The sequence below is a fragment of the Trichosurus vulpecula genome, chromosome 3 (assembly GCF_011100635.1).
Source record: "Trichosurus vulpecula isolate mTriVul1 chromosome 3, mTriVul1.pri, whole genome shotgun sequence".
NCBI classification, from domain to species: Eukaryota; Metazoa; Chordata; class Mammalia; order Diprotodontia; family Phalangeridae; genus Trichosurus; species Trichosurus vulpecula.
Window position 1 is genome coordinate 407842101 of NC_050575.1, and position 72089 is coordinate 407914189.

General features: G+C 40.1%; 3 protein-coding genes across 3 annotated transcripts; 1 reads left to right on the top strand and 2 right to left on the bottom strand.

The window, feature by feature from the left end:
• Positions 1-2931: 2931 nt before the first annotated feature.
• LOC118841059 (zinc finger protein 160-like) lies at positions 2932-17437 on the bottom strand. Its single transcript, XM_036748473.1, has 6 exons — positions 17419-17437; positions 15113-15267; positions 14888-14979; positions 9128-9254; positions 8466-8564; positions 2932-5211 (listed from the first exon to the last, which is right to left on the bottom strand). Exons 2-6 carry the CDS (start codon positions 15153-15155, stop codon positions 3407-3409), a joined length of 2166 nt encoding a protein of 721 aa, XP_036604368.1. The 5' UTR covers positions 15156-15267; positions 17419-17437; the 3' UTR covers positions 2932-3406.
• Positions 17438-21181: 3744 nt separating this feature from the next.
• LOC118840750 (zinc finger protein 883-like) lies at positions 21182-33489 on the top strand. The gene is made up of 5 exons (XM_036748096.1): positions 21182-21263; positions 24416-24510; positions 26154-26280; positions 26828-26926; positions 29933-33489. The coding sequence occupies exons 2-5, from the start codon at positions 24478-24480 to the stop codon at positions 31849-31851; spliced, it is 2178 nt and encodes a 725-aa protein (XP_036603991.1). The 5' UTR covers positions 21182-21263; positions 24416-24477; the 3' UTR covers positions 31852-33489.
• A 22066-nt stretch (positions 33490-55555) lies between these two features.
• Positions 55556-66349, bottom strand: LOC118843858 (zinc finger protein 260-like). The gene is made up of 4 exons (XM_036751645.1): positions 66262-66349; positions 60889-61015; positions 60324-60422; positions 55556-58576 (listed from the first exon to the last, which is right to left on the bottom strand). The coding sequence occupies exons 1-4, from the start codon at positions 66292-66294 to the stop codon at positions 56601-56603; spliced, it is 2235 nt and encodes a 744-aa protein (XP_036607540.1). The 5' UTR covers positions 66295-66349; the 3' UTR covers positions 55556-56600.
• Between the last annotated feature and the right edge of the window lie 5740 nt (positions 66350-72089).

Here is a 72089-nt window from a genome sequence, read left to right on the forward strand (position 1 = left end):
CCCCCATTCTGCTAAGGGAAGGGACACGAGTCGCTGGGAAACTCCATGACAGGAGTTTGACTAAATGAGGATAATTAAGATGCTTCACTTCCCAGTGACCTGGTGATTACACACACATCAGTCATTACCACATTCTACAACTCCCATCTTAAAAGCACCACCCTAAGTCCTCAGCTTTCTCTTAACATTCCATATTCTATTCCACATTCATGACCAAGAAAGATTCTGTGATCAAGAGCTGTATATTCAAGTTAAACAAAGACACAACTGAAGTAAATCCTACTTACTGTCCCACATGTGCTTTTACTTGATGTAGGATGTCTCTTCAAGCATTCCTTATCATTGTTGTTCTTTTCCAGTTGAAAGTATATCTTGTAGTCTTCGACCCATGGCATTTTTTAATTTATTGATATATTATTTTGACACAATACTTCCTAACAAATAGCCAAACAAACGTCCTTACAAAAACCAATCCTCTAAAAGTAATTAGTTTATCAATTGTTAACAGACTAGAGGACCTTGTATGACACTAATATGGATCATTATATTTCTCCAGATTTGTTACCTCTTCACATTAACTTTACATTGTTGCTATAATTTTAGGTTTTGGGAAGGTACTTTTTTTGTTTTGTTTTGGGGTTTTTTTTGTGTTGTATTGTGGTTTTTGTTCTTTTTTTCTAATACAGCAAATATCCATATGCTAATTCAAGTCAAAGCTATTTCCTTTAGGGTCTTTAGGTTCCTGGAATAAGATACATTCTGGCGTCGGCTTCAAATCCAGAACCAGATAAATGGGATTTTAAACTAGAAAACTGCCTCAGTAAACGTCTATTCTAACTTACACACACAAAAAGAATCCCTACTTTGGCTCTTACTTGAAATTTCTGTCCTGGGAGTCCCCTCCTGTACCAATTCATGCTAGGGTCTTTTCAGAGTTTAGTCTACAGAGTCCCTTATTAACATGTCACTCAAGGAGTCATTCAGCCTCTTACTTTTCCTGTTAAGTCATCTATCTCCATGTTGGATTTAACCCATCTTCCCAACCTCTAGATTTTTCCCAAATCATTTTGCTTCTATCATCTACTGTCTGTGCTCTTTAAGTTTTCCTACTGGAGAATTTTTCTAATTCAATCACTAAGAACCAATTCAATGGATCTAAGAGTTGGGAGGACCTCAGAGGTGATGTGGTCCAATTTGAATCTGAAGAGGAATACCATCTGTAACCTCTTTGAAAAGTGACATTTACCACTTAAAACTTCCAGTGGTAGGGAAACCACTACCTCAGGAAACAGTCTAACCCACTTTTTTTGGACAAGTCTGTAGCCAGAATGATTGTCTCTAATATAATATCTACCTTTCTGAATGTAGTCCTTCAGAAAATCTACACCAGGTTTGAGTCAACCTAGGCATCAGCACCCTCTCAAAAACATAGTTTGCATGTCCCAGAAAGCACTTTTACTTTTACCAAATGGGCATAAGACAGAATAACTCAAAACAAAAGGGTATTTAATCTAACAGCATGACAAATTAAGTAACAAAATATCCCCATGAACACATGGGGTACATTTTCGCACAGGTTACCAGAAAAGCAGATGGAAAGAACGTATATGGCGAGTACATACATGACCTGGGAACAAACATGGAAGAGGCAGGGATCATTGTCAATGAAGCACATCAAGAACTGATATGGCCATGGCACATGTGTGACTGGGCTGATGTATCTCCAAACTTCAGAACTGCTAAAATCTTCTGGTGACGTCAGTGAAATGTTCTCTGCTAGATGTTGTCTGCCCTCCACCATGCATCACACCACCTTTGCTGGATGTCTCATTTCAACTCTCCCATGTTGCCTCTAAAATGATCTCCTGGTTATTGAGCTATACTCTACTATCTTATACAGGGCTTTAAGCATTAAGAGCTATCTACTGTTCTCTGTTCCTATCTACTGTAATGCAGTGTTTAAAATAGCTTTCCCTAAAAAGGACAAGTTGATGCTTTTAGTGCATTATCTTGGTATTATGACATGTTACATCCATCTGAGGAACTAACACACACCAGTAAAATGTCCCCAAGTCAAAGTCTTCTCTCTTGAATCCTACTGTCCAGACTTCAAGTGCATGGTACTAGTCACTACCTGACTTTGAGTTAGAACATTCCTCATAACTCCCATTATATTCTAGAGCCCGTGTCCTCACAAAGCATTTCTTAGATAATTACTCCTAATGCCCCACAGGAGTTTTGTATAGGTTGGAGCATTAAGGTCCATCTTATACCTAATAACTTTTATCAGTGGCATGTAACTGAAACTGGAAATCAGAACAAGAGCTAAATGAAACACACAGGTCCCATAATCCTACCTTATTATGCATTAACTGCTACTTTTCAGTGATACTCAAGCTTTCTAAGCCTCCTTAGATTGTAGTGTAATCTGCCTCTTTACAGCTTCTATTCTTGTTTGTGTCTCTAGGTTAAAGTAGAATATATAACTCAGTCTTCTATATGAATTCATCCTGGCTTCCCCTTTGCTTCTCAGAATACCTTTGTCAAAGAAGGCATATTAGCTACTCCAAATTCTGTCTCCTCTCACTTCCAATAGCAGCTGCTCCCTTAGTCTATGCTGACATTACTCTGTCCTTGCTTCAGTTACCCTGAAAGGTCCAGTATGAATTCATTGATGTGCAATAATACTCTACATTTTCTGAAGGCTTTCTCAATTTCCTTAAGTTTAAATGGGTTTTTACCCAATACCAGTTATCTGATGTTCCCCTAGCAATGGGCCCTCTGTATTGTTTATATTCAAAGGGATCTTCTACCAACCAGATTCTTCTACATTCATTACAATCAAAAAATTTATCACTAGTAAGAATTGTGATGTTCTTTAAGGTTTCTACTCCATTTGAAAGCTTTTTGACATTCATCACACCAGAAAGATTTCTCTTAAGCATGAAAAATATTTAATATTGGGTTAAACTTTGATTATTGGTGAAAGCCTTCCCATATTACTAAAATTCAAAGATCATCTCATTGAGTGAATTCTGTTACATGAATCAAGGTTTCCCTTCCAATTGAAGGCTTACCCATATTCATTACATACATAAGGTTTCTCTCCAGCATGAACTTTCTTATATGTATATTAAGGTTTCCTCTTGCAGCAAAACTTTCTTACATTCATTGCATAAAAGGTTTTCTCTCCAGTATGAGTCATTTCTCATACTGATAGCTTCTCACTGCAATGAAATATCAATGGGAATTTAGATTTTCATAATTATATTTAGAGGGTTTCTCTTCAGTATGGATTTTAAAATATATTTAACCCTTCTGGCTAGAGGCTTTGCAATATTAATTAAATTCAATGTGTTTTTCCAAGTAAGAGTTACTTTATGTATATTACTTTTTTCCCATCTGGTTAAAGACTTCCCTTATGAGTTCTTGAATGTCTATTAAGTTTTCCTTTCTGGATGAAGGTTTTCCCACATTCATTACACTGAAAGGGTCTCTCCCTGGTATGATATACTTGATGGTAAATTAGGCTTTGTTGATTGGTAAAGGCTTTTCCACATTCATTACATTCATAGGGTTTCTCTCCAGTATGAATTCTTTTATGTCTTTTAAGACTTCCATTCTGTCTGAAGGCTTTTCCACAATCACTACATTCAAAGGGCTTCTCTCCAGTATGAATTTTTTTATGTATATTCAGATTTCCCTTGAGGTTAAATGCTTTCCCACATTCATTACACACATAAGGTTTCTCTCCAGTATGAACTTTCTTATGTATGTTAAGGTTTCCTCTTGTGGCAAAGACTTTCTTACATTCATTGCACTGAAAGGTTTTCTCTCCAGTATGAGTTGTTTGATGATGAATTAGGCTTTGATGATTGGTGAAAGCTTTTCCACAATCATTACATTTATAGGGTTTCTCTCCTGTATGAATTCTCATATGTCTTTTAAGGTTTCCCATCACAATAAAGGCCTTTCCACACTGATTACATATATAGGGCTTCTCTCCAGTATGAATTCTCTTATGTCGATTAAGGTTTGCCCTCTGTGTAAATGCTTTCTCACATTCATTACACTGAAAAATTTTCTCTCCAGGATGAAATATCTGATGATAAGTTAGGCTTTGATAATTGGTGAATGCTTTCCCACATTCATTACATACATAGGGTTTCTCTCCAGTATGAATTCTCTTATGTGATTTAAGGCTTCCATTCCATCTGAAGGCTTTCCCACATTCATTGCATATATAGGGTTTCTCACCAGTATGAATTCTCTTGTGTTTATTAAAATCTCTCCTTAGCATGAAGGCTTTCCCACATTCATTACATTCAAAAGGCATCTCACCTGAATGAAATCTCTTATGGTTTATAAAGTTTCCCTTCAGGATGAATGCTTTCCCACATTCATTACATATATGTGGTTTCTCTCCAGTATGCATTTTCTTATGTACCCTAAGGGATGTAGGGTACCTGAAGCCTTTTCCACATACATTACATTTCAGGTGTTTTTCTCTAGTATGAATTAATTTATGTGTCTTAAGGATTCCCCTCCGGCTAAAGCCTTTTCCACATTCATTGCATTTATAAGGTTTCTCACCAGTATGAATTATCTGATGTTGTTTAAGGGATGAATGGTATCTGAAGCCTCTCCCACAGGTACTACATTCAAACCGTTTCTCTCCAGTATGAATTAATTTATGTGCATTAAGGCTTTCTTTCTTGCTGAAGGATTTGTTACATTCATTACATTTATAGGGTTTCCCTCGAGGATGGGTTCTATGGTAAAGAATAAGGTCTGATTGGTAACTGAAGGGTTTTCTGCATTTCTTATACTTGAGTTTCTTCCCAATGGAGATTCTCTTAGGTTTAAGTGGGTCAAAAAACTGCTTCAAACTCTTTCCAAGGGTACTGTATCTAGGAAGATTTTCTCCCATATGAACTCTCTGTTGTGGAATAATGACTGACCCCAGGTTGAGCTTTCTCCTAAATATATTACATTCACTAACAGATTCATTAGTGAATATTACCTCCTGAGACTGTGTTTCTTGATTTTCTTTCTGCTTTTCTAACCTGACATCACAATCCCAAGTTTCTCCCAATGTGGAATGCCAGGGACCTTCCTTTATGAATCTCTCTTTCAATGACTGTCCCATAAAAATATTCTGCTTTACAGCTGATTCCTTGGTTTCACATCTTGTCTTCTGATTAGGAGAATCTGAAAATAACAAAAACATGTCAATATCCATTTTCCTCTAAACTAGAAACTTTACAACTCTGATCAAAGTAAAGGTATTTGTGCTGTGTTCTAGAATACATTTTTCCTTCAATATGGAAAAAATAGAACAATCATTGTTACCAGGAAATTTAAACCCAAAGCAAGGGAGGAAATAGTAACAGAGCAACTAGCTATCCAGGAGTTAACTGAATTAATTACAAAAAGCTGAAAGCATTTGTAGATAGCATCAGAATTTGAATATTGGTAATACTTGGGGAAATATCTACCTGTTTGGGAAGAAAAAAAAGTTTAATTTTAGAAACTAGTGACTAAAAAGCTTCACGATACCTCTAGGAAAACATAAAGAAAATATACCAAATCAATGATTTCTAACCACTTAGGGGAAAAAAATGTTGATTTCATCACAGCATAAATTCAATAAGAAGAGATTATGCAAACCAACCACGCTTCCTTAATTTATAAAATGAACGAGCCAGTACATGAGGTGGTGTTGTAGGCATCAAGGCACCTAGATTTCAGCAACCCATTTAGAAAAGACTCTCAAGATATCTTTGATAATAAGACAAAAGCAAATGTGGGTTAGATGAAAGTACAACTCAGTAAATCTTTAGCTGCTCAAATAACCTTACCCCAAAAGTCTAGAATATGGAGCTCTTGTGAACCTACAGCACATTTTCTGGTTTTATGCCTTGGAACTGCGGATCTAGCCCTAGACATATTTACCATTTTTGATGAATCCTAGATGGCACTCTTACCAAAATTGCTATTGACACAAAGTAAAGAAGCCTAACTTGATCATTAGAAAGATTGGGAGTCAGAGCCAAGACAACCTGCATTAGAGTCCTGCCTGTGACACACATAGTGGCTGCAGTGCCCTAGCCAGATTGGAAGTCTGCCCTCTTGGCACACACTGTCTGGGCAAGTTATTTAACCTCTCAGTTTTACAGGAAGCTCTTTAAGCCTATAAGCATCAGAGAAAGGACCAATATGAACTGGGAAAGGTAGCTTCTTTGCCTTATCTCTATTCAATATTTTTATCCAAAAAATGTAATGAAATCATAGAGAGCGCTCTTACCAATATTATTGATGACACAAGTGTATGTGACATACCAAACATATTAGATGAATAAATCAAGGTAAAAATAACTCCAAAGGACAGAAAAATGGGACAGCATAAACAATGTGTAATTTACTAAGGATAAATGTGAATTCCTACACTCAGGATATCAACTGTAGAAATACAGGCGAGTAGAGACACAGTTGAGCAGCAAGTCATCTTCAAAAGGCTTGGAAATTTTAGCTGACCCCAAGCTGAATATGGACCAACAGTAAGCACTGATTTAGGTTATCCTCAAGTTATTCTTATGGACAAGAAGAGGGATGGGGCAGACAGTAGACAGCATGAACTGGCTCAATAAGAAGTCAATACTATCTAGATGTTAACTTTTTAAGAGTTCCTAAAGGGATCTATCCTTGGCTTTGAATTCAATATTCAGCAATTTGAAACCATCACAATTATATCCACAACAATTCTGAGTTTTGTGCAGAGATTACATCACACACTGACCGCTTCTAGTATTCTTGCCATTTCTTGATCTGTTATCCAATTGAGATCACTGCTCTACCACCATCCCTTAAGAGCTTCTCCCCTTTGGCAGTCCATTCACTCTAGCCGTACCAGTGTCTCTCATTCTCAAGGCTATCATCTACTGACCATCCTTCCAACTTTTTCCAGACTCCAGTCCCTGTCAAAATCTTCCTCTTTCACCAATCTTTGGCTATATCTATCTTACCCCCTGCCAACACACTTCCCAAATGATGGCACATCACAATAGGTAGGGCAGAGCACGATGGAATTCCTAAAGAACCTTTGAGTTGGAAAACACCCCAGCAGGCATCTAGTAAAACTACACAAGATTGAGGGTCCCACAGACATCATCCCCAGGAAGTGCCATTAAGGGTTGGTTATAGTTGAAATGTGGGAGAGAGTGGAATAAGATTAAAATCTGAGAAAATATCTTTGGAAGATAGAAGAGAAGCAACAGGAAAAACACTGAACATAGAAAGAGTGTGAGAGCAAGCCTCAGTTGGAGTCCTAGTTACTACAGCTATTAGGCAAGCAATCATAGGCAATAAAAAATTTCCCTGACTTCCAAGCAGCTGCAACTATAAAATGCAGATAATAATACATACATGACTCACAGTTTGGAGAAGTACATGGTAAGACAGAAAATTATCTTTGTATATAAACTATTGATAATATCACAAAGTCCAAGGGAGAACTTAGAAAATTATTTTCCATAAAGTGGTGAGAGAGAAACTGGATTGTAGCATTTCAAGGGAAAGAGATGGGAGTGGAGGTGGGGAATTAGAGGAGGAGATAGAAATATATTAAGGTATAAGTACAGTACAAGCATATTAAATATATGTATATAGTATAAGTATATATACTTATAAATAAGTATAAACTGTAAGTATATATAAGCATAAAGTATATTAAAAAAAGATGAAATTATATGACACCTCCTGGGAGTCATAATGTTATGGACTGGCCAGCTCCTAGCAGAGGCAGAGATGAAAGATGAGACAGAGGGAAGAAGGGAGAGACTGGAGGAGAAGGGGGTGAGGAGAGAAGAGGAGACAGGAAGAAGGAAGAGATGAGGTAAAGAGAGAGACTGCAGGAAAAAAGATCGCAGATGATATTTTGGGTGGTGGTGGTGAGAGCTCACATAGAAAGGAAAGACAAAAAATCCAAGATATATAAGAAAAGCAATAAGATCAATGAAAGAATTCTGTTTTAAATTCAAGTTGGGCATATACTTGTGTGCATGTACATACGTGCATATTTGTGTGTGTGTGTGTGTGTGTGTGTATGCACATGTACAAATAGATATATCTGAAAGCAGAAAGAAAGATTTGAAAACAGATGAAAGATGCAATGAAAAAATAAACATAGGAGGGGGCAGAAAATTATGGGATCCAGAGTACAAGTAGAGGGGTTAGTATCAGAAAAAGAAAAACCTTTCTCAAAGAGGCTAGGAATGAATGGAGGAAGGTCAGCAAAGTGATGTTTTAAGTGAAGGATGAATTCATGTGAGAGTACTCAAGTGAAATAGAAATGACACTTCTGCAAGGACCTTGGAGAGCTCCCCATCCAACACCTACAATGACTATTTGTGATGGTGCTTACAGTATTTTCCAACTGTTAATTCTTCACTCATTCACTCACTCACCTAGAAAAGTGCTAATCAGGACTCCTCCCTCTGCCATCCATGGGGCCTCTATTCTTTCCATCTGGGAAATCACATCTGGTAGGGAAACAGGAATGCCTCCTTGTGGGGAAATAAACGGGAGAGGGCTGAGGTCAGAGATACAACCCAGAATTCAATCTTGCCCTCTTTCTCATTAGGGAATAAAGGGCATGTCAGACAAGGCCCAGATGGGAGTTCAAAGGATTCCTGAAGTATTCTCCATATTATGTTCCCAGGAAGCGTGGGGGATGGGTCACCAGCTCAAAGGAAATGACTTTATCCTCACCCATTCTCTACTAGGAGGATGCAAATTGTTCAAGTCTTCCAAGTAGCTACACTGGCTCTTTGGGGTAATTTATTGAATCAAGTAAACAGCCGGTAATGAAGGTATACAGCCTTAGAGGCAGCACAATAAACTACTGATTGCCCATTGTACAACACAAATACCTTTCGCTTCAGTAGAGAGAGCAGAAACACCAGTGACCCTGGGTACCAAATAACTGTGAAATCACTCCCTATCAGGTGTATTCAGGACATTAACCCTCCATGAGAAGGGAAGCACTTCAGGCATCAGTCAGCCAAGTGGAAATGCAAAGACAACCCAAGAGAAGCTGATAATCTGGCTAGGGGAGAGCCAAACTTACCAAGGGAGACAAAGTTCTCATAGTTCTCCAGCATCACATCCCAATACATGTCCTTCTGAGAAGGTTCCAAGAGTCCCCATTCCTCCCAGGTGAAGTCCACAGCCACATCTTCGAATGTCAGTGGTATCTGAAATAGCAAATAAGACATCTGCTCACTTGGGGACCAGCCCTCATGGGGAACAAGAGGAAGACATGAAGTTGGCAGAATATAAATGCACTATTTTTCAAAGCATTGAGTAGAATTTTAATATTTCTTGTGAAAATTACTTACTGGATACATTACTTTATATTAGCCTAAATATTGCAAAAAGTTTCCTGCTCAAAGTCAGCCTTGTAAATGAGCTTCCAAAGTGAGTCATGCTTGTAAAACCCCTGCCCCCACCCAAGTCAGACTAGTTTTTTTTTAAAGGTATTGAGACCAACTTAGAGAATTTCGCCCAGGGAATGAAAGGCTCAGGCTGTTGACATCACCTCCTGGTCCCTGAGTACAAAACTTCCTTGAGAAAGTTCAGGCATCTTCCCTGATGCTTGCCAGGTACCTCAGCTGAATCCTGGTTGCCCACCCTTTTGGTACAAACTACCAAGGCACTGGCCTGAGGCTGGCCCAGCCCACAATACCCCCAAAACACATTAGGGTGAAACTGAGAGCCCGGTGATTGAAACAGGAAAAACTACCCATAAACACAAACAATAAGCTTCAAGGTTTACAAATGTACCAAGTATCATCACATCTTGGTAGATCAGAATCTCTTATCAATTATCCATCAGCTGGCTACTTGACTTGTGCCCATATTTCATCTAATGCCAAGCTCCAGAATGATACTTTCTTATTAACAGATTTACAACCTCTTTCTCATCTGTAAAATGGGGATAAAAATAACTGGGTAGGGATAACAGGGGATAGGACTAGATGCTGTAGCCCTGATTTTTACTCCTCTGTGGAGTTCCCTGGTGAGGAAACTCCCTTTGCCAGTGCAGGCAGCCAGAATAAAGAGTGTTAAGAAAAGAGTGAGAGGAAAGAAACTGAAAGTGACAACAGTATGATAGCCTTCTTAAAGAATAAGCCGCAAAAGGGAACAAATATATAGGACCAGAGCTAGCAGGGAAGGACACATCAAGTAGGGTGGTTTTTAAGGATGGAGTAGACATGGGCTTGTTTATAGGCAGCAGGAAAGCAACCAGTAGACAGGGAAGTTAGTGATTAAAAAATAGTAAGAGAAGAGGGATGACTGGGGGACAGTCTGCTAAAGAAAACAGGAAGGAATGGGGTCATTTCTGCACAAAACGGGGGTTTCAACAAAGCTTTTGATAAAATATCTCAATATACATTTAAAGGAGATTGAAAATTGTGAATTATTTGACAATCGAAGTAGATTGAAAATTGTTGGATAGCCTAATGTGGAGCGGTTGTTGATGATTCAGCAACAACTTATCAGGACATGTCCAGTGGAGGGCCCAAGAGATCAGTGTTTGACCCTGTGATATTTTAACATTTTTGTCGATTATTTAGATAAAGACAGACATGGCATATGGCGTGCTCACCAAACTGGACTCAAAAAGTTGGCATCTGAGTAACTGATAGGCTAGAGAATTGAACCAAAACTAATAAAAAGAAATTCAACAGGGAGAAATGTAGTCACAGAACCAAAGAATCTATGACTTGGAAATGATCCCATAGGAAGAGCTGAAACCATACACCAAAAGACTGCCCACTATAACGTATGTGACATATAGTCTTCAGGTCTATGAAGCTTATACTTTGGTACAAAAAAAAATGAACTGTGCAACAAACTATCAGACACAGAAAGAATAGTAATATAGTTGTTTTGGAAAAGGACAGGATTTTAGTGGATAGCAAGCTTCATCAACACATGTGAGCGGTAGGATGTAACAGCCAAAAAAGCAAATGGACTTTTTGTCTATATTAGGGGAAGCATCCTTCCAGAAACAGGGAAGACACAGTCCCGCTGTAATATACTCTCTTGAAGGGGGAGCACCACAATTGTAAAAGGGCATTGAAAATAAGCTGAAGGGTTTCCAGGGAAGAGTGACCAGAATGGCAAAGGACCTTGAGTCAACATCATATGATAATCAGCTAAAGGAACTGGGAAGGTTTAACCCAGAGAAGACTCAGGGAGAAAGAAGAGTTGCCTTCTGGTACCAAAAAGCTGATCCTCCACAAGAGGAATGAGTGTTGTTCTGTTTTCTCTCCAGAGGACAAAATCAGGAGAAATGGATGTAAGGGACAGGGAGGTAAAATCAGGCTTCAAATCGAGAAAAACATCCTAACAATCGGAACCATATCAAAGAAGAATGGGCTGCACTGAGTGGTAGGTGGTTGTTACCCCTCTTTAAAGTCTTCAAATAGAAGCCGCTCAGATGACCACTGCTCAGATATGTTATAATGGAGAGTCCTTTCATACAATCCAGTAAACAAGCACATATTAAGCACCAATTATGTGCCAGCCACTATGCTAACTGCTCAGGACACAAAGAAAGGAAAAAAAAATCCCTCTTCTCCAGGAGTTGACATTCCAACTGGTGTATGGGTGGGACTAAATGGGACCATCTCTTCCAACTTGCAAATTCTGTTATTCTTCAATTTGCATCAATTCACACAAATCTTCCAACATTTCTCTGAAGTCCTCATGCTTTTCATGGCTTCAGGCACAATCTTTCTTTACATTTAAACATCACGATTTATTCAACTATTTCCCAAGTGATGAGAACTCATGTTGCCTTCGGTTCTTCCCTAGCACAAAGAAGGGTAAGGTGAACATTAGGGCAGACAAAGCATGTTCTTTCTGCCTCTGAACTCCTTAGGATACAGAGATAGAAAGAGGGGCAGTGGGTCAAAGGGTTACGGCATGAGTCTGTAATCAGACACAATGAAGGCAATGTCACAAAAGGCAAAACAGATTACTTCAATTCTATGAGAATAAAATGCTTTTATTCTACATGTGTAGAATAAAAAAAGGGAGAGAGGTATAGTAGAAGAGCACTTGCCCCAAAATCAGAGGACCTGGGTTCAAATCTCACCTCTGAGACTTATGATACTTGTGCGGTCTTGGACAAGTCACTTGTCCTCCCTGAGCTCCAGCTTCCTCAACAGTAAAGTAAAAAGGTTGGAATTCATGGCTTCTGATGTCCCTTCCAGCTTAAGATCTATGACTCCAAGAAAAGATGTGCTTGTGGAAATCTCTGTGCACACTACAACTGATAAACATGTGACATCCAAAGTCCACAAAGAATTTAGACCAATCCCCTGCCTTCAGTACATGAGTGGGAAAGGACATTAGTGAAAAATTCTCAAAAGATTTAATGCAGATGTTCAAGAACCACCCAAACAGTACCAACTCAGCATAGCTAATCATCAGACAAACACAAACTCTGCCATTTCAGTTCACATCTATCAAACTGCTAAAGACAGAAAAACTCAATGTTTATAGAGAAGTGAAAACACAGGCAAACATTCCCTACTGCCCCTACCACTCAATGCAGCCCATTCCTCTTTTATATGGTTCCAATTGTTAGCACATTTTTCTTTTTGTTGATATTTATTTATTTTCCATTTTCAACATTCATTTCCATAAGTTTTAAATTTTCTCCCCCTCCCTCCCCCAGCAAAACATCATGTAATCAGATATGTACTCTGCACATACATTCCTATTAAACACAATTTCACATTAGTCATGCTGCATAGAAGAATGATAACGAATGAGAGAAACCATGAGAAAGAAAACAAAACAAAATAAAACAAAAGAGAAAAGAGTCTGCTTCACTCTGCATTCTAACTCCACGGTTCTTTCTCTGGATGTGGATGGCATTTTCCATCATGAGTCCTTTGGAAAAGTTTTAGATAGGACATTTTTCTTGATATGAAGCCTGATTTTGTTTCTCTGGCCTGGAGGTGTCTATGTCAGAAAATCATTTGGAATTCCACAAGAAAAGTTACAAAGCTGTTCATACTTTCTGCCCAAGGTAGCTGTTCCCACAATTAATTAGGTTTTATATCCCAAGCTATTTAGTGACAACAGGAAAAAACTCACATGAGTTTTTACATATATATACATACACATATATACACATACATATATATGCATATATATATACATACTTATATGTGTATATATGTATGTAGATATGTGTACACATACACACACACACACATATAGGAGTAATAGTTTAAAAAAAAGCCACCCCCACCCCACCCTGAAACTCTGTCCCAGAAGACTAAGGAATCTGCTAATGACAAATAGAAAGATTTCAAACATATAGAGGAAGATCTGTAAAAATGATATGAAGTAATTAGGGCATAATGAAAGAATAATATAGACAATGACAACAGCTAAGTGAATGAAAACAACTTTAAATGGCAGCAACAAAAATCAGATCGCCAACAGCCCAGCCAGTAGAAAGTGATGGCTGTGTGGTAGGAGAGCCTGGGTTCACATACCATCTCTGCCAATTACTACCTGTGTGACCTTTGGACATACTCCCTCATCTATAAAATGAGGCACTTGGACTAGAGAGATGTCAGGGAGTGTCCCTTCCACCTCTAAACTGATGAACACTAGACAGCATTGCTACAAATTTATATTGGGTATCCCATCCTTCTTTTTAGCACACAGATAACTACTGATGTAGCATGTATTAATAGTCAGTAAATAAATATTTATTAAGAGTCTACTAAGTACCAGGCACTGTGCTAAACACTGGGGAGAAAGATAAGACTCCTTGCTCTCACAGAGCTCAGTCTTATGGAGGAGACAACCTGTAAAGAATTAAGTACAAACAAGCAATATACAGCAAAGGATGGAAGGTACTAGAATTAAGGGGGGTTAGGCAAGGCTTCTTGTAGATGGTATCATTTTAGCTGGGACTTGAAGGAACGCAGAGAATTTTGGAGGAAAAAGCCTTCCAAACACAGACGGGGCATGTTGTTCAAGAAACAGCAAGGAAGCCTGATTCATTGGATCATAAAATGCATGTTGAGAGTACAAGGGGTAAAAGCCTGGAAAGGTAGGAGGCAGATGTGAAGGGCTCTGAATGCCAAACAAGTTTTTATAGTCGATCCTGGAGGTGACAGGGAATCACTGGAGTTTACTGAGTAGGGGGGTGATGTGGTCAGACCTGGGCTTTAGGAAGATCATTCCGATTAGTGGAGGATGATTTGTGGAAGGTATACTAATCAGTAGCCTATTTCAATAGTTCAGAGGTGGTAATAAGCATCTGTACCAGGGTGGTTGCAGTCATACTCATAAACTTATCTTGTTTCACTTACATGTTTCCTGGAATTAAACATTCTAGGAGACTCAAATGGGAGTAATATGGAGCTTTGTAAGACAAAATTCATCAATACAGCCATTTTAAAAAATTGCTTCTGGTGAGTATGACTTGCTGCCTCAGTAAGGCTGTTTGAGGACATAAACTAGGCTTTAGGCTTCTTCCTCTCAAAGAACTTAGGTCAGTATTGGCTCCATAATAGGTTGAACAAGGAAATGAATCTTCAAAGGAAAGATAAGCTGTTAGCATGGTGCCCTTTCCCCTTACCCTGTATCGTGGGTCAAAATTGACAAAATCTTCAAAAAGTGAGGCTCAGGCCCCTAGAGGCAACTTAATTGAAGACAGCAGAAAACAAGGGAAAGAGAAGGTTCTATACTTTGAGAAAAAGGATGGCACTTTGGGGAGACAGAGAGACAGAGACAGAGAGATAAAGAGAGAGAGAGAGAGATACAGAGAAAGAGATTCCTAACTCACCTGGGATCTGGCCATTAGGAGAACAGAAGTCATTCCCTTCTCCTTAATTCTTCTTTCTTGGAGTCTTGGAGCAGAGTGCTGAGAACCCAGAACTGAAGAAGGAGAAAGAAGTCAGGAGGGAGATCAATCCTGCCTGTCATTCCCAAACCACCAGAGTGCTGCCAAAAGTAGCAAATAAAACAAACAGAAGAAGCTGATCAAGCCTGTGGAAAACCAAAAACTCACCCAAATGGCCTGCCTCCAAACTGCTGCACTGAGTGGCCCTCATTCACCAGGCTACTGAAAGTCTTGGGAGAGGTGGTTTCTTGGAGTCATTCTCAAGGAACTACAAATAACAGGGGAGGTGCCAAAGAACTCGGCAAGGGCAAAGATTATCCCAGCTTTCAAAAAAGAAAAGAAAGAGGAGTCTATATACTATAGGCCAGTGAACTTGACTTTCATTCCAGGCAAAATTCTAGACCCTGTCATTACAGGCTCTAACTTTAATGACTATTCAAATTTAATTTGAATTGATTAGTGACTATCATTATACTAATTATTAAACCTATTAATTTAATGACTACTAACAATTATTAATGGCTATCATTCTACTAATTATTCTGAAACTATTAATTCAATGACTAATAAAACTTCTAGGAGACATCTAGAAGAGTGAGCAGGGATCCTGGAGGGGCAACAGGGCCTCATCAAGAACAGTTTATATTAATCTCATTTTGGGGGTAAAAGGAGGATGACTAGAGTGGAAGACCTGGCCAGAGGCACAGCAACCCCCCACTACATCATTTTGCAGGAGCCTCTCATCATGTTGCTCACCTGTCTCCTCCTGGACACTCTCTCCTCTTTAGGTTTTCATGACCCTCTTCTATCCTGGTTGTCCTCCTGCCTGTCTGATCTCTCCTGGATCTTCATCTAGACCATGCCCACTGACCATGGGTGACCCCAAAACTCTGTCCTGTGGCCCCTGCTCAACTCCCTCCACATGATCTGGCTTGGTGACTCCCATGGGGGAAAGGATCATGTTTAAGCAGATGCTTTCTGGGTCTGTAGATCTAGTCTCTCCTGAACTACAGATCCACATCTTCCACTGCCTTTTGATGCATCAGCTGTCTTGCAGGCACATCCAATTCTACCTGTCCAAGTCAGGATTATTCTCTCCCCTGAGACCCTTCCTAATCACCAACTTTCCCCTTACTGGGCATCAGCATCCTCCCTGTCACTCAGGCTCAATCTTTGAGGACATTCTCAGTTCTTCCCTCGCACTCATTCTCCTTCCCCACCTCTCATCTGTTGTGAAATCTCATCCTTTCTCTTCCCATCTTGTCCATACTGCCCCTTCTCCATTCACACAGCCACTGTCCTAGTACAGGCTCCTGCCTGGACTCTGGTCTCCCTGTCTCCAGCCTCTCTTCATTCCAACCCATCTTCCACTCAGCCTCCAGAGGGATTGTCCTAAAGCCTGTTCTGACCCGGTCCCTCCCCTACTCTATAAACAACAATGGCTCCTTACTGCCTCCAGGACCCAATAGGAAGTCCTCTGGTCTTCCACCTGGACCCTCCAGACCTGTCTAGGGTTCCTTCCCCTTGCCTGCTGCTCCCCTCCCAGCAATGGACCCTCTGGCTACACTGGGCTCCTTGTTGTTCCTCTCCCACAACCCTCCACCACCCAAGTACGTGGGCTTTCCCCCAGACCCAGCAGCCTCTGCCTGGCCTTCCCCAGCTCTCCCCAAGACTCATCTCAAACCCCACCTTTTGCAGGAGGCCTTTCCCTGCCCCTTCCTTCCCTCCCCTCTTTTCTCAGGGCTTCCCCCCTGAGATGACCTTTCACATCCTCTACAGGCACCTGCTGGTGAGTGATTAATACCTTCACTCTGCCTCCTTACTAGTAGTGTCTCCATCACTCTGGTAAGAATAGACAAGCAGCAAAGCCACCCTCGGACCCTGTCCCGCCGCAAAGCAATGTACGAATGAAACAAACGAGGACAAAGTCAAAATCCACCAGTTTGTGCGGCCCCTGAACCCCAGCTCCGTGATACCTGGGATCTACACGCTGCCGCCCCCCACCCCCAGCAAGGGGGTTCCTGCCTTTCCTGGGACCCCCCGCCCGACCCGGAGCCGCGCACACAAGAGGCGCCTAATCAATGCTGGCTGACTGATCGATTCCAGGCTCGGGCCTGGGCGGACCCCCTTCTCCTCTCTCTTGGGGGCTCCCTTGTCACCACTGCAAGAGGACCCCCAGCTCCTCTCCAGATCCAGTCCCCGTTCCGTTCTGGTACCGGGCCTTGGGTTCGAATTCCAGCCCTCTCTTCCCTTCACGCCCCCAGTCTGTTCCTGTACACACTTTCATACTCTGACACACACACTCACTCACTTTCACGCACACACACTCACTTTCACACTAGCCCTACAGAAACTCAGTTTCATACCTCCGTGCAAACACTTGCACTTTGACACGCACTCGAACATACACTCAGATACTTCGGCACGTGCGTGCGTGTCAACACTAACACCCCTACTACCTCGCTCCCACTCACCTGCCAGCAGCGAACTTCCCCCCACCCCCCCCAAATAAGTCCTCCAGGCTCCAAACCCGGCCGCTTCCGAACCCGAGCTACGCCTGCGCAGATTCAGACTGGAACTACAATTCCTAGCATGCCTCGCGACCAGGCCGGGTAGGGAGGAGCCCTGGGAGATCCGGGGCCCGCCTTGAGAAGGATTCTGGGAAATGGTTTCTGGCTAGATGGAAAAGATGCTGGGCTAAGGGGGAGTGAGGGCACTGGGTGAAGAAGGGCTGGGGAGACTGAGAATCTAGAAGCATGGCAGTGGTGGCCTTGGAGGGCATAGGGGCTTTTTGGAGAGGGCAGGCTTAAGAGACAGAGACAAAGGAGAAAGGGAGAGACAGAGGAGAAAGTGGAGAGGAGGAGAGGAAAGAACTAGATGACCGGAGAAAAGGAGAGAGAGAGAGGGAGGGGGAGAGAGAGGGAGGGATGGGGGGGGGGGGAGAGGGAGAGGGGGAGGAGAGGGGAGGAGAGGGGGACGGAGACGAAGAAAAGCAGGCCAGATAGAACCTTGGGCAATCCTGATATTCTTTGTTTAGGGATACCTTGTTGCAAGATAGATACATACACATATGTACACATAAAAGAATGTGTGTATGTTTACAATGTATAATGTGTAACATAGACGTGGATACTGTCAGCACCTTAGTTCCAAAAGCTGTCCCTCTTATCTGTTTATCTTTGAGGCTCTGTACTCTTTCTTTACATTGAAAAATTCTTAATTGACGCTTTTTTCTGCATTGCTCTCTCCCTCCACCATTCTCTCCAACTTTCACCACTATTAAAACAAAATTCTTAAACAAGTTGACATAGTCACACAAAACAGATTCATATATAGATCATGACTGAAAATGCAAGCTTCATGGGTCTTCTGGAGTTGGCCTTGTTCGGTACACCTGACTGGTGTTTTGAGTTTTTCAAAGCTGTTTTTCTTTGTTGTGTTTCAGCTATTGTATAAATTTGTTCTTCTGGTTTTGCTCACTTCCCTCCGCATAAGGGCTTACAGGTTTCCCCAGGTTTCTCTGAATCCATCCATTTCCTAATTTCTTCTGGAACATTAATCTTCTATTGATCCACACCTATAATCCCAGCCACTGGTGCTGAGGCTAACAGATCCCTAGGGCTAGGGAGTTCTGAGCCACAGTAAACTAAGCACTAAGTGTTATCAATATGGTGAACTCCACCCCATTCCCACAGGAAGCCAACAAGTTGCGTAAGGAAGGCTGAACCTCCTCAAGTCAGAAAACAGAATAGATCAAAGCTTCCCTGGCCCCTGTACTTCCAGCCTGGGTGAGATAGAGAAACTCAGTCCTTTTTTATCTTAAATTGTTTTACATTTATAGGCCATAATTTGTTCAGCCATTCCCCAATTAATGGGCATCCCCTTTGGTTCTAATTCTTTGTACTACAAAAGAACTGCTATGAATATTTTTGTCCTCATGAATCCTTTCCCTCTTTTCCCTCTTTGGGGTATATGCCTGGAGTAGTGTTTTTGGTGTGTTTTGGGGGGGCAGGGGGTTGTCCTTCATTTCAAAGAGGAGCAATGACATCACAGGGTCATGTCTTGACTCATGTGTGAATTGGATTTAAGTGAGGCAGATATGCACAAAGTCTTCAGCCTCACTCTCTCTTCCAGAGTTACCATAGTCCAGTGGCAGGACAAAAATTAGGATGACTGGCAATGGCTCAGGATACAGTGAACGGCCTTGGTGTCTTTGATGCCTGACCAAAGCACTTCACAATGCCTACTTCAGCTGCCTTCATGACCATTGGAACAGATTGTTCTCATCTGCCTATCCTGAGGGTGAAGTCTTCACACGCTTAGGGTAGACATCTCCCTAACTCACCGACAGATATGAGGCTTTTCCATTAACCTCAACCCAGTTTGGCCCATCTGTTGAGATGGTTTTACTGAGATGTGGACACTGCATATGCTATAGTTTCTTGGAGCCACAGATGAGAATTGGGTGAGAGGTGGACACCAAAGGTAAATGAGCAGCCCTGAAAACAGCTTGGCAGCCTTCACAGCACAGGTGTTGGTCCTCTCTGAACACCCCATAATAATAGTAGACATACACAATTAAAGACTGCTTGGGGTACAATTCCAAACTGCTTTCCAGAATAACACCTAGACAGATTTTCAGTTCCACCAAGTGTGTTCAGCACAGTTTCCCAGCTCTAGTTTTTTCTTACGTTAAGCTTAAGTTTTCATCTCTTTCAACCCAGTTTGATTAGAATGTTGTGTACATGAACAATGGTATGAGGTAAGACTGGAAGGCAACTATGTGCTAGACTATGAAACCCCTACAAATGCCAGTTAAATGAGTTTAAATTTCATTTGATAGGCAATGTGGGAGAATGGAAGCTTTTTTTTTAAAGTAAAGAGTAATGTGATTAGAAAGTGGTATCAGGACGATTATTTAGGCAGCAGTAATTCCTTGTCCTCATGGTCTTTCGAAAATCAGCTACAGTGGCTCAGCAATCACAATTCATCAATGTACTTTGAGAAGCCTAGCAGTCACTGATCTGAGCCTGGTGTATTGAACTCAGCACAAGCAGCTTAGCCCTAAATACCAGCAGAGACATTTATTTGGAGTCTGAACTTCCCATTAGCCTTAGTTCTGTTCCTTCCATTCCAAAATTTATTCTTCTATGAAGAGAAAGATATCAAGGAGGACCTGGGTGTGCATCTTTGCCTTCTTTCTGACCTCCATTATCATTGTTCCTTCTATCATATGTAGTGGTTGTGTGCCTTCTTTTCTCTTTTCATCAATGTAATTTAATGATTTCCACCTTTTGCCTTTTCCTTATCAGTCGTCTCTGACCTCAGCTCATTCTCAGTACTCCTTTCTCAGGACCAATGATACGGGTCCTACAAACACTGAGCTTGTGGATCACTAAGCAGGGTCGAACTGACCCTGGATCTGACTGTCAGAGGTTCCCAGAAACGCTGGGCTGCATCAGTCCCCGCTCTGTCCACTCAAACACACGAAGGGCTCGCTCGCTCTGTATCTCTCTCCCTCTGTTTCTTTCTTTCTTCCCCCCTCCCACACCTCCTGTCTTGCAGGCAGGCACGCACTCCCAGTGAAGCAGGAAGGATGCTGGTAGCCCTATCCGCCCTTCCACCCCGACACTTTGGGGACCTTTGTTTTCTTTTTGTAAGAATGAGTTTGACTAACATGAGCAACAGGTTCGTTTCTCTCTACTTGGTCTAGAACAAGAGGACAGTTGAGAACAAGTCTTTTCACGCGCGCCCATGCACACTCCCGCGAGCCGTGCACGCTCAGACACTTTCTCAAACCCTCGGTGCTAGGGACTTTCCCCACGACTGTTCCACCACGGTGCTGCTGCTCCGGCGGGTCCCCAGAGCCTCCCGCTCAGCACCAGCACCCGCCCCCGCCCAGTGTTCACGTATAAGTGACGTGTACAGAGCCTCCGCCCCGCCCCCCCGCCCCCAAATCCTCACCGCCACCCTCCCACCCCGCTCTGGAACCAAGCGTCTATCCTGGGGGGCTGCGCCTGTGCAGAAGCAGCCTCGAGCCCGTTCCCCGTGAAGTTTCCCGAGGAGTTAGGAATGACAGTGGAAGCTGGACCCGCGTCCACTTCCCAGCATCCACCTGGAAAAAACGCTACAGCCTGGCCCTGAGGTGGGGGTCTCCCCGCTCTCGAGCCGGCGTGAAGCTCCCCGCCCCGTCCCGGACCATGGGGCATGCTGGGGATTGTAGTTCCTGGCAGATTCTGCGCCGGCGCAGTACTTAGATGAGGAAGCGGCCCGTTTTTCAGAGACCCGAGTACTGGGCGAGCCTTCACACCACTGGCGGGTGAGGGGAGGGGAAGGGAGGAGGGTGTCTGTGTGTGTGTGTGGCCTGAGTGTATGCGGGCCCAAAAGGGTTCCTAAGTGAAAGTGAGTTTCAGTTTGAGCTCAGGTAAAAGTATAAAGAAAGGTGGGTGCGTTTGGTATGCGTGCGTGTGGGTGCGCCCGTGTGCGTGTTTTTGTCATGCGTGTACGCGTATAGCCGCTCCCTCAGGAAACGGAGTTTCTGAAAATAAGCGCTCTAGCTGGAGTGTGTAAATGTGGGCGAGTGTGAAAGTGTGTATGAGTATTAGAGCGAGTGTGTGCAGGAACAGAATGGGCAGGGCCGGGAGTGAAGGGAAGAGGGGGGCTGAATTCGAACTCAAGGCCCGGCACCAGAGCGGATGGGGGGCTGGATCTGGAGAGGAGCTGGGGGTCCTCTTGCAGAGGTGACAAGGGAGCCGCCAAGAGAGAGGAGAAGGGGGTCCGCCCAGGCCCGAGCCTGGAATCGATCAGTCAGCCAGCATTGATTAGGCGCCTCTTGTGTGCGCGGCTCCGGGTCGGGCGGGGGGTCCCAGGAAAGGCAGGAACCCCCTTGCTGGGGGTGGGGGGCGGCAGCGTGTAGATCCCAGGTATCACGGAGCTGGGGTTCAGGGGCCGCACAAACTGGTGGATTTTGACTTTGTCCTCGTTTGTTTCATTCGTACATTGCTTTGCGGCGGGACAGGGTCCGAGGGTGGCTTTGCTGCTTGTCTATTCTTACCAGAGTGATGGAGACACTACTAGTAAGGAGGCAGAGTGAAGGTATTAATCACTCACCAGCAGGTGCCTGTAGAGGATATGAAAGGTCATCTCAGGGGGGAAGCCCTGAGAAAAGAGGGGAGGGAAGGAAGGGGCAGGGAAAGGCCTCCTGCAGAAGGTGGGGTTTGAGATGAGTCTTGGGGAGAGCTGGGGAAGGCCAGGCAGAGGCTGCTGGGTCTGGGGGAAAGCCCACATACTTGGGTGGTGGAGGGTTGTGGGAGAGGAACAACAAGGAGCCCAGTGTAGCCAGAGGGTCCATTGCTGGGAGGGGAGCAGCAGGCAAGGGGAAGGAACCCTAGACAGGTCTGGAGGGTCCAGGTGGAAGAGCAGAGGACTTCCTGTTGGGTCCTGGAGGCAGTAAGGAGCCATTGTTGTTTATAGAGTAGGGGAGGGACCAGGTCAGAACAGGCTTTAGGACAATCCCTCTGGAGGCTGAGTGGAAGATGGGTTGGAATGAAGAGAGGCTGGAGACAGGGAGACCAGAGTCCAGGCAGGAGCCTGTACTAGGACAGTGGCTGTGTGAATGGAGAAGGGGCAGTATGGACAAGATGGGAAGAGAAAGGATGAGATTTCACAACAGATGAGAGGTGGGGAAGGGGAATGAGTGCGAGGGAAGAACTGAGAATGTCCTCAAAGATTGAGCCTGAGTGACAGGGAGGATGCTGATGCCCAGTAAGGGGAAAGTTGGTGATTAGGAAGGGTCTCAGGGGAGAGAATAATCCTGACTTGGACAGGTAGAGTTGGATGTGCCTGCAAGACAGCTGATGCATCAAAAGGCAGTGGAAGATGTGGATCTGTAGTTCAGGAGAGACTAGATCTACAGACCCAGAAAGCATCTGCTTAAACATGATCCTTTCCCCCATGGGAGTCACCAAGCCAGATCATGTGGAGGGAGTTGAGCAGGGGCCACAGGACAGAGTTTTGGGGTCACCCATGGTCAGTGGGCATGGTCTAGATGAAGATCCAGGAGAGATCAGACAGGCAGGAGGACAACCAGGATAGAAGAGGGTCATGAAAACCTAAAGAGGAGAGAGTGTCCAGGAGGAGACAGGTGAGCAACATGATGAGAGGCTCCTGCAAAATGATGTAGTGGGGGGTTGCTGTGCCTCTGGCCAGGTCTTCCACTCTAGTCATCCTCCTTTTACCCCCAAAATGAGATTAATATAAACTGTTCTTGATGAGGCCCTGTTGCCCCTCCAGGATCCCTGCTCCCTCTTCCAGATATCTCCTAGTAGTTTTATTCATCATTAAATTTTCAATAATTAGTAGAATGGTAATTAGTCATTAATAGTTTTGAATAGTCATTAAAGTTAGATCCTTTTAAGGGTCTAGAATTTTGTCAGGAATCAAAGGCTCACTGGTCTATAATATATAGACTCCTCTTTTCTTTTCCTTTGTCAAAAGCTGGGACAACCTTTACCCTTGCCCAGTTCTTTGGCACCTCTCCTGTTGTTTACAGTCTTTTTGAGTTCCCTGAGAATGACTCCAAAAAACCTCCTCTCCCATGACTTTCAATAGCCTGGTGAATGAGGGCCACTCAGTGCAGCGGTTTGAAGGCAGGCCGTTGGGTGAGTTTTCGTTTTCCACAGAGGCTTGGTCAGCTGCTTCTGCTCATTTGCTACTCTCTCTTGTCATAAAAATCCTCTCCAAGTGAGTGATTGTATGTTAAACCACAGTTCACACTAGAAAGGGAGGAAAAGACAACCCACAAAAAAACAACTCCCCCCCCCCACACACAAACCACTTAATGTGTCCAAAACAGTTTTATTAAATATGTTTTTAAACCATTTGGAGATAGTAAGAAAGCTGAGATTCTCCTGGCCTAGAAAAGGTGGTTGCCAGGACAACTGAAGTGTTATTTCCCAGCCTTCCCTTTTTTGCGCAGGAAACGTTCCATCTTTACTTATGTTAGGAATAATCTCTCATTTTTAAGGGGTTTTTAATGTAGTTACTGGTTAGGCAGTTATCCCTACTTCAAGATCTATACTTTGGGAGTTTTGAGTGCAGTAATTGGTTGATGGGACCAAGGAAGGGAAAAGAGAAGTAGGGGAAAGAATCTGACTGAAGCTGGGTTCACTCCAGATGTATTCTCAGGGAAAGGAGCCTGTCCTTCATTGCCTTGGCTGGACATCTTAGAATCTATCACCAGTTATGAGCTCATTCATCCAAAGGATAAAGCCGTTGGTTTGTTCCTGACCTGAATTTCTCACTGAACACTTTAACTCATTCCATTCTCTAGTCTTTCATACATACAGTAGGTCCAGCTAAGTGGTTCTCCCTCTGTAAGAATGATGGGCATGTGGGAAGAGGGGAAATTACCCCCTAAGAGGTTGAGGAACAACAAGACAGCGTTGGTCTGCTGATTTCTTTCTCCTTCAGTTCTGGCTTCTTGGTACTCTGTTTTTTCCCAAGAAAGAAGAATTCACCAAGAAAAAAAGGGAATGACTTCTGTGCTCCTAACAGCCAAATCCCAGGTGAGTTAGGATTCTTTCTCTCTTCTGAAATACCATCCTTTTTCTCAAAGTGTGGAGCCTTCTCTTTCCCTTGTCTTCAATCAAGTTGCATTTAGGGGCTTGAACCTCAGTTTTTGTCCATTGAAGACTTTGACAATTCTGACAGATAATAGCGAGTCTGGAGATCTTTAGAATTGGGAAGAATAGTCTAATGCCCTAATTTAATAGATAGTTGAGGCCCTTTGGGTTGATGACAGGTAACAGATGAATTGGCATACCTATGACAAAACCTGAGTCTTCAGAGATATTGTCTAATCATTTGTTATGCTGCTCTACTTAGCTAATGTCTTTATTCTGACTGCCTCTTTGGACTAATCATTGGTTTGTTCAACCTAATGTGTAGCCAGTATTGAGCTAAATAAGCCTAAAACCTAATTCCTATCCTCAGTCTACAGAGACAGCAAGACATACTCACCAGACTTTTTTGTTTTGATACATTATGCAAACTATCATATTACTATCATTTGAATCCCCTTTACTGTACAGTTCCAGAAAACAGATAGGTAAAACAGATAAATTAGTGATTCTGGCTGGTAATGTTTTGTAGTTAAAGTATTGTAAGACCTTGATAGTTTTCTGTTTGCTAAAAGCAATATTGTCCAGTGTTCACTGATTTAGACGTGGAAGGGACATTCTGTGCCATCTCTCTAGTCTAAGTACCTCATTTTATGGATAAGAAAGCGTATCCAGAGAGGTTGTGATGTGGCAAAGGTCACACTGCCTTGGCCTGCCCACAGTCACCATTTTTGTATCTGGAGCACTGAATCCTCAGATGTGAAAAGAGGTTGCAAATCTGTTAATAAGAAAATATCATTCTGGAACTTGGCATTAGATGAAATGTGGGCACAAGTCAATAGTCAGCTGATGAGTGACCAAGAAGAGACTCTGGTCTACCAAGATGTGATGATATTTGGTACATTTGTAAACCTCGAAGCCTGTTATAAGTGTGATGGCTCTCAGTTTCACCCTGCTGTGTTGTTGGGAAGTTGTGGGCTGGGCCAGCTTCACACCAGTGCTCTGATAGTTTAGGTTTGATATTGATACAAAATGAGACATTCCTCCATCCTTCAGCAGTTAACAAAAAGAGATTTACTTAGACTTAGCAGGAGAAAAATATTTGGAAAGGATGGGAATCCAGAATTCAGCTCAGTAACATGCCCATAGCACTAGCCAGTCCACTAGCCAAGCATCAGAGAGGATGCCTGGACTTTCTCAAAGTAACTTTGTACTCAGATGACCAGGAAGTGATGCCAACAGCCTGAGCCTTTCATTCAGTGGGCCAACCAATTATGTAGGTTGGTTTCAATACCTTTTAAGGAAAAACTGGCCTGACTTGGGTGGGGGGGCAGAGGTTTTGTAAGCAGGACTCACTTTGGGCTCACTTTGGCAGCTCATTTGTAAGGCTGACTGAGCAGGAAACTTTTCTGCAATATTGAGGCTAATATAAAGTAATGTATCCAGTAAGTAATTTTCACAAGAAATATTAAAATTCTACTCAATGCTTTGAAAAATAGTGCATTTATATTCTGCCAACTTCATGTCTTCCTCTTGTTCCCCATGAGGGCTGGTCCCCAAGTGAGCAGATGTCTTATCTGCTATTTCAGATACCACTGACATTCGAAGATGTGGCTGTGGACTTCACCTGGGAGGAATGGGGACTCTTGGAACCTTCTCAGAAGGACATGTATTGGGATGTGATGCTGGAGAACTATGAGAATTTTGTCTCCCTTGGTAAGGTTGGCTCTCCCTGAGCCAGATTATCAGCTTCCATTTCCTCTTGGCTGACTGATGCCTGAAGTACTTCCCCTTTCATGGAGAGATAATGTCCCAAATGCTCGTGATGGGGAGTGATTTCACAGTTGTTTGGTATCTAGGGTCACTGGTGTTTGTGCTCTGTCTCCTGAAGTGAAAGGTATTTGTGTTGTACAATGGGAAATCAGTAGTTTATTGTGCTGCCTCTAAGGCTGTATACCTCCATTACTGGCTGTTTATTTGATTCAGTAAATTACCCCAAAGAGCCAGTGTAGCTACTTGGAAGACTTGAACAGTTTGCATCCTCCTAGTGGAGAATGGGTGAGGATAAAGTCATTTCCTTTGAGCTGGTGACCCATCCCCCACGCTTCCTGGGAACATAATATGGAGAATACTTCAGGAATCCTTTGAACTCCCATCTGGGTCTTGCCTGACATGCTCTTTATTCCCTAATGAGAAAGAGGGCAAGATTGAATTCTGAGTTGTACCTCTGACCTCAGCCCTCTCCCGTTTATTTCCCCACAAGGAGGCATTCCTATTTCCCTACCAGATGTGATTTCCCAGATGGAAAGAATAGAGGCCCCCTGGATGGCAGAGGGAGGAGTCCTGATTAGCACTTTTCTAGGTGAGTGAGTGAATGAAGAATTAACAGTTGGAAAATACTGTAAGCACCATCACAAATAGTCATTGTAGGTGTTGGACGGGGAGCTCTCCAAGGTCCTTGCAGAAGTGTCTTTTCTGTTCCACTTGAGTACTCTCCTGTGAATTCATCCTTCACTTAAACCCTAGTCTCTTTGAGAAAGGTTTTTCTTCTTCTGATACTAACCCCTCTACTTGTACTTTGGATCCCATAATTTCCTACATCTTCCTGTTTAGTTTTTCTTTACAGCTTTAATACCTCTTTTCAAAACTACTTTTTCTTAAATTTAAAATGTACAAAATCCATTCTCTTTCCTTTTTCTTCTCCTTCATCTCTTTGTCCTCTTCCCCCCTCTTTCTCCTGTTTTTCTTCCTCTATTTCCACTCTCTCCAATCCTTCTCATCCCGCTTCTAGTCTCCCTATTCTCCCCTTCATGTCTCTTCTTTTTGTAGGAGGTGCCAAGTCCACATTGCATGATGCCTGGACACCTCCAGACATCTCCATCAACTCTCCAAACATATCCATTTTTTTTACATCCCCCAGAAGACACAGTTGGAATTTGATTAGGTAGAGAGAAGAGTGAGCAAGCAATTTTGATAGGGAAGAATCATGTGAAAAGCATGCTAGGCAGCAGTGACAGTTTGACTGGAGCAGATGATGCCTTGTGGGGTCCTTTCAGTGCTTCCCAGGGGAATTGACTGTGTCATAGGGTAGAGGTAATAGAGGAAATCGCAATTGTAGGAAAGGGAAGTGCTATTATGAAGTTTGTTTTGGGAACGAAAATATGGCATCTGTCAAGGGGTTGGATTGGAAGAGGAAATAACTGTGGACATGTTGAGTAGTTGAGTAACTCAGCTGTGATATGAAAGCCCTGAATCTAATCCTAAGCCACTTCTGCTAATCCTTCCTTGTTTTCTGACTTTTATGCTTATTCCCATCTCCTTTCCTCTTTTCCTTCAGTAACCCTTTCCATCTCCCAGGTACATACTTCTAGATGAATTCTGCCCTCTCCTACTCAGATGTGAATACTCCAGATGTGGTGTGCTCAGGACAGAGTCAAGTCAGAATATCACTTCCTTTGTCCGGGACCCCAGGCCAGTTTGTGCACCCTAAGGTCACATGAGTTGGTTTGCTAATGTGTCAGAGTAGAAAAGAGCAAAACTCTCACCTGAATTGTCCTAAAATCACATTAGGTGCTTTGTCCGTTGAAACAAACTATTGACACGTTTTGATGTTATACCCTAGTCCATTAAAGCATCAGGGTCTTTTTTAATGAACTTTAGTGGGGGAGCACCTCCTCCTTTAACTTGTATTTGTGATGTTTTGTGACCCAAGTGTAGGATTTATATTTAACCATAATGAGCTTAAAGCTCATTATATTGAGCCCAATGTTCTAGTCTACCAGGACCTTTTGTCATCCTAACCCCATATTCTCATAGTATTGGGCAGTCTCCCTGTTTTTGGTCATCCACACATTTGATAAACCTGCCATTTGTGCCTTCTTCCAAGTCACTGATTAAAATGTTAAATTTAGGATAGATCCCTCGGGAAACTTCTGTCCAAGCTGACATCTGGATAATAATGACTCCTCATTCGGTCCTGTCATGCTACCGGTGCAGTATCTACCTTAATTTTCTGTTTTCTGGCCAATACTTCTCCTTGTTCATAAGAATAGCTAAGAATTACGTGAATCTCTGCTTATTGGTGGACCATATTTACTCTGGGGTCGACTAAAAACCCCAGGCCTTTTGAACCTACTACTCAACCATGTCTCTACAATCCTGCGTTTGTATAATCAATGTCTTGAGTACAGGAAATTGCATTTATCTTTATTAAATAACAGATTGTTTTTTCTAGCCAATATTTCCATCTCCTTGAGTTTTTTTTTTTAAATCCTAATTTATTTGTCTAATATATTAGTTATCGTACATACCTTCATATCAGCAGTATTGGTAAGAGTACTATCTTTGACTTCATTAAAACTTTTTATAAAACTATTGAATTAGGGATAAGGTGAAGAAACTACCTTTGCCCATGCATTTAGGCCCCATCTCTGCTCCTCCTAGGCTGAGAGAGTTTCCTAGTTAAATGACTTGCCTAAATAATGTATGCCAAAGCGAAATCGAAGCTAGGTCTTTCAGGCTCTCTAACCACCAAGATAGAATGCCTTGCTTTGTGTAAATGAGAGTGCCATATGTTGTTTCATCATATGGTGACTGGGGCAAGGCTAGATGCACAGATCTAAGGCATAAAACTAGAGATCATATTGCAGGTTCACAACAGCTCCATATTCAAGACTTGGGGAAAGGTTATTTGAGCATCTACAAATTCAGTGAGTTGTATTCTCATCCAATCCACATTTGTTTAATCTAATCATCAAAGGCATCTTGAGAGATGAGTTTTTCCAAACAGGTTGCTAAAATCTAGCTATCTTGATGCCTATAGTAACACCTCACCCACTGGCCCACACATCTTATAAATAATAGGTATGTTGTTGGTTTGCATAATCTCTTCTTACTGAATTAATGCTAGAATGTAGGAATCAACACTTTTTTTCTAAATGATTATGAATCATTGGTTTGGTAGGTGTTACCCTGTATTTTGCAACTTATTGGTCACTAGTTGCTAAAATCAAACTATTTCTTCTTTCTGAACATGTAGAGAGATTCATAAAGGAAGGTTCCTTGCATTCCACATTGGGAAAAACTTGGGATTGTGATAGGTTAGATTGGCAGAAAGGAAACCAAGAGACACAGTCTTGAGAGGTATCAATCACTAAATTAACTCCTTAGCAGCTAGTTGCACTGTTACTATTTCCTTAACCACATTAGGCTTAAATTTCCTGGTAACTGAATATTCTACTTTTTCCTCATTTGTTATCATTGTTCCTTAAGTAAAAGACACAATCTAGAATATAATGCATTGATCAGAGTTCTTAAAGTTCCAAGCATAGGGGGAAAATGGATATTGACATGTTTTTGTTGTTTTCAGATTCTCTTAGTCAGAAGACAAGATGTGAAACCAAGGAGACAACTGGGAAGCAGGATATTTTTGTGGGAGAACCATTTAAAGAGAGATTCATAAAGGAAGGGCCTTGGCATTCCACATTGGGAGGAACTTGGGATTGTGGTGATAGGTTAGATAGGCAGAAAGGAAACCAAGAAACACTGTCTCAGGAGGTAACAATCCCTAATGAATCTGTTCGTGAATGTAGTCTATTTGGGAGAAAGCTCAACCTGGGGTCAGTTGTTATTCCACAACAGAGAGTTCACACAGGAGAAAGTCTTCCTAAATACAGTACTCTTGGAAGGAGTTTAAAGCAGTTTTTTGACCCACTTAAACCTAAGAGAATCTCCATTGGGAAGAAACTCAAGTACAGTAAATGCAGGAAGCCCTTCAGTTACCAGTCAAACCTTATTCATTACCATAGAACCCATCCTCGAGGGAAACCCCATAAATGTAATGAATGTAACAGATCTTTCAGCAAGAAAGGAAGCCTTAATGCACATAAATTAATTCATACTGGAGAGAAACGGTTTGAATGTAGTACCTGTGGGAGAGGCTTCAGATACCATTCATCCCTTAAACAACATCAGATAATTCATACTGGTGAGAAACCCTATAAGTGCAGTGAATGTGGGAAAGGCTTTAGCCAGAGAGGAATCCTTAAGACACATAAAATCAGTCATACTAGAGAAAACCACTTGGAATGTAATGTGTGTGGGAAAGGCTTCAGATATCGCGCATCCCTTAGGGTACATAAGAAAATTCATACTGGAGAGAAACCACATATATGTAATGAATGTGGGAAAGCCTTCAGCCTGAAGGGAAACCTTAGAACTCATAAGAGATTTCATACAGGTGAGATGCCTTTTGAGTGTAATGAATGTGGGAAAGCCTTCATACTGAGAAGAGATCTCAACAAACATAAGAGAATTCATACTGGTGAGAAACCCTATATGTGTAATGAATGTGGGAAAGCCTTCAGGTGGAATGGAAGTCTTAAATCACATAAGAGAATTCACACTGGAGAGAAACCCTATGTATGTAATGAATGTGGGAAAGCATTCACCAATTATCAAAGTCTGACTCATCATCAGATATTTCATACTGGAGAGAAAACCTTTCAGTGTAGTGAATGTGAGAAAGCTTTCACCCAGAGAGCAAACCTTAATCGGCATAGGAGAATTCATACTGGAGAGAAACCCTATATATGTAATGAATGTGGAAAGGCCTTTATTGTAATGGGAAACCTTAAAAGACATATGAGAATTCATACAGGAGAGAAACCTTATAAATGTAATGAGTGTGGAAAAGCATTCACCAATCATCAAAGCCTAATTCATCATCAAATATTTCATACAGGAGCGAAAACCTTTCAGTGTAATGAATGTGAGAAAGCCTTCACCACAAAAGGAAACCTTAATATACATAAAAGAGTTCATACTGGAGAGAAACCCTATGTGTGTAATGAATGTGGTAAGTCATTTAATGTGAAGAGAACCCTGACTATGCATAAAATAACTCATACTGGAGAGAAACCCTTTGAATGCAATGAATGTGGGAAAGCTTTCAGCCAGAAGGGAAGTCTTAAAAGACATAAGAGGATTCATACTGGAGAGAAACCCTATAAATGTAATGAATGTGGAAAAGCTTTTACCAATCAACAAAGTTTAACTTACCATCAAGTCTGTCATACCAGGGAGAGACCCTTTCAGTGTAATGAATGTGGAAAAACCTTCATCCAGAAAGGAAAACTTAATAGACATTCAATAACTCATAAGGGAATGAAACTCTACATCTGTAATGACTGTGGAAAAGCTTTTAACCAGATGGGAAATCTTAATACACACAAAATAACTCATACTGGAGAGAAACAATTTGAACTACTTAATTCTAGGAAGCCATAAAATACATAAAAGAATCCATATTGGAAAGAGTCCATATAAATGAATGAATGTAAAAACCCTCAAGTATCAAAGCCTAAATTACCATCAATATTTCATGCTGATGAGAAAGTATTTCTCTATAACGAATGTTGGAAAGCTTTCAACTAGAAGGAAAACATTAATTCGTGGAAGAGCATTCACTCAGTGAGGTGCCTTTTCTATTTAATTAATATGGGAAAATTGACCAAAATTCAAGACCCAATTCATTTTATATTCAAGGGAAACCATTCCAGTGTGATGAATGTATTTTAAAAACATCAGAATTCTTAGTGGAGACAAATGTCTTGTCCAAACTTTATTGTACATAATGAAATTCATAGTAGATACACCCCCTTCCCCACTGAATATAAACAATGTAGGAAAATATTCAGGTCCGGCCTATATGAGATAATTTGTACTGGAGAAAAATCCATTTAAGTTTAGGGAAGCTGGGAAAGCCTTTAGAAAAAGTACACTAACTCTACATCCACGGATACTGAGTGGGTACTCATCCATAAATGTGTTCAGTCATTTGGAGGCAAGCCCTTTCAAGGTAACTGATGGACACAGTAATCTCAGCATGAGTCAAATGAGTGGTTGATAGGGAAGGAGCAGAGTTCTGAGAGCCTAATATACCTTTTTAGGAAACTTCAGAGAGGCAGGGAGAAAGCCAAGATGAATTCATATAGAAGATGGATTAAGTTAATCTACTAGAGTAAGAATAAGAGATAAAATTAGAAGTCATAAGGAGGCAGTTTTCAGTTCATTATAAGTAAGGAGGCCTGGAAAGCTTGAGTGTAGCTAGAAAGCAGCGATTAGGCATAATAATAAAGACAGGGTTGTGGAACCTACATGTTTCAACTAGGTCCTGTTTTAGCCCCCAGTTTCAGTTGCATGCTACTTGTAGAGGATCTTAGATCCTAAAGCCCCAGCCTACATGTAACTCCCATGAAAGCTTAAGAGCTATTGTCTAAGATAATGCCTTTTGAAGACACAGGCTCACGATCAGTAATATAATGGGAGTTATGAAGAGTAGTCTAACCTAAAGTCAGATCATGGTGAGTACCATGGGCTTAATGTTAACATCAGACAATTGGATTCAAAGAAAAGATTTGGCATGGGGACATTTTGTTGGCTTTTGTTAGTTCTCCAGATGAGTGTAATATTTCCAAGCTGTGCACTAAGAGTATTAGCCTGCCCTTTATAAGTTAAGGCTTTCTAAATAGTGCACTTAAGAACAGAGAGCTGCAGCATAGCCCTTAATGCTAGAATCCCTGAACAGTATAGCTCAGTGACCATGAAATCATCAGAGGCAATACGATGGACTGGGAATGTGATAATTACCAGAAGATGTCACCATTTCTGCAATTTGGAGATGCATTGCCCTGGCCACACATGTGCCATGGCTACATCAGTACCTGCCTTGTTTCCCTTGATGTGTTCTATTGTGTGTGTCTTCCATTTGTTTTCCCAGCTCATATGAGTATTCTGTGAATGTTCTTTGTAAATGATACTGTAACCTGTGGGATATATACCCCGTGTGTGCATGGGGAAGGGGGGGAGTGTGAATTTTGTTGCTTTATTTGCTATGCTGTTTGATTAAATACCTTTTATTTTGAATTAGTGTGTCTTATGTTTGTCTGATAAAAGTAAACACTTGTTGGGACATGTGAGCTATGTTTTTGAGTAAGCACTCGTCCATAGATAAATTCACATCTGGGGTAGATTTTCTAGTAGCTCTCACATTGAAGGAGACATTATATTAGGGGAAAACATCATGACAATAGACCTATCCAAAGGCAGAATAGATTACTTCAGGAGTTAATGGTTTCCCCAAGATTGGTAGACTTAAGTGGTAGATGGATGATCATAGCTAATAATAAAAGATGCCACTTGCATGGCACTTTAAGGTTTTCAAAGCACTTTACAAATGTGTCATTTTACCCTCACAACCCAGGGATGTGTAGATGCTTTTATTATCTCCATTTTGCAAATGAGACTGAGACAGACAGAGCTCAAGTGACTTGCCCAGGATGACAGCTTGCAAGTGTCTCAGGTGGGAGTTTAACTCAGGTCTTCCTGACCCAAGGTCCATTGTGTCATTGACTGTGTCACGTGCCTCACTTGTTGAGATGTTACAAAGGGTAATCCTATGTAGGTACAACAATTGGACCACATAACCTGTGAGGTCTTTCCCAGCTTAGATTCTTTTAGTTGACTATGAAAGTTAGTTACACTAGTTAGTTTTTCTAGTTAGACTAGGAAAATAAGTAGGAAAGCCTTAAGGGCAAAGACAATACATGATAGAAGCAAAATGGGATGGGAAAATTGGGAGAATGGGTTAAATCCAATATGGAGACAGATGACTTAGGAGGAAAAGTGAGTAAGTAGCTAGATGCCCGAAATTGGAAGAAAGGTCAATAAGAGATTTTGTAGACTAAGTGCTGAGAATGCCCTAATCATGAGTTGGTACTCGAGGGTTCCCCCAGGATACAAATTTCAGCCAAGATTCAGGTTGGCAATTCATTTTTATTATAGGTTGGACTAGATGTCTACCAAGGTCATTTTTCTATTTTTAAATCCCATGAATTTATGGACCTAATATGATTATTGGCCAAAATAGATCTTATTCTTCCAGAAACCAGAAGATCCTAAAGGAAATAGTGGATATGTGCTATTGTAGCAAAAAAAAAAAATGATAATAAAAAGTAACATGGAGAGATAACAAACTGGTGAAATGTAATAGTACCATGCCATTAAAGCCCCCCCTTCCTGTTTTGTTGTTCTTGAGTCATTTCAGTTGTGTCCAACTCTTTGTGATCCCTTTTGGGATTTTCCTGGCAAAGATACCAGTGGTTTGTCATTTCCTTTTCTAGGTCATTGTACAGATGAGGAAATTGAAGCAGATAGGGTGAAGTGACTTGCTCAGGGTCACATAGCTAGTAAGTGTCTGGCCGACTTCAGGTCCAGTGTTTTTCACTGCACCACCTCATTTTGTGCCCTTTCTGTTAGCAGCTGAGAAACTTTTGTAAGGACGTTTGTTCAAAGTATTGTGTTATATGAAGTGCTGTGTTATATCAGTATGTTTAAAAAAAATAATGCCGTGGGTCAAAGACTGCAAGACAGCTGTTCAAATATGAAAGAACAGACATCCTAAATCAAGTGAAAGCATATGTGAGACAGTAAGTAGGATTTACCTCAGTTGTGTCTTTATCTTACCTAGTACTTAAATCTCTTGATTACAGAATCTTCCTTGGTCATGAATATGGAACTGAATATTTGTGGAATGTTAGGAGAAAGCCCTGTGGGGTGGTGCATTTAAGATGGGATTTGTAGAATATGATGATGACTGGTGTATGTGTAATCCCCAGCTCACACTGGGAAGGGAAACATCATGATTTATCTCCATCAAGTCAGAGGTCTGTGTGAACATTCCTAGAGAATTTCCCATTACCTGTCCACTTGGAGTTTTCCAGCAACTTGTGTCCTTTTCCTTAGCAGAATCAGGGCTTTTTCAAAAGAAGCAGACCAAAATGATGACACCTGTTGACCGTACTCATGGCTTTTTTAAGCTTGAATTTCACTGGAGTACCTCTGTGTCAGCTTCTTTGCCAGATGTGCTAAGATTAATACTCTCTTCACCTTGCCTTTAGGGCCTATCCCCCATCATATTTCCTACTGAACAAATAGGTTTTTATCTCCTAAATGGGAAATCTACTCCATACTAGCTCTTAGCTAGTAAAATTCAAAGACAGTTCAGGTTTACATTAGCCAACATTTTCATCATGTTAAAAATTAATTACACAAAGTTAGTTACATAAAATAAATACGCAAAGTGTATCCTTTGCGCAAAGTCTAATGCTTCCAGAGCCAAGCTCATAAAACATTTGACTGTTAGAGGGAGAGAAAAGAAGGGAAGAAAGTGATATCATAGTCAATACACTCAAAAACAAGAAACTGAGTAACAGTAAAAGACTGAGAAAATAATTTTTAAACCAAGAAAGAACAACAATCAGGAATACTAGAAGAAATAATTTGTACCAAGCTAATGCATAATATGAGTCAGTTAGTGGGATTTGCCATAACTATCTGCTTTTTACTGTTTGATATGCCAGATCACAAAATCTGGGACATAAATCTGACAAATTTATGGTTTTTTTAAAAGCATAGAGAAGAGGGTAGTATATTTATTCTTTTTATCCTTTATTGTTTTATTTAAAATTTTGAACTTAATTGGAAACAAATAAATTGAGCTCTTGTATATATTCAGTGGACCAGAAAAAGAGAATTGTACATAGAAATAATACTCTTAATTATGTACAACTTGCTTTTCTTTTTAATAATATAATAAATTCAACATGTAACTTGTCTTAAGTTCTTCAGCTTGCCTGTAAATCCATGTGGTTTTCCATTCCCTTCTGTGCATTTTAAAAAATGCTTTAATATTTCTCTTTTTTCCATTTCTTTTTCTTGTCTACTTTTCCCCTTTTATTTGGGAAGAATTTGTGCTTTTCATCCTGTCTTTCAAATTGAATAAGTTGTTCTCGTACTGTTCACTTCACAGAGTTATACTAGTCTTCCGAGGTTTCTCTGAAACCATGACTTTTATCATTTCTTTTATCTCAATAATATTCCATTACCTTCATATTCAGCTATTTACCACTTGATAGATATGTCCTTAATTTCTAGTTCTTTTATTTCTTTGGAGAACAGGCCTAATAGTGGTATTGCTGAGTCAAAAGGCTAACACAAATTAGTGACATTTTGGGAATCATTCAAATTGCTTTCCAGAATGGCTAGGCCAGTTCATAGCTCAAACAATGAGTTGGTGTACTTATTTTCCCAAAGCCTCTTCAACAATGTTCATTTTCCTTTTTTATCAACTTTGCCAAACTAATGGTTGTGAGGTGGAACCTCAGTGTTGTTTCAATGAATGATTTAGAACATTTTTTTCATATGGGTTTTGTGGCTTGGGTTTTTTTTCTAAAAACTGCCTATTCATATTCTTCGACCATTTATCTATTGGGAAATGACTTTTGTTCATATACATTTGAATCTATTTTTATATATTTTGAATATGAAACCTTTATCAGAGAATTTTTTCAAAGATTTCCCTTCCCCCCACTATCTCCATTGTAATTTTAACTATATTGTTTTTATTTATGCAAAAGGGTTTTTTTTAATTTTATGTAATCAAAATTGTGCGTTTTGTCTTCTGTGATCTCTGTCCTTTGGTTCCTAAGGTTTTCCTTGATGTGACCTTTTATATCTAAGTCATATCCATTTAGAGCTTAGTTTTGAATATGGTGTGAGATGTTTTTCTATACCTAACTTCTGCCAGCTTGTTTTCCAGTTTTTGTCAAACAGTGAGTCTTTACCCTAGGATTTTGCATGCTTTGTATCAAATAATATGCTACTATGTTCATTTGCTTTGTACATAGTACCTAATCTGTTCTATCGACTGATCTCTCTATTATTTAATTGTTTATCAAATATTTTTGATAATTACTGCTTTACATTATAGTTTTGAGGTCTTACACTGTTAGCTTTCATTCCTTTCCATTCTTTTTAATTGTTTATTTTGAGATTTTTAACCACAATACGATAAAATTTACATTTAATAGACTTTTGGAGAATGGATTAAAATCAAATGGAGAATAAATAATTTAATCCTAAAGAATTAGCGAGTTGAAGAACAAATATTAGAAACCTTGGAAAATTTGGACCAATAAATTGACAATTAGACAATACATCAAAAAATTTTGTAGATGTAGCTAAATTGGTCCTTATGGGAAAATCCGTATCGCTAAATACATTGATCAACAAGCGAGAGAAAGAACACATCAATGAACTGGACATGCAGCTAAAAAAGAAAGCTAAGAGAAAAGCAATAACTTCAAAAAAACCCCTCTAAACCACCAGCTATATAACAAAATAGAAATCCAGAATCTCAAAGAAGAAATAAAGCATTTTGAAGAAAAAAAAAATCAAAAACAAGCAAACCATAGAATTAGTAAGGGTGTAAGCTTTTTCTTGAGACAGTTGATTCATGGGGCAGCTAGGTGGTGCAGTGAGTAGAGCACTGGCCCTAGAGTCAGGAGGACCTGAGTTCAAATCCGGCCTCAGACACTTGACACATATACTAGCTGTGTGATCTTGCGCAAGTCACTTAACTCCATTGCCCTTCCAAAAAAAAATAAAAAATAAATAAAAAGAGAAAGTTGATTCATTGAAGACCCCTATTCTATTCTAATCAGGATCAATCAATTTGATATGATTATAAGTTCTGTATATTTGGTCCCAGAGCTGTGAGCTGTGGATGGCAATATCACTTGCATAATCATGGGAAGCTGGCTGGAGGCCCTTTACCCTTGTTTTTCCTTGTCGTGGTGACCAAGCCTAGTGTGGCAGAGGTGACTCAAATGCAAGTAAATTCTACCACATTCATAGAACAATTACTTCCAGTTACAGAAACCCTGCACAGAAACAGAAAAGGAATTCCTCCAAATTCTTTCTAGTATAGAAAGATGGTCTTGATATTAAAACCAGAGAGAGACAAAACTAGGAAAGATCAGAGGTCTCAAACCACTATTCTGTCTGCAAAACTTCCCTTACAGCCAACCAGATTAAGATGTAGTTGGGAAATATTTAACAAAATGAGTAAAAGTACAATACAACCTAGATAATGTTAATTTGTGGTTTTCTAAGTCAGTATGTGGCTCACAGGGATCCATTTCTATTTGAGTTTGATACCACTGCTTTAGGCCAGTTTCTCACATGAACACTGACACAAAAATATTAAATAAACTATTAACAAAGAGGCTACAACATATTTAAAAGATTGCTCATTATGATTAGTTGGGTTTTGTAAACAGGAATGCAGGGGAAATGACAAACATAATTTATGTTAATAAAAACTACATTATTCCATTAATTGATGCTTTTTAAATACAAAATCCAGTTATTATTTTTATTAAAAACACAAAAATGTTTTAAATAAATGATCCTTTCCTTAAAATGGTAATTATTATCTATCTGAAACCCAGAGCCAACATTATATGTAATGGAGAAAGAATAGTGAGTCTTTTCTAGTAAGATCAGGCATTTACTTCTAACAATTTTAGCCAGAGCAATACAAGAAAAAGACATCCAGGAAACAAACATGGGAAAAGAGAAAACAAAACAATCATTTCTTACAGTTAATATCATGGCCACTAAGTGTGTCCACTAAAAAAAAAATTCAGCAAAGTTGCAAGATGTAACATAAACCCATAAAATATTAGCTTTTGTGTTACCAGCAATATTGAGTAATAAGAGAGAAATTCCATCCCAATAACTATAGGATGCATAAAATTTTGGAGAATCTATCTACCAAGATAGATACTAGGAAATATATATGCAACAAAACTTTCCACATAAATAAAGATAGACTTAAATAAATGGAGAAATTTTAATTGCTTTAGGAGAAGGCCTTGCCAGTATAATAAAAAGGAGAACATTGCCTAAATTACTTATTCATTACCATACTAAACCACCAAAGGTTTACTTTACAAAAGTAGGGGGAATCACAAAATTCATCTAGAAGGTGATTTATTTAAAATTCAACCTATAGTGTGTGATAGTGAATGATTCATTTATAACCATCTTTGAACCTTTGAACAAGGTAGCACCTTTGAACAAGGCATCTATGCTACCAACCATCCCAAATGATCCAGAAGACTTGTATGCTTAGAGATCTAATTTTCCCTTCCCTTTCCATGGGTGGAGCATTCCAGCAAGTCCTTTACATAGGCATGGCACAAAACCAGTGTACCAAAATGACTGTCTTTACTGGAAGTAACTTTTATCTTTGCCAGCTGTGCTAAGTTGACACTGACACTGGCCTTCTCATTTTGCCGTAATCACCTAATGAACAAATAGGATCCAGTCTCTTAAAAGGAAAATCCACCCCTCACTCCCTTAGCTCCGGATCTAATATAAGTAAAATATCACCACAGCTCACATTTATGATGGCTAGCATTTTTATCATGTTAAAAGCTTGGATACAAAAACATTCATTGAAATCATAGATAGTTTGATGCTTCCCTTGTCCGGAGAAAAGTAGGGAATCTAAAGTGAGTGGGTAACCTATAATACATTTGTCTTTGTAAGAAAAGAAGGAAGCAAAAATGTGTTGGTCTCTTCCCACTCAATCAGCAGTACAGATTTAGCCTGGTAGTACATAGTCTGGTCTTTGGTTGTCCTACCTGCCCCGATCAGGTTTCAACACAGTTGCTTACCCTTACCAAGCTTCTCAATGGCCCCTAGAGTGCACCTACCCTTTTTAATTGGTCCTCTTCCTTCCTCTAGCCTAGTTTAACAAGGATTAAGGTAAAAGGCTACCCATGAGTCCCCTTATTTATGATCAGAAGGGCTTGAGCTGATCTTGGGAATTTGGGCAACTGTCTGCCCAAGGTTTTAGTTTCCTTGCCACAAGTCTCTGCCATTTCTAGGTGTGGGCAAACTGGGGTATACCTATCCTTGTCAAGACTTTTCAAAGGCTAAAGAGCAAAATGGTGGTTGTGAGAGGAGTCTTTTTTCTTTTTCTTTTTTTATATTCAATTTTTATTTTATTTTCAGCTCTGAATTCTCTTCCTCCCAGTTCTTACATCTCCCAAGTGGAATATAAGAAAACCAAACCCATTACAAAAATATATAGTCAAGCAAAACAAATTCCTGTTTTAGCCATGTCCAAAAAATATGATTCAGTCTGTCCTCTGAGTCCTTCACCTCTCTAGCTGGACGTGGGTAGCATGTTTCATCTTTTGTCCTTTGGAATTGTGGTTAGTAATTGTATTCATCAAAGTTATTAATCTTTACAATATTTTTTGTTATTGTAGAAGTTGTTCTCATTCTGCTTATTTTACTTTGTGTCAGTTTTTATAAGCCTTCCCAAGTTTTTCTGAGACCATTCCTTTCATCATTTCTTATAGCACAATTCCACCAAAATCATATACCATAACTTGTTCAGCCATTCCCCAAATGATGGCCATCACCTTAGTTTTCTATTCTTCGCAACCAGAAAAAGAGCTTCTATAAATATAGTATGTAGGGTTCCTTTTCCTCTGGATTTCTTTGAGGGAATAAGCCTAGTAGTTTATTACTGTGTTGAAAGGTATGTATGGTTTAATACCTTTGGGAACATAATTCGAAATTGTTTTCCAAAATAGCTGGACAGGTTCATAGTCTACTCACAGTGCATTAATGTACCTGTTTTTCCGTAGATTTATTTACCACAAATGAGATATTTGTAAAGCTCTTAGCACAGTGCCTGGCACATAATAAGCACTTAAAAGATTCTTGTTCTTGGGGGGCGGAGCCAAGATGGCAGCAGGAAAGCAGGGACTTGCTTAAGTTCCCCCCCACCAAATCCCTCAAAACACCTGTAAAAATGGCTCTGAACAAATTCTAGAGCTGTGGAACCCACGAAACAGTAGAAGGAAACAGCTCTCTAGCTCAATAGAGCCTGGATGGTCACCGGGAAGGGTCTATCTCATGGTGCTGAGAGCGGAGGGCAGCCCAGTATGGACCCGGAGTCAGCCATCCAGAAAAGGGCTTGGGGCCTTGAAACAGTGCGCTGTGGCAGTTACCAGACTTCTCAACCCACAAATGCCAAAGAGCAGGTTAGGGGGAAACTGCGGGATCAAGTTCATAGTGGTCCGGCCCACCGCTCTGGGGGTGGAGGAAGTGGTGCAGCAGTGGCAGTAGCAGGAGCAGGAAGCTCCTAAGGCTGCCTTCAGACTGCCAGTGTCAGCAGCTTCCTGAGTCCCTGGCTCACACAGTGGGAGGAATCTAGCAGCAGATCAGAGCGGGAATGTAAGGAGCACTTTGTGGGCACAAAGGCAGGTTCTCTTGCTATGCCCTCCTTGGATCTGAATTGCGGTCCTGGTTGGTGGTTCTTGGGGGAGAAGGATGTGTTGGTAAACAAAATAGGCTCTTAGCACTCAGTTCAACCAAGTGCCCTTGAAGAGTTTGGCCTTTGTTTCCTTGATTAGATTTGGAAGTCCTTGATGACCTCCTTGCCTCAAGGGAGGGCCTAGTTTACACATGAGTTTGAGTGACATGTTTGGAACATCAGAGGCGAGTGACATGTTTGGAACATCAGAGGCTTTTAGACCACATGAGTTTAAGTTGCCTCTTTGTGTTGATTTTAGGTCACGTGGGTGAGTTGCATGTGTGACTCACCCTTGACCCTGAAAAAGATATAAAGCCAGGGGTTGGCTCTCTATTTTTTTGGAGCTCTTACCCACAGCCATGGTGGCATGTGTGGCTCTGGGCCAGCCCTTGTTATGAGCTGCCAGGCTGAACCTAGATGTCAGTAACTATGAATTGTATTTGGTCTGTCTGTCTGATGTTTGTAATTTGTTTGTATTTGCTCTGAATTTCAGGGTGCTGGCTTTTTCCCCTGAACTAAGTGAGTGATATTTGTATGCTGAATTAAAGCAAGCTTGTCAACCCCTTAACATTGCTTTCCTTAGTAAAGCAGATCAAAAGAACCTGGGCTTTTGCAGCATGCTGGTAGCATGCTTGTTGTTGGGCTTGTGTTGGTCTTTCACCCCCACAACAGCTACTAGCCAGATTGTTGAAACAGAGGAGCGCTGCTGTGACAGAGCCTGGAGTGACAGTGGAGTAGAAGTAGCACTGAAAACAGCAGTGCTTGGACCCTAAAGCTTGGGACAAAGTATTCTCAATTCTACAAGCAGTCATATCCTGACAAAAAGCTCAAGGGTCAAGTAGTTGACTGGAAACATGAACAGGCAGCAAAAACAAACTCAGACTCAAACTCTAGATTCCTTTTTTGGTGACAAAGAAGATCAAATCATACAGCCAGAAGAAGTCAACAAAGTCAAAGAGCCTACATCAAAAGCCTCCAAGAAAGATATGAATTGGGCTCAGGTCATGGGAGAGCTCAAAAAAAGATTTGGAGGGGTGGAGCCAAGATGGTGGCTAGAAAGGAGGGACTTGCCTAGGGCTCTCCCCCAGGACCCTCTGAAAACCGATAAAAAATGGCTCTGAACAAATTCTGGAACTGCAGAACCCACAAAATAGCAGAGGGAAGCAGGGCTCCAGCTCATGACAGCCTGGATGGTCACTGAGTAAGGTCTATCATGCATGGATCTGGGAGCAGAAAGGAGCAGACCTGGCCCAGCATGGGCTGCGCAGATCAACCAGACCGGGAGTCAGGCGGAACAGGCCATAATGCCCTGAATCAGTGAGCTGTGGCAGTTACCAGACTTCTCAACCCACATACACCAAAGACAACACAGAAAGTTAGTGGGAAAAGCTGCAGGGACAGAGTGAAAGGAGTTCCCATTTTGGCTATGTCCCCAGGGGCAGCGAGGGTGGTGTAGCTACAGAACTACAGTTGCAGTTGCTTCTGGTCTACCTGGTGGGAGGAATTAAGTGGCAGATCAGAGCAGGAGTACAGAGCCTGCATAAGATCTAAGTCCAGTCCCGGTTGGAGGTTCTTGGGGGAGGAGGAGCGCTGGTGTGGCAGAGCTTGCTGTATAGAAATAGCTCTGAAAACAACAGCGCATCCCCTCAAGCTTGGAACAAAGTACTCTCTACTCTACAAGCAGTCATACCCCGACAAAAAACCCAAGGGTCAAGTAGATGTCTGGGAACATGGCCAGGCAGCAAAAATGGACTCAGATTCAGACTCAGACTTTGGAATCTTTCTTGGTGACAAAGAAGAGCAAAGCATACAGACAGAAGAGGTCAACAAAATTAGAGAGCCTACATCAAAAGCCTCCAAGAAAAACATGAACTGGTCTCAGGCCATGGAAGAGTTCAAAAAGGATTTGGAATAGCAAGTTAGAGAAGTAGAGGAAAAATTGGGAAGAGAAATGAGAATGATGTGAGAAAACCATGAAAAACAAGTCAGTGACTTACTAAAGGAGACCCAAAAAATACTGAAAAAACACCTTAAAAAATAGACTAACTCAAATGGCAAAAGAGCTCCAAAAGGCCAATGAGGAGAAGAATGCCTTGAAAGGCAGAATTAGCCAAATGGAAAAGGAGGTCCAAAAGACCACTGAAGAAAATACCACCTTAAAATTAGATTGGAGCAAGTGGAAGCTAGTGACTTTATGAGAAATCAAGATATTATAAAAGAAAACCAAAAGAATGAAAAAATGGAAGACAATGTGAAGTATCTCATGGGAAAAACCACTGACCTGGAGAATAGATCCAAGAGAGATAATTTAAAAATTATTGGACTACCTGAAAGCCATGATCAAAAAAGGAGCCTAGACATCATCTTTCAAGAAATTATCAAGGAGAACCACCCTGATATTCTAGAACCAGAGGATAGAATAGAAATTGAAAGAATCCACTAATCACCTCCTGAAAAAGGTCACCAAAAGAAAACTCCCAGGAATATTGTAGCCAAATTCCAGAGTTTCCAGGTCAAGGAGAAAATACTGCAAGTAGCCAGAAAGAAACAATTTAAATATTGTGGAAACACAATCAGAATAATACAAGATCTAGCAGCTTCTACATTAAGGGATCTAAGGGCTTGGAATATGATATTCCAGAGGTCAATGGAGCTAGGATTAAAACTAAGAATCACCTACCCTGCAAAACTGAGTATAATACTCCAGGGCAAAATATGGATTTTCAATAAAATAGAGAACTTTCAAGCTTTCTCAATGAAAAACCAGAGCTGAATAGAAAATTTGACCTTCAAATACAAGAATCAAGAGAAGCATGAAAAGGTAAATGAGAAAGAGAATTCATAAGGGACTTATTAAAGTTGAACTGTTATGTTTACATTCCTACATGGAAAGATAATGTGTGTAATTCAGGAGACCTCTCTCAGTGTTAGGGGAGTTGAAGGGAATGTAGACAGAGGGCACAGGATGGGTTGAATATGAAGGGATGATATCTTAAAACTGAAATAAAATTAAGGGGTGAGAGAGGAATATATTGAGAGAGGAAAAAAAGAGAGAGATAGAATGGGGTAAATTTTCTCCCATAAAAGCGGCAAGCAAAAGCAGTTCTGTTGGAAGGAAAGAGGGGGGCAGGTGAGGGGGAATGAGTGAATCTTACTCTCATCAGATTCAACTTGAGGAGGGAATAACATACACACTTAATTAGGTATCTTACTCCACAGGAAAGTAAGGGGAATGGGGGTTTAAAAAAAGGGGGATGATAGAAGGGAGGGCAGATAGGAGGAGGAGGTAATCAAAAGCAAATGCATTTGAAAAGGGACAGAGTCAAGGAAGAAAATTGAGTAAAGGGAGACAGGATAGGATGGAAGGAAATATAGTTAGCCTTTCACAACATGAGCATTGTGGAAGTGTTTTACATAATGATACATGTGTGATCTATGTTGAATTGCTTGCCTTCCTGGGGAGGGTGGGTGGGAAGGGAAGAAGGGAGAGAATTTGGGCCTCAAAGTTTTAAAAGCAGATGCTTAAAAATTTTTTAAAAAAAGAAATACTGTGAATTTCCCATAAATCTGGACAGGTGAACTATTTCTTGCTCTTCCAAATTGCTTATAGTATCAGCCTTTATTCCTAAATCATGAACCCATTTTGATTTTATTTTGGTATAGGGTGTAAGATATTGGTCTATGCCCAGTTTCTGCCATACCATTTTCCAACTTTCCCACCAGTTTTTGTGAAATAGCGAATTCTTAGCCCAGAAGTTGGATTCTTTGGGTTTATCAAAGAGTAGATTCCTATAGTCTTGACTACTCCATGTTGTGTACCTAGCCTATTCCACTGATCCGCCACTGTTTCTTACCCAGGACCAAGTAGTTTTGATGACTGCTGCCTTACAGTATAGTTTAATATCTGGTATGGCTTAGGCCACCTTCCATAGCATTTATTTTTATTAATTCCCTTATATGCAGAGGGTGATACAATTGTATCTTTAAGAATTTAATTTTTTCTTTTAATCTAGATGCTGTTAGATTATGAATTGAGCTTTTAGAGAATGTGATCACAATGCTTAAAAACTGTTACATATTTAATTTGGTATATTTTGCATTAAAATGAAAAATAATAATAACTTACTATTTGGAGAAAAAATAGACTTCTGTTCTCTTCCCTTCCCACAGCCCTGGAAGGAGTCTTTTTTAAAGGGCCCTCATGTTGAGTTCAACTCCATTATTGCCCTAGTGGTGAGCAAGCCGTGGGGAGTCATGGAATCCCTCACAGCCCAAATGATTAACAAGTTATACTTGGAAACCATTAGAAGGTAGAATCAGAGGTCACTCTCAGCATTAAAGCTACAAGAAAAGAAAAGGAGCTGAACCAACAGGGCCAGAGTTAAGTGAGGAGGAAGAAGCAGGCCAAGAGCAGATCCAGGAATGGGTTTCTACAGGGTATTCCTCATAAAAGCTGATAAAAGCCCAAAGTTGATGATGAGTGTTCTGCAATTAGCTTACTGCAGAGGTTCTTAACTTGATCCCTAAGGGGTCCATGGACTCAATTCAGTGAGTGTCTGGACTTGGATGAGAAAAAAGTTTACTTTGTAATCTTACAAATTTTGTTTTATGCATTTAAAAACATCCTGAGAAGGATTCCTAGGTTTTACCAGACCACCAAAGGGTCTGTGACACCAAAAAGGTTTAGAACTCATGATTTAATGAGAGGGGCAAGTAGACCTCTGAATCTTGGTTTCCACTGCCTCTTAGAAGCTAATTTTAGTAGTTTATATTTTTGTAAATATTCACCTATTTCATTTTAAACTGAAGGTTTGGTAAGCATAGAGTTGGGTAAAAAAGTCTCTATTAAGATATTTTTTTATATTTTATTTATATATATATTTATATTTTTATATTTTATTAAGATATTGTATTTATTCATTTATTGTGAATTATCCTTTTTGATACTAGTTTTCTTTTCTTTTTAATAAAATTGCTAATCATTTATCTATTTTATTGTACTTTCTCCAAAAAACAGTTTTTAGTTTTACTTATTTATCTTAACTTTTTTCAATTTTTGAGGATTTCTAATTTGTTGTTTAATTTTTTAAGATGTATTGGTTTTCTAGTATGTTTGGTTATGTTTCAATTCATTGATCTATGCTTTCTCCTTTTGTTAATAAAAGTTTTGGGATATAAATTTTCCCCTACAGACTACATCCCCCAAATTTTGATCTGTTGTCTCATTGTTGTGATTATCTTTAATGAAATTATTGCTCATTTCTACGACTTGTTCTTTGACCTAAAAATTCTTTAGGATTGTTATTTTGTCTCTAGTTAATTTTGAATACCTTTTCCAGTGGCCACATATTTAGTATAATTTTATGGTACTGAGATCAGTAAAGGATATACACACATATATATGGGTGCGTGTGTGTATTTTTTCCTGCATTTCTTAATAAGGTTTTTATGTCCTAAGACATTTTCAGTTTTTGAAAGGTGTTATTCACAGTTGAGAAAATATGTGTACATTTTTCTTTTTCTATTCACTAATTGCCAGAGAAATATTATATCTAATTTTTAAGCATTCAATTCAAGTTCTTAACTTCTTTCTTGGCTTTTTGTTAGATTTATATAGAACTGATAGTAGTAAATTAAGGTCCCTCATATTATAATTTTATTGTCTATTTCTCTTTTTTTGGTACTCAACTTTTATTTTTCCCCAAGGATTTTTAATTAGATTTTTTATCTTTAGTTTACAACACTCAGTTCCACAAGTTTTTGAGTTCCAAATTTTCTTCCCCTCCCTTCCTTCCCCCCGCCGCCCCCCAAGTTGGTATGGGATCCAATTATGTTCTACATATGCTTTCACATTAAACTTATTTACAGAATAGTTAAGTTGTAAAGAAGAATTATGACCAATGGAAGGAGTCATGAGAAAGAAGAAACAGAACCAAAAAAGAGGAGGAAAAAAAAAAAGAGAACAAATAGTTTGCCTCAATCTGCATTCAGACTCCATAGTTCTTTCTCTGAATGTAGATAGCTCTTTCCATCATGAGTCCTTTGGAGCTGTCTTTGAACCTTGTATTGCTGAGGACAGCCAAATCTATCAAAGTTAGTCATCACAGAAGCAATATGACTGTGGTTGTGTACAATGTTCTCCTGGTTCTGCTCCTGTCACTCAGCATCATATCATGTAGGTCTTTCCAGGTTCTTATGATGTCCGTATCTTCCCCATTTCTTATAGCACAATAGTATTCCATTACATTCATATACCACAACTTGTTCAGTCTTTCCCCAGTTGATGGGCATCCCCTTGATCTGGTTCTTTGCTACCACAAAAAGAGCTGCTATAAATATTTTTGTACATACAGGTCCCTTTCCCACTTGTGTGATCTCTTTGGGATACAGCCCTAGAAATGGTATTGCTGGGTCAAAGGGTATGCACACTTTTATAGCCCTTTGGGCATAGTTCCAAATTGCTCTCCAGAATGGCTGAATCCTTTTACAACTCCACCAACAATGTAACAGTGTTCCAATTTTCCCACATCCTCTCCAGCATTTATCATTTTCCTGTTTTGTCATGTTAGCCAATCTGACAGGAGAGATGTGGTACCTAAGAGTTGTTTTGATTTGCATTTCTCTGATCAATAGTATTTAGAGCATTTTTTCATATGCCTATAGATATTTTTAATTTCTTCCTCTGAAAACTGCCTGTTCATATCCTTTGACCATTTCTCAGTTGGGGAATGACTTGTATTCCTATAAATTTGGCACAGTTCCCCATATATTTTAGAGATGAGGCCTTTATCAGAGACACTGGTTGTAAAGATTTTCTCCCAGTTTTCTGCTTCCCTCCTAATCTTCGTTGCATTGGCTTTGTTTATACAAAATCTTTTCAATTTAACATAATCAGAATTATCCATTTTGCATTTGTAATACTCTCTATCTCTTGTTGGGTCATAAATTCTTCCCTTTCCCATAAATCTGGACAGGTGAACTATTTCTTGCTCTTCCAAATTGCTTATAGTATCAGCCTTTATTCCTAAATCATGAACCCATTTTGATTTTATTTTGGTATAGGGTGTAAGATATTGGTCTATGCCCAGTTTCTGCCATACCATTTTCCAACTTTCCCACCAGTTTTTGTGAAATAGCGAATTCTTAGCCCAGAAGTTGGATTCTTTGGGTTTATCAAAGAGTAGATTCCTATAGTCTTGACTACTCCATGTTGTGTACCTAGCCTATTCCACTGATCCGCCACTGTTTCTTACCCAGGACCAAGTAGTTTTGATGACTGCTGCCTTACAGTATAGTTTAATATCTGGTATGGCTTAGGCCACCTTCCATAGCATTTATTTTTATTAATTCCCTTGATATTCTGGACCTTGTTGTCTATTTCTACTTGTAATTAATTTTATTTTTCTTCCTTTAAGTATTTAGAAGCTATGCCACTGGGTACAGATTAAGTATTGTGCTCAGCTGAGGCATAATGGATTTTGCTCTAATCCCTCCTTCTGGGTGAATCTTTATGTTTTAAGCATGTTTCTTGTAAACAACATATTTTATTTTCTAATCAATTCTGCCAAACTCTCATTTTATGCATGAGTTCATCCTATTCACACTCAGAGTTTATACTAGTTAATTGCTTATTTCACTCCATTCTATTCTCTCATATTTTTCTTCTCTATATTCCTCTCTTGCTGCTTATTTCCAGTTATTTTTTTTATTTTGATTTTCTATATTCCTTCTCCAAATTTAAGGTTTTTCTTATGACTGATCTCCCTCTGAATCTACCATGCTTCTTGTATTCCTCTTTCCCCTTTTCTTGTTTTTATCTGTATTTCTGTTGAGTTGAATCTATTTTTATACCAAATTCTATGCATATATGTTCTACTCTTTTTTGACCCATTTAGATGAAAATGAAGTTTGAGTGAAGCTCATTGTCCCTACTCCTTCCATGTTTCTATTTATTTCTACGACCTCTGGTATCCACCTGTCACCCAATCTGTGGCTCCAAGAAGTTGTAGCATAAGCAGTGGCCACACCCTAGTAAAAACAATCTCTGCAGGTAGACAAGCTAACCAGGCTGAGAGGAATTGAGAGTCCTTAACCTCATTGGTGATTCGGGGGTGGTGGTGTCTACTCCAAGCACATGAATGTGCAGATGAGAACAGTTTGTTTCAAAGACTGTTTCACTGAAGCAGTCTTTATGGGGTACTCAGAGTTTGGCAGACCTAGAAGATGCCAAGGTCATCCATTGCATCCCAGGCCATCACCATTCATCTTGACTTTTTTTTTTTTTTAGTGATTTTTTTAATTTTTTTTGGAGGGGGGAAGGCAGGGCAATTGGGGTTAAGTGACTTGCCCAAGGCCACACAGCTAGTAAGTATGTCAAGTGTGAGGTTAGATTTGAACTCAGGTCCTCTTGACTTCAGGGCCAGTGCTCTACTCACTGTGCCATCTAGCTGCCCCTATTCATCTTGACTTTTGTCTTTCCATTGGATTTCGATGGCTCTGGAAAAGAAAGTGAGTCTGATGACTCTGTACAATCCTACCTCACTTAAATCCATTTCATGGGCAAGTCAAAGCATCACCCTGTGATGTCATTGGTCCTCTTTGACAATAGAGGACAAACAACAGTTTGTACAACCCAATTATAGGTCTTTTTTCATAGTATTTAGCACGTTCTTTGGTTAGCTCTTATTGCTAGCCTCAGTGGATTGGGGATTTGTACTCTGGTTAAACTCTGTTGTTGTACTCCTGGATGGTATGAGCAGGTCCTGCATGATACAGTGGCTAAGAATAAAATAATAATAATAGCTAACATTTATATAACACCTACTGTGCATCAGGCACTGTGTTAAGCACTTTACAATTATATCATTTGATCCTCACAACAAGCCTGGGAGGCAGGTGCCATTACTATCCCCATTTTACAGATGACAAAATTGAGGCATACAGAGGTTGTGACTTGATCAGGGTCACACAGCTAGAAAGTATCTGAGGCCAGATTTGAACCCAGGTCTTCTCAATCCCAGGCCCAGCACTTAGAACCTATAATATCCATAGCATTACCTAGCTGTCCTTAGTAGGCACCACATTCTGCAAGAACTCTTTGGGCTTAAGTTGTAGGCTGAGTTGGGCCTGACTTGAGCCAGTCTCCTGGCAATTTAGATTTAACATTGAAACAAAATGAGACATTGAAAGGCCATTCCATAGTTAACAAAAGGAGAATTATTTAGATGTAGGAGAAGAATATTCAACAAGGATACACATTAGGGATACCCCAAGATGATGTAGCTGAGCAAAGCTGTGTTGCCCTTTGTGGTTCAAGAATCAGAATTCTTGGAGCAACTTGGAGTTTCTTGAGCCTTTAGTTATCTGAGCCAATCAAGAAAAAACTAACCTAACTCCCTGGGGCACCAACGTTCCCCCATTGCCACAGGGATCTGGGGCTGTCCTGTCACCAAGCTCGTTCTCTCCCTTTCTTCCACCAATACAGAACTGCCCCTGCTCTGAGCTCTGTGAGGGGCATTTGTCTAGTGACTTAGCTTAATTTAGGGTTTCCACAGGATTCTGGCAGTCTTTTTTGTGTAGTCCTTGACTAGGTGGAAGAGATTATAGCTGCTTCTGTTCAGTTTTTGTTGTTGAGTCATTTCAGTCATGTCTGACTCTTTGTGACACCATTTGGAGTTTTCTTGGCAAAGGTACTAGAGTAGGGTGCATTTCCTTCTGTAGCTCATTTTACAGATGAGGAACTGAGGCAAACAGGGTTAAATGACTTACCCAGGATCACACACCTAGTAAGTGTCAGGTGAGATTTGAACTCATAAGGATGAGTCTTCCTGACTCCAAGCCCAGTGCTCTATACATGGCACTACCTAGTTGCCCTCAATTTTTTTCAGTCTGGTACAACTTATTTACTCAAGTGTTTGTTGGAGAATTTAGGCTCCTCTAGGCCCTAACATTCTACCATCTCTTCATTCCCTATAGCCATCCTTTCCATTAAGGGGTGTGTCCCCAGCCCTTCTATATGGAAATCCAAGGGAGAGAAAGAACTGGAAACATCCCAAAGAGAAAGCAGATGGAGCCATTCTTGTAAATTTATGGCCATACTATAACTCTCTCTCTCTCTCTTTCTTAGTGGTGTGGCAGGTAAAAGATGAAATGACTGAAAAAAACAAAGGTTCAACCTTCTGAGCATATTGATTTATTAAGCAATGCATGCCAGTTGCCCAACAAAACAGGACAAGGCCCTTTCCTCAGCTTAGGGCTGTACCCCAAATACACCCCCCCCGAATCACCAATGAGGTTAAGGCCTCTCAGTTTCCCTCAGCCTGGTTAGCTTGTCTACCTGCAGAGATTGTTTTTACTAGGGTGTGGCCACTGCTTATGCTACAACTTCTTGGAGCCACAGATTGGGTGACAGGTGGATACCAGAGGTCGTAGAAATAAATAGAAACATGGAAGGAGTAGGGACAATGAGCTTCACTCAAACTTCATTTTCATCTAAATGGGTCAAAAAAGAGTAGAACATATATGCATAGAATTTGGTATAAAAATAGATTCAACTCAACAGAAATACAGATAAAAACAAGAAAAGGGGAAAGAGGAATACAAGAAGCATGGTAGATTCAGAGGGAGATCAGTCAGTTTACATTAAAAATAATCAACTAAGACCATTAATTAAAAGGAAACAATATATCAGGTTATCTGATTTCTCATTGGAGGAAAGATTAGGAAATTAGGAGGGGGGCGAGTGAACAGGTACAATTCCCTGAAATCAGAAAAGGAGGTGTCCCATTGCTCCCAAGTGTCTGTAAATGATTCAGAGAATGTGAAAACAATAACTGATTGATAGTACAGGGCCATATGGGTTGCTTGAAATGTACAATTGTGAGATATCTTCTCACATCAGTCTTTGGGCCTGACTGGGTTTCTAGTCAGCATAACCTAGGTCCTTAGTTTTCCAGCCACACAGGGCTAGGTTTAAACAACACAATAAGGTCTTCTCACAGGACAGAATTTGGACTAGACCTATAATTGAGTAGAAAGGGAACTGGGTTAGCTCCCAAATTGAGGCATAAGATGGATTCAGAGTGGTTCACTCAATTCCCACAATTAGCACCTGGTGTCCTAATCACTTTGTTCCCTCAGTGGTCAATCACCTTTGACTCAAGCCCCCACTCACTAGGGAGTAGTAATAGGACCCAGCAATGAGCCAGAATATTTGTATAGCTCCATAAGGAGACAGTTCCTAATAAGGGGTTCTCATGGTCACCTGCTAATTAGCATCGCTAAATTTTAGCCTAATTCCTCTCATCCACTGTTTCTACATTTGGTGCTGTCTTGAGGGACATTTTACAGTTCCTTTTCCCATTTCAATCACTTTTGAGACTTTTTCAACAATCCGGCTAGCAGCTGCTGTGGGGGTGAAAGACCAACACAAGCCCAACAACAAGCATGCTACCAGCACGCTGCAAAAGCCCAGGTTCTTTTGATCTGCTTTACTAAGGAAAGCAATGTTAAGGGGTTGACAAGCTTGCTTTAATTCAGCATACAAATATCACTCACTTAGTTCAGGGGAAAAAGCCAGAACCCTGAAATTCGGAGCAAATACAAATTACAAACATCAGACAGACAGACCAAATACAATTCATAGTTACTGACATCTAGGTTCAGCCCGGGAGCTCATAACAAGGGCTGGCCCAGAGTCACGCACGCCACCATGGCTGTGGGTAAGAGCTCCGAAAAAAGAGAAAGCCAACCCCTGGCTTTGTATCTTTTTCAGGGTCAAGGTCGAGTCACACATGTGACTCACCCACGTGATCTAAAATCGTCAAAAAGAGGCAACTTAAACCCACGTGATCTAAAAGCCTCTGATGTCCAAACATGTCATTCAAACCCATGTAAACTAGGCTTTCCCTTGAGGCAAGGAGGTCATCAAGGACTCCTAATTTAATCAAGGAAATAAAGGCCAAACTCTTCAAGGACACTTGGTTGAACTGAGTGCTGAGAGCCCATTTTGATTGCCAACATAGACACTTAGACTGATTAAGTGGACCATAGCATTTCTTCTATTTCTTTGCTTTCCTCATATTGCATCTGAGCTGGATTTCTTATTGGTTTCAACCATTTTCTTTCTTTGTTGTTTCTAGTGGAGTATATGAGGAAATTACTCTCTTTTGCTACATTCTTCCATCCTGGATCAGTCTTTGTGGAAGATAACAGTAATAAGTATATTTGTATTTCAAAATGAAGGCATTGTGTTTACCATCTCCAGAGTGTCTGCATCTCCAGCATAACTGAGGGGAAAGTGAAGGGAGTTTTTCTAAGGCTGAAGCTGAGGTATCTCTTTACCCTCCTCCCCAGTTTCTTCTCAGGGGCTTAAACTAGAACTCCATGCTCACTCTCATTTATCAAATCCTTCTCTTATGAATTCACTCAATAACTTATAGATGATTCCTGGCACTTTGCCAAATTTTCCCAATCTATCAAAATGAGGAGCTTTATCTTAGCGATTACAGGGGTATTGACGACTGAAGCAAGTCAGTACTAAGCACGCTACAGGTTGTACAACCTCAATTTGACCAATGCCTTCACAGCACTGAAAAACCTCATGGCTCATTTAGTCTTCCTTTTACAGAGCATGATTGAGAGGAAAATGTACACACGTATCTTGTCCTCTCTCCTCCCTTCCCACATATGGTATTTTGTTTACTACCATCTGCTCTTAGGTGGTACCTGGATCACTCTGAGCTGCTAAGAACTGCTGTATATATTTTGCCTTACTATCATTCTCCAGTAGAGACCACTTCCCCATAGTGTCTATAGTACATGCTGCTTTGAAGATGAGAGCAAGACCAGAATAGAGGGTACCAAAAGCATTTTCTCATTTATCTCAGAGCAGAAGGGTCAAAGGGACCCCTTCCCCACCCAAGAGAAAAACAATTGGTAAATGTTTAACAAAATAAATATGCAACATAGCTGACATTAATTTGTTTTTCTAAGTCAATATGCCATCTCCACTTGACTTTGACACCAGTGCCTTACAGTGACCATACTCAGGGACCTTCCATTACTGCAGTAGAAGTTTTTGTTTCTGTTTTTTCCTCATGGGTTCCTATTTCTATTTTTAAAGCTTGACTTATAAAGGGCTGGCATCAGGAACATTAGATACCCCCACATAACCATTTGGTGTATCCAATTTTTAGTAGGGCTTTTTTTTCAGCTTTGGTTTCTGTATGAAATTTTGTTGTCATGGGGAAAGTTGTCACCCCCATCCAGATATTGGTGTTAAAGCAGCAACTTTATCTACAATGTACTAATCAATGATCAAACCAAGTCAGTGCCTATATTGTTGGGCACTGTGCTGTTTTTTTTTCACAAATGTTATATCACTTAATCCAAGTTACGAGTATTTCAATATCTAAGTATTTCATTTGACGCAAGTTAGGAAAGGCCTTGAGATTATCTGGTCCAACTCATACTTGAATAGGAATATCCTCTGTAACACTGGACAGGTAATTATCCAACTACCACTTAAAAGTTATCAGTGGCAAGGAACCCACTAAGTTCCTGGGGCAGTCTAATACACTTCCGAACAACTCTACTGTCAGGATAATTTCCTCTGATATATTCCCTTCTTGCTCTAATATGGGCCCCCAAAAATGTTATCCTAGTTTCGAGGGACCCTGTAAATCAGTATTCTCTCAAAAACATAGCTCATATGCCCCCAAACTGCTTATGTTTACCAGTAAGTCTGAAGATACATTTAAAAAAAAGATATTTAATCAAATAGCATGGTAAATAATGCAGTATGATACCCCTATGCACACATGGGGTACATTTTCCCACAGGTTACCACAGTAGCAGTTGGCAAGAACATACAAGCAGAGAACATATAACAATAATAATAAATAATAAGTAACATTTATATAGTACTTAGTATGTACCAGGTACTGTACTAAACGCTTTACAATTATTATCTCATTTGATCATCAAAACAACCCTGGGAGGTAGGTACAATTATTATCTGTATTTTACAGATGAGGAAACTGAGGCAGACAAGTTAAGCGACGCCCAGTGTCAAACCACCAGTGTCTGAGGCCAGATTTGAACTCAGGTTTTCCTGAGCATAGACCCACCACCGTATCCACATGTATGACCAAGAAACACATAAAAGATACATGTAGCAAATATTTGCCTCAGGAAAACATTAAGGGAAACACATGTGGACGTGGCACACATGAAGCTGGAGCTACTCACATCTCCAACATTCTCTGATAATTTAAACCAAACTTTTCTGTTGGGTGAAGTCTGCCCTCCACCATGCATCACACTACCTCTACTGGTTATCACTTCAAGCCTGGGCTATGTTGTCTCTGACACCTTACAGCTACTGAGCTGCACTCTGAACTTTAGCCACTAAGAGCTACCTCCTATTCTCTTCCCATCTCCTAGAGTGCAGAGCTCAGAAGCTCTTCCCTGGAAACACCAAGTTGATGCTCTTATAGCACACAGCTTGGGATCATAACACACCACAACCATCTGGGAAACTAACGAAAGCCATTTGAATTCCCCCAGACTTGTTTTTTCTTTTGAATCCTTAAGTCTGATGATGATTTCAAGTCCATGGTGGTAGTTAACTATATGACTTAGGGTTAGAAAACTCCTTATAGATCCCGTTATAACCCTGATCATTAGCCTGTCTCTGTTAGAGCATTTCTTATATAATGGCTCCCAAGCTCTAACTGGAGCTATGAGGCAGAATGAGATTTTAAGGCTCACCTTTATCCTAAGATCCACTAAGATGTTAATTATGTTCAGAATGTTCCTCTATAGTTATTTTATGTGAGTTAAGGTTTCCCTTCTGGTTAAAGGCTCTTTCACATTTATAACAGATATTGAGTTTAGTTTCTGTATCTGTTACTGCATCTTTATTAAGTTTTCCCTTCCGGATGAAAGCTTTCCCACATTTACTACACTGAAAGGGTCTCTCTCGATTATGATGGTAAGTTAGGCTTTCCTGATTGGTGAAGGCTTTCCCACAATCATTACATTTATAGGGTTTCTCTCCTGTATGAATTCTTTTATGTCTCTTAAGGCTTCCCTTCTGGCGAAAGGCTTTCCCACATTCATTACATTCAAAGGGTTTCTCTCCAGTATGAGTTATTTTATGTAGTGTTAGGGATCTCTTCACACTGAATGATTTTCCACATTCATTACATACATAAGGTTTCTCTCCAGTATGAACTCTTTTATGTATAATAAGGTTTGCTCTTGTGGTAAAGGCTTTATCACATTCATTGCACTGAAAGGTTTTTTTTCCAGTATGAAATACCTGATGATTATTTAGGCTTTGATGACTGGTGAAGGCTTTCCCACAATCATTACATTTATAGGGTTTCTCTCCAGTATGAATTCTCATATGTCTTTTAAGGTTTTCCATTGCAATAAAAGCTTTCCCACATTGATTGCATATGTAGGGTTTTTCTCCAGAATGAGACCTCTTATGTCGTTTAAGGTTTGCCTTGTGCGTAAAGACTTTCCCACATTCATCGCACTGAAAGGTTTTATCTCCAGCATGAAATAGTTGATGACGAATTAAACTTTGATGATCAGTGTATGCTTTCCCACATTCACCACATTTATAGGGTTTCTCTCCAGTATGAGTTCTCTTATGTGTTTTAAGATTAGTACACCACCTGAAGGCTTTCCCACATTCATTACATATATAGGGTTTCTCTGCACTATGAACTCTTTTATGTCTGTTGAGAGCTCTCCTCAGGATAAATGCCCTTCCACACTCATTACATTCAAAAGACATCTCACCTGTATGGATTCTCTCATGACTTTTAAGGTTTCCCTTGAGGCTAAAGGCTTTTCCACATTCATTACATATGTAAGGTTTTTCTCCACTATGCAGTTTTTTGTGTACCCTAAGGGATGCACGATATCTGAAGCCTTTCCCACATAGATTACATTCCAAATGGTTTTCTCTAGTATGACTTATTTGATGTGTCTTAAGGATTCCCCTCTGCCTAAAGCATTTCCCACATTCATTACATTTATAAGGTTTCTCATTAGCGTGCATTCTCTGATGTCTCATAAGACATGAGTAGTATCTGAAGGTTCTCCCACATGTATTGCATTTCAATTGTCTCTCTTTAGTATGAATTATCTTATGTTTATTAAGGATTCCTTTCTTGCTGAAGGCTTTCCCGCAATCATCACACCTATAGGGTTTTACCCCATTGTGATTTCTTTGATGAACAGTAAGGCATGAAATGCTGCTGAAGTTTGTGTTACATTCATTACACTTGTGGAGTTTCCCTTGAGCATGTTTTCTATGGTAATGAATAACATTTGACTGATAATTGAAAGGCTTTTTGCATTTACTATCCTTACAAAGTTTTTTCCCAATGGAAATTCTCTTATGTTTAAATGGATCTAAAACCTGTTTTGAGTTCTTTCCAAGTGTATCACATTTATAGAGACTTTCTCCTACAGGAACTCTCTGTTGAGGAATGACAACTGACCCCAGGATGAGCTTTCTCCCAAATATAGTACATTCACTAGAAGATTCATTAGCAATTTTTTCCTCCCTAGACTGTGTCTCTTGCTTTTCCTTCTGCCTATCTAACTCAACATCATGAGTCCAAGTTTCTTCCAAAGTAGATTGCCTGGGGCCATCCTTTGTAAGTATTCCTTGGAATGTTTCTCTCACAAAAATATCCTGCTTTAGAGTTGACTCCTTGATTTCACATCTTGTCTTATGATTAAGGGAACCTGAAAGCAATACAAACATGTAAATAACCATTATTCTCTGTAATGGAAGTCTAAATTGTCTTTTACCTCAAAGACAATGACGATTAACCTGCAAAAAGTTGAACAATCATTGTTACCAAGAAACATTGTTAAATAATATTAAGGAAATATTATATCAGAGTAACTAGCTGCCTAAGATTTAATAAATTACATTCCGGGGTACTGAAAGCATTTGTAAATGCCATCAGAATATCCTGATTCATAATAGCTGGGGATAATGTCTCCATCTTCAGAAAGAAGAAACAGATTAATTTTATAAACTAAAGACTGATAAGCTTCAAGTTTATCTCCAGAGAAATTCAAGGGAAAGCCTACCAAACCAATAATCACTCAGTAATAAAGTATTTGCCAAACCAATAAAACTACCAAAAGATTACTTTAAAGAGCTAGGAAAAAATTATAACATAGTTCATGTGCAGGAACACAAGCCAAAAAATCTAAAGGGAAATTTTTAAAATGTGGCAAGGAAGGGAGCCTAGCAACACAGGTTCTCAAACTATACTACAAAACAAAAATCACCAAAACCATTTGATACTTGTCACAAAAAAGAAAAGCTAATGAGTGAAACAGGTAAGATATTCAACATACAGAAGCAAATGAGTCCAGTAGATCCAAATACCTCAAATGCTAGAGAAAGAGCTCACTACTTGGGGGAAAAGTACTATGCTGGAAAAACTAGAAAGCAGTCTCAGCAGAAACTAGGGTTAGAACGCTTTACACTAAGATAAGTTCCAAGTAAATATAAAAGATCACGTTCTAAACAAATTTGAGGACACAGGAATAAATTACTTTTCCTGTATGTGGATGGGGGAAGAGTTCATGACCAAACAAGGGATTAAAAAGAGGATCACAGAAGATAAAATGGATAGCTTTAATTACATAAGTTCTTGCACAAACAAAACCAATGCAGCTACAATTAGAAAGGAAACAGGTAATTAACAAAAAGAAAAAATTTGCAGCATTTCCCTCTTCTAATCAGCCCTTCACAATATGTTCTCCAGCATCACATCCCAATATATGTCTTTCTGAGAAGGTTCCAAGAGCTCCCATTCCTCCCAGGTGAAGTTAGCTTCCTCATAGCATTAATTTCATCATACTACTTCTCTGCTAAAAAAAAAAAACTGCTGTATTTCCCCAATGCACTGAAACTATAGGATAATTCAATTCCTCCAGGAAGTCTCACAAGGACCCCACAAAGCATCTTCTCTCCCAGTCAAACAGCTCTCTCTCTTGCCTGGCCTGCCTGTCACAAGATACTTCCCCGGCCAAGAATGCCTCCTCCCTTTCCTCTCTACCTAATCAAATTCCAACTCGGTCCTCTGCATATCTACCCAGTTCTTAATAAAGCTTTACCAAATCGCTCATCCTTAATTACCTGTTCTTTTTAACTCTCAAAGTACTACTAGTGGTAACACTACGTTGCATATACTCAGGTTACTTTCTGAGAAAACCTATTGCTTTTGGAAGCTCTCACTATCTTGCCCAAAAAACTCTCACACAGCCAGCAATGTTGTCAACATCTCACTTGAACAGCAAACTCACTGCTATGTGAAGACACCACACATCTTCCTTTCCTCTTCACTCCTCTCACACACTATGACACAGACCTTCTCAAAAGACCCAAGAAGAGCTCCTTGCCAACACCATTGCTCACTGGTTGGGTTGATGTTTACTGTGTTTCCTATCTGTTAATTCTTCACTCACTTACCTAGGAAAGTGCTAATCAGGACTCCTCCCTCTGCCATCCATGGGGCTTCTATTCTTTCCAGCTGGGAAATCACATCTGGTATGGAAATGGGAAGGCCTCCTTATTAGAAAATAAATGATAAAATGCTTAGATCAGAGAGAAAATCCAGAATCCAATCATACCTTCTTGCTCATTAGAGAATTGAAAGCATGCTGCCATGACTCAGATGGCAGTATAAACTCCCACAAAACATGGGGGATGGGTCACTGGCTCAGAGCAAATGACTTCATCCCATTCGTTCCTAGGAAGATACAAACCTTTCATGTCTTCAAGCATCTATATTGGGTCTTTGGAGAAGACTCTTTGAAGCCTGAATGAAGTACAGCCTTAGGAGAAGGCCAGTAAAATTACTGATTTCCTATCATATAACACAAACACCTTTCACTTCAGTAGAGAGAGCAGAAACACCAGTGTCTCTGGGTACTAAACAACTGTGAACTTCAGCATCAGTCAGCCAAGCGGAAAAGAAAACACAAAGACAACCCAAGAGAAGCTGATAATCTCACTGGGGGAGGGCCAACCTTACCAAGGGAGACAAAATTCTCATAGTTCTCCAGCATCACATCCCAATACATGTCTTTCTGAGAAGGTTCCAAGAGCCCCCATTCCTCCCAGGTGAAGTCCACAGCCACATCTTGGAATGTCAATGGTATCTGAAATAGCAAACAAGACACCTGCTTACTTGGGGACCAGCCCTCATGGGGAATAAGAGGAACACATGAAGTTGACAAAAATGTAAAGGTACTGTTTCTCAAAGCATTAAGGGTTTTAAATATTTCATTTTTACTATTTCTGGAGGGCTTATTTATTGGTTACCTCACTTTATACTAATTTAATATCATAAAAAAGTTTACCATTCAAAGTCAGCCTTACAAATGAGCTTCCATACTGAATTCAAAGTGAATCATCCATGTTACTTGAAAACCTCCAAACAGCACAATTGATGCAATCAATTGAGGGTAATAACATCACTGGTTCCATTCAAGGTTTGTAAATATCACAAGTATAATCAGGTCTGTGCAGACCACACACTAGTTAGTGAAGCATCAGCCATCTACTTGATTCTAGTTTATCATCTAATCATCCTGAGAGCCACAATTTAGCAATCTATGCTAATATTTTCCTATTAAGTAATAAACTTGCAACCTCGTCCTCATCACAAAAATAACACGTGCTTTATACTCTTGTGAGGATTAAGGTCTAAGAATCAGCACTGGCCTGTGATTTTGCTCCTATGAGGAGCTCCCTGGCAAGAAAATTCCCTCTATCAATTCAGATCGTACCTTTCCTGTAACTATAATCACTTCAGAAAGTTCCCCCAGAACACTGAGTGGTTAAGTGACTTATCCAAGAGGAGGGCTAACTTTGACTAGAAGCTCCCATGATCTAGCCAGAAGCATCAAGCCTTTCCCAGAAGTCCGCAATACAATTCCCTCAGATAATATGCACTGTATATTCTATTCTCCTGTTCTGCCTTCAAGTTACCTTTGTGAATTTAAATCATTTCGCCCAGATGAACCACCTGCTTGGGGACTGAGAGAGCTGGCAAGTGTGACTGCTGAGTCATAGTCAATGATATCTGACAGGAGGGGAACCACACATTGAGATAAGAGCAAATATTGTCCTGATTCGCACAAAATGGGAAAAGAACAGAATCTGCACAATAAAAGGTACTATATAGAGTATATAATAAAGACTTGTTCTATAGGTTGGTTAATTTTACTAAGCTTTTTCCCCTATTTTTTATTCTTTAGTATATAAGGGATAGCTCCCTGGGAAGGGTTGGGTGAGAGATACAAGGGGAAATGTAAGCAATATCGAAACAAAGGGTACCAATAAAAATTCAATTTAAAAGATCAGAGAAAGGGAGAGGAACCATAAGATTAGAGAAAGGCAAATATTGCCCTGATTTACAAAAAAGAGTATATTCATATAACCAAAAGCTATCCCCCCAATAGATAAGGATTTAAAGGATATAAACAGTTCTCAAAAAAATTGCAAAATTAGCAACTATATGAAAGAATTCTCTAAATCACAAATGATAACAGAAATGTAAATTAAAACAATCTTGAGGCTTTACGTCACACTCTGCAAACTGGCAAAGATAACAAAAGCTGGGAATAGTCAATGTTGGAGGGGCTGGGGAAGACAGGCACACAGGTGCACTGTTGGTAGAACTGTAAATCAGTACAACCATTTTGGAAAGCAATTTGTAATTATTCAAATAAAGTGACTAAAATATCCATACCTTTTGACCCAGAGATTCCATTAATAGGCTTACATCTGATAAGAAGTCCCCATATACACCAAAATATTTATAGCAGCACCTTTTGTGATGGCAAAGATTTGGAAACAAAATAGATGCCCATAGATTGGAGAATGGCTAAACAAATATATGAATATCATGGAATATTACTGTTCTCTAAGAAATGAAAAATGAGATGAATACAGAGAAGCATGGAAACATGAACTGATGCAGTGAAGTGGAGCCAAGAAAACAATATATACAATATACACTAAAATAACATACACAGTAAACTATATATATAATATATATATGATATATATATTATACATTATATAATATAAATGGATAGAACCACAAGTAAAGAATGTTGCACAATTAAACAGAATTTTTTTCCATAGCTGGAAAGAAGACCTATGAGAAGACAACCCCACCCCCGAGATCCACAAATGTTGGACACTGCACATACTTATAGACTCTTTTGATATATTAGTTATACTGATTTTTTTCAACTTTCTCTTCATCTTAAAGAAACACTATTTGTTATAAGGGATGGCTCTTTGAAAGGGGAATGGATACTGAGGGAAATTGCAGTTATGTAAAAAAAACACAAGATACCAATATAAATATATTTTTTAAAAAAAAAAGCTTTGCTGAAATCCAGGTAACCCCTATCTAGGGCATTTCCTTCTCTTTCTCACAAGACTACCAACTTAGTTCGGGTCTTTATTACCTCTTGCCTATATCACTGCCAATGGTCTCCCTACCTCAAGTGTCTCCTCCCTCCAGTCCATCTTACACACTGAGGACATTGGAATGACCACTCCCCTTTCCTGGAGGTTATCACTCTTACAACCCAACTGAAGATCCCATTATATTCTTTGATGGCTACATCCTACTGCTGATTCATACTGAACCTCCAATTCACTAATGCTCCCCTTCTAGGCTTTGGAAGATCAAAACTAATAAGATGAAATTCCATGGGGTGAATGGAGTCACAAAACCACAGAATATGAGACTTCGAAGGCACCTCACATAGCAAGAAGACAGTCCGTCCCATTCGCTACCTGACAAGTGGTTTGTCTGGTGGGTGTTTGAAGTTTTACACCCATGTACAAAAAAGTCAGCTTCGCAGGTATAAGACTGGGGTGGTACAGTAAGAGAGTCACTGTTTTAAAAAATCTGAGAGTTTTATTGGAGGCAAGGCTGGTAGGAGTTGGCAATAGGATATAGCAGCCAGAAAATCTAACGAATTCCTAGGCTGTAATTAAGAAAGGTATAGGTTCCAGGAATAGGGAAAGGATAAACCCACTATATTCTTCCCTTTCACAAACAGAGCTTCATTTGGGAAGCCACAGTTTAAGAAGGTCATTGATAAGCTGGAGGGTGTCCTAAGGAGAGCAACTATGATGGTGAAGGACCCTGAATCAATGTCCTGTGAATCAGGTGAAGGAAATGGGTCTGTCTAAACTGGAGAAGGGAAGACTCAGGAGTGACTTGATAGATATCTTCTGGTACTTGAAGGCCTGTCCCCTGGAAGAGGGATTGGGACAAAACCTAGGACACAATGGTAAGAAGTGGCAAAAGCGGGATCTCAGGAAAAACATTCTAACAATGGGAGCTATACAAGAGTGGAATGGGCACCCTCGAGAGGCCGTGGGTGCTCCTGCTTTGGGAGTCTTCCAATAGAGGCTGGATGACCACTTGTAGTTTTATATATGGGGATGTTATATTATGCTATATATGTTATAGTGGGGTCCAGGCAAGAGCCTACTATGTTCTAATCAATGTGCTAAATATTCAGAACACAAAGAAAGGCAAAAAAAAAACCCACTCCCTGCTCTTTAGGAACTCACAGTCTAAGGGGTGTATGAGTTGGAATGAATGGCCAATGAGGTCCCTTCCAGCTCTCAAATTCTGTTATTTTTTGATCTGCATCAATTCATACAAGTCTTCCAATGTTTCTCCAAAATCTTCATACTCATCATGGCTTATCAGGCAATAATCCTTACCACAATTTATTCACTCATTTCCCAACTAATTAGAACCCACCTGGTGTCCAGTTCTTCACTACCACAAAGAAAGAAGAAGTAATATGAATATTTGGGCAGATGGGGATCTTCTTTCTACAGCTAAACGCTTAAGGATACAGGGGTAGAAACAGGAACATTGGGTCAAAGAGTAAGGGCATGAGTTTTGAACCAGACATAATGAAGACAATGTCACAAAAGACAAAACAGATTACTTGCATTCAACAAGAATAAAATGCTTTTGCTCAAATAAAATAGATATATGTAGAGGTACAGGGGAAAGAGTATTTGCTCTGAGGTCAAAGACCTGGGTTCAAATTCCACCTCTGAGGCTTATCCACCTGCGTGATCTTGGACAAGTCCCTAATTCTCCCTGGGCCTGTTTCTTCAACTGTAAACTGAGAGGCTTGGACAGCAAGCCTGCTTTTACCTCAAGATCTCTGATCCTAAGTAAAGATACAGACAAGAAAATGCCTTTGCAGAGTAGATGATAAAATTTTGACATAGAAAGTCTGCAAAGAGTTCATCCAAATCCCCTGTCCCCAGTAGAAAAGTAGGAAAAGATATCAGCAAGAATTTCTAAAAGATTTAACAGACATTCAAGAACCACCCAAAAAGTACCAGCTAGTTACGGCTGACACCCAGACAAATGCAAACTTTGCCTTTTCCATTCACACCTAACAAACTGCCAAAGATGGAACAATTCAGTGTTTTGGGGGAATATGAAAACACTAGCAAACATTCTTGGGCCCTGGAGCTACAAGTTGGTCCAACTATTTTAGAAAACACTTTGGAATTCCGTGAGAAAAGTTACCAAGCTCTTAACACTCTCTGACCCAGCTGGCTGGTCCCACAATTAGTTAATTAGTTTGATTTTTACCCTTAAGGAGTTTACTGACAAAATGAAAAAATCTATATGCAAGAAAAATTGTAGCAGTGATATTTGCAACAGAAAAAAAGGCAATGGTATTTCCAAAGAACTGATTGGTTATCGTGATCGAAGGAATGACAAATATGAAGACTTCAAAGAAACAGAGGAAGATTTATAAGAAGTAGGATAGAATGAAAAGAGAGGAGTCATGAGAGAAATACACACAATTGTTACAGTAACATGAACTAAAATCACTTTAAATGACAATATACATCATGGCTGGTAGTGTTGGATTTGGAGTCAGAAGAACCGAGTACCCTGAGTAACCAACGGTTACTGTTTGATCTTTGGCAAATCATCTTAGCCTCTTCTGGCCCGTTTCCTCATCTATTACACAGAGCAGTTGGACCAAAGAATTAATTGACATGTAATGTTCCTCCTAGATCTAAATCAATTGATGAACACTGGACAATATTGCTACTAACTTACAAAGGAAAACCACTCCTACTTTTAGCAGAAAACTGCTGAAAGGTAAAGTTTTGTGAACTACAAAATTAGGGGGTTGGATTACATTCCTTCTAGCTCAAAGATTCTGTGAGCTCTATATTATTTGTCAAAATTGTCAAAGTCTTTAGGGGTACAAAAAACAAGTTCAGGCCCCCGGATACAGAAGACGGAAGACAAGGTAAAGAGAAGTGTCCAAACTTTGAGAAAAGGGATGGCATTTTAGGAAAGAGAAAGTCTTTAACTCACCTGGGACCTAGCTGTTAGGAGCACAGAAGTCATTCTCTCCTCTTCTCTTCCTTTCACCTTTCTTAGGGAAAAACAGAGTATTGAAAAGCCAGACCTGAAGGATGAGAAGGAAGTCAGGAAGGAGACCAGTCCTCCCTAATAGTTCCCAAACTAAAAGAGCACAATCATACACACATACACACACAAACACACACAAAATCATCCTTACAGAGGGAGGGCCTCTTTAACTGCATCAACTGTATGCCTTAGAGACCAGATAGTTAAGAATCCACAAGAAATTCTGGCTGTGAACAAACTTCTTTGTTTTTTCTATCAGCTCATGACAAGCTGAGCAAGAGGTAGTTTCTAAGAAGTTCAGACAAGGATCCCGTCTCTGAAATAAGCTCAAAGTCAGCCAGGGCATCAGTCAGATTCTCTCCCCATTTCTTTTTTTTTTCCTCCTTTGTCCCATCAACCAATTACAATGCTCAAAGCCCCCAAAGAATAAATCTAATAGTAGAGGTAACAGGTAACACCTTGCTTCTCTCCTAAGAACCACTCCGGAGCCCCAGAAACGTGAAGGAGCATTCTTAACATTTGTCAAAGAGGGACCTTTTCTTATGCAAAATGAAAAAGCTGAGAGAGATCTCTGGAGGTACCTTATCACCACTTTAATCTGGACAAAGAATCAGAGAATCCCAGAAACCTCCCTCCTCCAGCCAGCCGTCAAAAATATCCTGCATTGGACACATACGTTTTACACATGGGTTGTCACCTTTTGCTCTCTTTAGTGCACACTCGTTTGGGGTGCCAGGTCTTGGGCTCAAATTCCCAGGCCCACATTTGGAGCGCGTGACACCCTCATTCCCTTTTCTCTTCATCCTCCCCTTCTCCCCCAGTCCCAGGGGGAGCCTCCCTGAGCTCCCCAACACCACACACGCATGCACGCATGCACACCTGCGCACACACACACATACACCTACACACCCCCTGCACACATGTACACACCCCTGCACACACGCATACGTGCACGCACACTCCTGCGCGCACACACATATACACCTACACACCTGCACACACGCATACACCTGCACACGCGCACACCCCTGCGCACACATACACACTCCTGCACGCACAAACACAAACGCACACAAACCTTTACAAACACACAGACGTACACACTCTCCCTGACTCACCCACCAGCACAAAGGCCCGCCAAGAACTAAAAGCAGGAATAATCAAACCCTTCCTCTGCCTCACTTCAAGAACTGAGGGTGCGCAGAGCTCGCCCTGAACTACATTTCCCACAATTCCCCAGGCTCCGTCCAATCAGGGCTCGAGAAGGCCGGACCGCCTCAGACTTTTATCTTGGAAGGGAGGCTGGAAAATGGCCGCCTGCAGGCTCCCTCCGCGCCGTTGCTCCTAGTTAAGGAAGTCTTGACTGAGAATTGGCCGACAATGTCTCCGTGGAAGAGGGCAGCTTTAGGTTTACTTGTGAGAAGGGAAGGTTTTTGTCTTCTTAATTTTTGGAGTGGGTCATGTGATACTGAGTGATTCTTAAAAAAAAAAAGATGAAATCTACATGTAAAGGTAGATTAAATGACGCAGGCAGCTTCGACAGCGCAGCCAATAGAAAGAGGCTGCTCCCACCACGTGGTAGGCCAAGGCAGCCAGTCCAAGCACGTGTCAGGGGCCTTCCCTCCCCCGCCCTGCGTGACTCCACCCTAGGTTTTCTGGACATGCGTCGAACCCTCCCTCTACAGGTGAGAGTACTGTGTTGTTTAGTGCAGGAGCTTACGTTTCAAATTAGGAAAATACTTAAAAAAATTTTAAGGGGGAATTTTTTTTTTCCTAGAAACTGTCGAAACATTAAGACCCACAGAAAATTAAGATAAGAGGCAGGAGCCTAGTGCATTGTGCTACCGGTGAGGCGGCTCAGGTGCAGCTTGTGTTTTATAGCCGAGAGAGTCGGAGGCGCTGGCTCTGACCCCGCCCCTAACTTGGGCGGGCGGAGTCCTCTGAAGGCAGCTCACACTCCGTGCTTCAGGCCGGTGTGCAGAGCGCCCCCTGGCGGAGTGGGCTGGACTGCCCGTGAGAGAGGCTATTATTTTATTATTCCTCTAATCATCCTTGTGCTACGAGCTTGAGAGATAAAAACTTAACTACCAGGGTAACTGACACACATTGTCCAATTGTTTATTTGACCAAAGGGAACAATTGTTTCATTTCTGATTTTAAATGTACAAATTTATCGAATTATATTAAGTTGCTTCAAGCAAAAAAATGTAACATTTATGTTAAAACGTAAAATTGAAAGTTTTACTTAAAAATTTAACATATGAAAGACTAGGGTGGAAAATGGTTCTTTAGAAATGTTTACAGCTACAGATGATTTTATAATTGAAAATAACCTTCCCAAAGATTTGATTCTGAGAGTTATAATTGAACATCCGAAGTGCCTGGAGACACAGTTTCAGAAATACTTCAGATTTTGATTCTAAAAAACTAAACGGGGCTCATCAAAAGTGTCAGTTATCTGCCATTAAAAGTTCAAGAAGAATTTGCTGAGGTAACAAGTGACACAGGTTTGAAACATAAATTTCCTAAAAAAAAAAAAATGTTAAATGAATTTTGGCTTGGGACATAATTTCCAACAATTTCTGAACTGGCCCTAAACATACTTCTGCCATTTTGTACTACATATTTATGTGAAGCAGTGTTCTCAGCATCAAAATATAAATCAAAATATCATTCAATTCTGAAAAGCATTGAAGGTACTCTACGTCCTGCAGTATCAAATATTCTACCAAGATTAAATTCTTTATGTAAAAATAAGCACATCCATCTCGTTAGTGTGCAAATTTGCTTTCATCTTTAATAAATGGTAAAATTATATGTATACCAAAGAATTACTTTAAAATAAATTTCGTTATAATTTATTATCAGTAAATGTTTGATTTGTATGCCTATTTTATATACCTATGTACCCAGGGTGGCACATAAATTTTTCAGGCAAAAAGGGGTTGCAAGGGCAAAAAGTTTAAGAAGCCCTGCTTTAGCTAAGGTAAAAAAGGCAGGGGTAGAAATCATGATCTCAGACAAAGCAAAACTGCGAAAACTGGAAAGCAATTTATCAGGAATTTGGCATAGACCAACATTTCATATCATATGCCAAGATAAAGTCAAAATGCGTACATGACTTGGACATAAAGAGTGATATCATACAAATTAGGAGTCCATGTAAAATTTACCTGTCAGATCTATGGATGAGGGAAAAGTTTATGACCAAACTAGTGACAGAGAAGACTGTGGGAAGTATAATGAATAATTTTATTACAAGAAACGTAAAAGTTTTTGCAGAAACAAAACCAATGAAGCTAAAACTAGAAGGAAAGCGAGAAACTAGGGAAAAATTTTTACAGCGAGTTTCTCTGAAAAAAGCTTCATTTCTCAAATACATAGGGAGCTAAATCAAATTTATAAAAATAAAAGCCATTCCCCCAACTGATACTGTCAAATGATATGAAGAGAAAGTTTTCAGACAAATCTAAGCTATTGATAGTCATATAAAAAGGATCTCAATCACTTTATTAGAGAAATACAAATGAAAACAACTCTGATATATCACCTCACACCTATCATATTGGCTAACATGACAGAAAAGGAAAATGACAAATGGTGGAGGAGATGTGGAAAAACTGGGACACTAATACCCTGTTGATGGAGTTGTAAAGTGGTCCAGCCATTCTAGAGAACAATTTGGAACTATGCCCAAGGGCTATAAAGCTACGTCTACCCTTTGAACCAGCAATACCACTACTTGGTCTGTAGCCCAAAGAAATAAAAGGAAAAGGACCTATATGCACAAAAATCTTTGCAGCAGCTCTTTTTGTGGTGGCAAAGAATTGGAAATTGAGGGGATGCCCATCAATTAGGGAATGGCTGAACAAGTTGTGGTATATGATTGTGATGGAATACTACTGTGGTATAAGAAAGGATGAGAGAAATGGTTTCAGAAAAACAAGGGAAGTCATATAAAACTTATGCAAAGTGAGCAGAACGAGGAGAACATTATATACACAGTAACAGCATATTTAGCAGCTAAGTGGCACAGTGGATAGAGTGCTGAGTTCAACTCTAATCACTTACTAGCTGTAGGACCCTGGGCAAGTCACTTCACGCTGTTTACCTTAGTTTCCTCATCTGTAAAATGATCTGGAGAAGAAAATGGCAAACCCCAAATGGGGTCATGAGGAGTCAGATCCAAGTAAAAAATAAACAACAGTGTATTATAATAATGATCAGTAGTGAAAGACAGCTACTCTAGTCACTATAATGATCCAACACAGTTCCAAAGGACTCATAATGAAAAACATTATCCACCTCCAAAGGGAAAACTGATGAATTCTGAGTACAAATTGAAGCATATTTTTTTTTACTTTTTAATTTTTCTTGCTTTATTTTTGGCAACATGGTTAACATGGAAATATGTTTTGCATGATTTCATATGTTTAATTCATATCATATTGCTTGCCTTCTCCATACATGGGGGAGCGGCTAGAGACATGGAGTTTGGAATCCAAAATTTTAAATAATGAATGTTAAAAATAAATAAATTTTAAAAAATATATACATACATACATATATATGTGTGTGTGTGTATACACACACACACACACACACACATGTACATGCAGGATAAATAGAGGTAATCTTAGAGGGAAGGCACTAGCATTAAAGGTGACCAGGATAGGCTTCTCACTGAAGGTCAGATTTTAGCTGTGATTTAGAAAAGGGCAGGAGGCAGAAGTAAGAGAGGACAAAATTCCAGGCATAGAGGTCAGAGTGGAAAGGGAGTTTTGTGTGGGAGGAACAGCAAGGAGGACGGTATTATTGAATCATTGAGTTTGTGGAAAGGAATAAGATATAAGAAGACTGGAAAGGTTATGGTAATAGCTAATATTTATATAGCACCTTGGGGCAACTGGCTGGAGTCATAGTGCACAGAGTGTACTATACTACACACATGTACATACTGATATATGTATATATATTATATCATATATAGACATATACATACCCCCACACACAAAATAGACAATCTTATTTGTATTTAGTTTTTGGTATATGATTGCCCTCCTTAGACTATAAGCTCCTTGAGTGCAGGGACTATCTTTTACATTTCTTTGCACTATTTAACAAAAGAGTAGGGGCTTACTGACTGATTATCCACTCTTTTCAAGTCTGTGTCTCCCAGCACCTGCAGCCCCATTGCACAAAATCTGAAAAAAAAACCCACAAAAAACTATAAACCAAATCCATAATATAAACCCAGCAAGGCAAGAAAAGTACCTTTGCACATTGCCTGTGCCTGAAAATGTATGTTCCTGACTGCCAGCTGATGGGTGACTAAGCTGGTCTTCAGTCTTCTGTGCTTTGGATTTGACTTTGTTTAACCCTAAGGGTTATAAAAACACCAGAAGTGGGGCAAGGTGCCTTTTATTAGTCTGTTTATCAGTCAAGAAGGAGCCTTGTGCCACAGGCTCAGAGGCTTTAGACTCTCAACATCCAAAGGACAATCATTGCCCTTTTAAAAAAATTTTACTTCAACAAATGACCCAATTAGTTTATTTCTCATTTTAAATACTCCAGTGCCTTGCCTCCCATTAGGGCCTGGTGAAGCATCAGCACCTTCTGGTGGTGTCGAAAGCTGATGGCAAAGCCAATCTGCCCCAAGATAAGATTTCCCACAGACAAGGTTTTTAAAAGGTTCTAGATAAGGAAATAAGCAATAAAATCAAAGGGAAACAGTAAGTATAGGTCTTTCATCTAGTCCAGGACTGCATAAA

What these genes read in the sequence shown, in the direction of transcription:
- LOC118841059 (XM_036748473.1), bottom strand. Translation starts at nt 15,155, where the DNA reads ATGAGGGCCACTCAGTGCAGCAGTTTGGAGGCAGGCCATTTGG. An exon ending in TCCTAATGGCCAGATCCCAG is followed by an intron (nt 9,255 to 14,887) that starts GTGAGTTAGGAA and finishes TTGCTATTTCAG; the next exon opens with ATACCACTGACATTCGAAGA. An exon ending in TGAGAACTTTGTCTCCCTTG is followed by an intron (nt 8,565 to 9,127) that starts GTAAGTTTGGCT and finishes TTTCCCCACAAG; the next exon opens with GAGGCATTCCTGTTTCCCTA.
- LOC118840750 (XM_036748096.1), top strand. Translation starts at nt 24,478, where the DNA reads ATGACTTCTGTGCTCCTAACAGCCAAATCCCAG. An exon ending in TGAGAATTTTGTCTCCCTTG is followed by an intron (nt 26,281 to 26,827) that starts GTAAGGTTGGCT and finishes TTTCCCCACAAG; the next exon opens with GAGGCATTCCTATTTCCCTA. An exon ending in CCTGATTAGCACTTTTCTAG is followed by an intron (nt 26,927 to 29,932) that starts GTGAGTGAGTGA and finishes TGTTGTTTTCAG; the next exon opens with ATTCTCTTAGTCAGAAGACA.
- LOC118843858 (XM_036751645.1), bottom strand. Translation starts at nt 66,294, where the DNA reads ATGACTTCTGTGCTCCTAACAGCTAGGTCCCAG. An exon ending in TCCTAACAGCTAGGTCCCAG is followed by an intron (nt 61,016 to 66,261) that starts GTGAGTTAAAGA and finishes TTGCTATTTCAG; the next exon opens with ATACCATTGACATTCCAAGA. An exon ending in CCTGATTAGCACTTTCCTAG is followed by an intron (nt 58,577 to 60,323) that starts GTAAGTGAGTGA and finishes TATTGCTTTCAG; the next exon opens with GTTCCCTTAATCATAAGACA.